The following is a 72,089-nucleotide window of genomic DNA, read 5'->3' as shown; positions in this document are numbered from 1 at the left end:
TCAGGAGGTGCTGCCTATAACAGCCAGATGTTAGTGACTGTGAATTATGTGAGTGACTGTGGTGCTGTGAGGGGCACCAGTCTGTCCATGGCAACAAACCCCAGGTATTTATGACAATTTTGCTGAGTAATAAGAATTTGAGAGGAAGTCTGATGAGTTGCCCATTGAAAGGATTTATATAGGAGTTTTTTGGCACCCAGGAGAGCTAGCCTGGTTTAGGCATATAAACAGAGGTGGAACTATAAACCCTCCTTCAAACACTGTCAGAGATTCATAGCAATGGCTGTAACAAAAGAAAAATATACACTGGAATTCCTTGTTGGTTCACCAATAGTGGCAACTGCTGGTTAGTGAATGACAGGTCACAAACAGAGGTTAAACTTTTCCACAGGCCACTCTTCCCTTAAATATTCTCTTCATTCTGGAAAATAGTTAGATACAGGAGACTCTCCTTAACATAGAGCACTTCTCATAGCACTTTGTACTGGAGACACGTCATGGGCCATACTCCTGAGCTGGTGTAAATCAGGGTACACTAGTTGGGTATCTGGCCCATATTTGTAGATTTGAAACTAAAAATCTGAAACGCACTCCATATGTACAAGAAGCAGAGGCAGAAGAGAAGCAGGCTATATATGATGCTTATAGTCTATGGCTTTGAAGTTCTTAAAATCTGTAGCACAGTGAAGATACTCTCATTCAAGCAAAGTCCCTGAATTTTAATCTAAAGAAACTATCATGAGGCCAAATTCTCAGCTGGTGTAATTCAGCATTGCTCCGTTGACTTCAGAGTTACATTTGTCCAATTGATCTTAATGGTTAACAAGCTGTTTCCAATGTTTTGTGTCATCTTTTATCATGTCACTGACTTGGGGCTTTTAGGATTTCCAAATTTCTGTTTGGTTGCTGCTGTTGCTTTTGTTTTTTTAAGGCATTTTCTAATTGTACATCTGCTCAACCTTAACTCTGCCTTCATGGAGATATTTTGCCTGGGAAAATAACAAGAAGTTTGGATCCTGAACTGCCACTATTTGCTCTTTAATGGCTACATCCAGTCCCATTAACAATGAGAGCCTTTCTTAAACAATCAGTGGGAGCTGAATCATGCCTTAGTTCTGTGGACTTGCCGTGAACTCTGCTCTCATCTTTCTATTAAACATTGGATAATTCCTTTATTTGGTCACAGTTAACGTTTCCCAACAGTGTCAAACCAAACATTGACAGACCCTCCATCTTATGGACCATTCCTTTTTACTATATCACTGTTGTTGTTTACTGGTACATACTAGACTATGTGCATTCTTTCTTGGCATGCTACTGGATTTGGATCAAATTGCGACTGAAGTCTTATTTGTCAAGTATCTGTGGGGGTTTTGAGCTGCCAAGTACATTGCTGTTTACAGAGCTATCCTTAGTATAACCCTCATCAAAAATCCCTGTGGTACTAGGTTTTGAGTTGGGAAACAAAAAGAGTCCAACAGTTTAACAAAAAAACCCAAATAAAACACGATTGGTAGAAAGTGGAGAGTAAATAATTGAAGAAACCTGCCTTGGATAGTATTAGTAGCAAAAAAAGACTCAAATGGGTTTTAAACTTGCATGAAGTTGCTCATAAACTGATGGCTTGAGGGACTTTGATTGAAGAAAATCTCCATGAAAGGAATGGTAAGTGTGAAAGAGAAAAATTGCTAAGGTGACATCCTACCCAGGATGGGTCACTTTTCCCTCTAATGAGGACGTTGTAGATTTATTTTCCTTTCACAATGTAGCACAAAGACAGAATTTCTCAACTCCGAGAGTTCACCTCTGAGACTTAGATTTTTGTTTTTTCTTTACTTCGAAACACTTTTATAATCTCACTGCAACAGTGAAAGGCATCCCCATGTATTATAACAGGCATTTCTGGTTTTAGCCTCACATGCTAAAAATATTTTGCTGGTTTACACTGAGATATATAGGAAGGGTGTCCAACCCCTTCATCTCTAAACTCTGAGATACCAAAAGGTAAAATACAATATATATGAGACTCTAGGCAATTACTGCTCCAGTTTCAAGTGTACTTATATCATGCTGGATAAAATAAAAAAAAAGGATTCTAACAGATCATAATGCAAGCTATTTCTGATAAAAGTAAATAGTTATTTCTTCTGACAAATTGTTCTAGATTTGGTTATGATTTAGGATCTTTTCTTTTTTATTGTCTATTCTATTCACTACTATAATCCAGTACAGCAGCTTTAGTACTCCAGAACACATGAGCCTGAATGAAAGTAAGCAGGAATTCAAGTGAATGTTCATAGCTGAGGTTGGACAACACAGAGGTTATGGAATTGTGTCCCACATTCTGGACTCAGTGATACTTCCTAGGGGATCGCAGGAAGCCTGAATCCCATCATAGTGAGATAATGAGTGGTAACATCATCTCAGAGACGGCTACAGGGATAGTAGGCTGACTCTTGCAAGCCTGAGAGGTCACTCAGACTGGATTCAGGAAAACAGACAAATCTCCTGGACCAGTCTGGCAATTACTTATGCTTGGTTAACTGAGAAGAATGGGGCTAGTGTGATCCTTACTTTGAAAGGCATGCCATGAGCTCTCTTCCATGACAGTGTCTCATAGGATGGTTGCAGCATCCATTCTGGATACAGACAGGTCAGATAATGCAGCAGTCAATGCTCCCTAGTCACAACTGATGGAGTATGAAACCAAACCCTTTTTTTTTTGCCCTTTCCCTCAAAGGAAACGGCAGATTATTTCCCACTGCTGCTTCCCAACCTGTCCATTTATATTGCCCCTCCTGATTCTGCCACATGTCAATGACTGGCCAACAAACAATGATTGGTTGATACAGCCTGAAGTCAACAGTAGGTGGGGGAGAGAGGTGCTCAACACTTTTGAAAAAAGATCAGGCCATACACTTTTTGCTAGCAAAGTTTGTTTGGGAAAAATGATTCAGGGCACTTTTAGGACAATTCCTATTTTTGCTTTTGTTTATGTGGCCAGTTGCAATAACTGTGTGTTGCAGTTGCACACCTACATTTATTTGGAAATCTTGCCCTTATGGTATCACCTTTAGGTTCAGAGTTAATACCATTCATGATTAAGGGGGCAGTTTACATCTTCAAAATTGTTGTTTTGTCTAAGATCAGTCTAAGATCGTGCTATATCAATTCACACACAGAAGGTTTTTTCTAGGAACCCATGAAGACTAGATGTTTAAAAAAAAATCTTGCTTTCTGCATAATCTGTACCTTACATGGGGAATGGATACAAGCATCAGAGACTCGATTCCCATGCTGGTTTGGAGCTTCTCTTGCACAACAGAACTTATGGCCTTGTTCATAGGCATGTGCAGCACATTTGATTAGGGTGTGCACCCGGGGAATTTAATTTATTTTATTTTTTTTAAAGGTGAACATTTATTGAATACTTAATCATAAAGGACATTATTTTTATTCATCAAACAAATTAAAGAAACTAAAACTTAACTAAACTTATTTTTTTTAAATTAACAACTAAACTTTACTTAAAAAATACAAACTTAAAAAATGAGACACAAAATACCAAATATTTGCTGTAGTGATAACAAGGCATATACAAAGATACAGTCAATTTTCATGATCTTTATCTTTAATCAGATAATGAGCTAATCCAAATTAACCAAAACAGATTAAGATTTCTTCAACTTCCTGTCCTAGAGAATGAGACGTTGCTCACCAGGTGTAATGGACTTAAATTCCTCAATCACATCATTGTAATTAACTGACAAAAGCCAATTCTTGTTCAATGTACCAAATCATGAGTGAGTCAAGGCGCTGTTGGAACATTGTACTTCTTAGTTTGGTTTTTACATGTGCTAGTTTCAAAAAGACTCTTTCTCATGACCAGCTTGTAACAGGTAAGACTGCAAAGCACTGAATAGATTTGTAAATGGCCTGGAACATGAAAGACCAATCTGATTCCTTTAGCCAATCAAGCCACTCTCTGATGGTGTTTGTAGTGCTACCTTTAGAAACAGATTTGTCATAACCCCGAAGCAATCCGACTTCAGCTTCCAACTCATCCAAGGACACTTTAAATTTGTTGGCAATCATTCTCATATCATCTCTGCCAATGTCTAAGCTCAGCAGTTTTCCCATTGCAGTCACAATTTTACCAGTCTCCTGTTCAAATCGCTATCATTGAATCTAGGAGTGGGTAAAATGAAGTTATTCTCTCCTGCTCCTCTTTTGTATCAAAGTGATGCTGGGACTCAAACGCGGCATCAATACGAGTGGACGTTTTTCTCGTCTTAACTGGGGGAATCGATATATCATTCTCTTCACACATTTTCACACTGTCATAGAAAAAGATTGAAAATATTCTGGGCCACTTCTCATCACAGCCAAAGAGTTATGCAAGCTTTTCACCCCTGTCATTGCAGTAAGTAAGTTGAGATCTGGAGCTTGAAGAGCCTTACTCACTTTTACCACATCTGGAGAACAGGGTGCATCATGTGAAGGGCAAAGATGAAGTTGAATGAATTTAGTTCATGGATAAGGTCCCTGCCTTTTATTTTAGCGTCAGCAAGGCGAGTTGTTTCAATAATCTCTTGTAACGCTTGTAAAATGATGGAGTAGTTTTGTTTTACAGCAGCCACTGCTTCTGCTCTGCATGCCCATCTTGTATTTCATAGTGACTTCAAAGTCTTCAATTGGGATCCTACTTCTTGTGAAATCTTCTCCATTACTGCATGTCACACAGGACTCCCCTCCATGAAGGCATAAAGAGTCTGAATAACATCAAAAAAAATCAAACACAGTTCTGTTTTGTTTACTTGAAGTGCATGCATCTACTAGGATGAGGTTCAAACAATGTGCATAGCAGTGTACATAGATTATTTCATTGTTTCTTTCTTTACATTTCATTTGAACTCCTGCAGTACATCCAGACATAGTAGATGCGCTATCAAAACAGACAGACATCACTGATGACCAGTCAATTTTAAGAATGCCAAGGACGTCATTTAACTGGTCAAAAATAGACTGAGCATCAACTGTTAATAGTCTTTGAACAGACACAAAATGTTCAACTGGACTATGTTTTTCATTGTCAAAATACCACACCACAATGGACATCTGTTCATGGTGTCCATAGTCAGTAGTGTCGTCGGCAATTATTGAGACCATTTTTCCATTTAGTGAAGACACAATCTTTTGTTGCACAACATTGTGCAAGGCCACAATTAAATCATTTTGGATGCGATTACTCAGATAGGTAGCGTTTCGAGGAGATTGTTGCACATGCTTTGCCATTATAGCATCATATTTTTGAAGCATATTGACAAGATTTAGAAATAAACCTTTCTCAAAACTGTCAGCTTTTTCATTGTGACCCCTGAATGGTCTCCCACCTTTCGCCAAACACAGAACAATGTCAATCAGTCGCTCCATTACACTTCAGTTATGGCATCATTCTTCTTCTTGTTTACACAGATAAGCCTGCTTGCCCTCATCCAACAATACATTAATAGGTTTCCCTTCATTAAAACTTGACCATGAAGAACAGCTCAACACATGAGATTTTGACAGTTGGTGGTTTCTTAAAACATTCGTTAGCCCTATGCCAGATTCTGAATCCCTTATCAATAAATGCTGGATTAGCGTGACCTTTGTTTGCTGCATCATTAGAGGAGAAGAAACGGCAGTAAAGGCAAAATGTTGTGTCCTTTGATGGGCTACATTCTAACCACCTATACTTTTCATACTAGTCAGACTGAAAACTTCTTTATTTATTCCCTATTTTACTTCTAGGAAACATGCTCAATCTAAGCTGATAAGGACCTCTAGATAATCGAGACTGGTGTTCTAATCTATTTTTTGGAATATTACAGACCGGTCCATCAGATGGAATGTTTGATGGCTTTGAATAGGAACTACACTGACCTGAACTAAGAGACAAAGTCTGTTTCTGTTGGTCATTACTCAGTTTATTGCACGCACTGGAACTGGTGGCTGCATTATCTTCATGCAAGTTCTTAACTGAGGAGTCTGAGGTATTTGCACTACTATCAGCACATTCATTATAATTCAGTTTGTCTGCTCCTTTTCTTATCTTAACAATGAACCGATCCATATTTTAAAATTAAAAGGGGGTATCACATGATTGAATTAAAACGTAAAGCCATGGGCCTGTTATGCTATTTCAGTAGAGTACATGTGACACTGTAGACTCTGCGCTGCGCACACCTGACGCGGCCGCTTATATAGGTCAGAGAATTTTCTAGAATAGTAGTTGGAGGAGGAGGGGAGGACCAATGGTAATGTGGTGCTGAGTAGTGGGGACGCACGCTGCGAGTGAATGTGGGCTTTCTATACATTTCTACAACATCTATATTGCACAATTTGGTGCTTATTGCATAATACAACAATCCATACTTTAAAACTAAAAGAGCATATCATACAATTAAATTAAAATGCAAAGCCACTTTTTTTTTTGAGACATTAGGGCAGGGGTGGGCAAACGTTTTGGCCTGAGGGCCACATCAGGATTCCAGAACTGTATGGCGGGCCGGGTAGGGAAGGCTATTCCTCCCCAAACAGCCTGGACCCCACCCCTATCTGCCCCCTCCCACTTCCTGCCCTCTGACTGCCCCACCTAGAACCCCTGACCCATCCAACCTCCCCTGCTCCTTGTCCCCGACCACCCCCTCCCAGGACCCCCTTCCCCTAACCGCCCCTCCTCCGGGATCTCACCCCCTATCCAACCCCCCCCAAGCCCCTTTCAGAATGTGGCCCTATGAACATGGGTGGAGGACTCAGGAGGAGCAAGGGCAGCCATGCAGTCAGAGAGAAGTGGCGGTTTCCCCTTCAAAGCACCGATTCTCTCCGGCCAGCTGCGCGGCCACCCTGTGCTCCTCCCAAGTCCTCCGGTTGGTGTTTGCAGCACTCCTGCCTGCTCCCCTGAGGCTGCAGGTGAGCCTTCCTTCCTCCTCTCCCCTGCCCCTGCGGGGGGTGCACTGGTGCTGAGCTGCCAGAGTGCCCGGCCCTGCCAGGGCACCCTGTGTTTACTGGTAAATCTGCCCCTGAGTCAGGCTGCCAAGTGGGTCTAGAAGCAAAGGCAAGGGCTGGCACCGGGAGTCAGAAACTAAAGCTTAACCAGAGTCACAGTCAGAAGTTAGAGCCAAAGGTCTGAGCTGGGAGTCAGAGGTTAGGAGCCAACTGGGGCACATCTAGAGAAGACAGTGGAGGCAGGGATAGGCCCAAGCATGGCTACAGGCTAGGAATGCATTGAGCAGCCATGGTTCTGCTGCTGCTATTGAGCTTCAGTATCAGCCTGCTGACTCCTTTAGCTAATCAGGTGGCGCAATCAATCAGCTTTGATCAGGGCCAGCTGCGCTCACTGGTTTGCCAGAAGTCTGGTTCTGCTGCAGGCTAGGCCCCTGATGGACTCTTAGCTCCATGAAACACTGTTCAACCACTTGCGCTAAAGAGGACTCTATATTGGGGCCAACTGTACTTTAATCCTCTTTTCAGGCCAAGCAGGGCTTTTATTATTTTTTTCAGACCATCTATTAGAAAGTTAATTGATTGAAACAATGTTCAGGTACTAATAATACATATGATATGACAGACATTGATAACAATGCCTTTCATCCAAAGAAATGAAAAGTATTCTACAAATCTTTCAATCTGATCCTCCCCCCTCAAAGACTTACCTGATTAGCTTTATGCATGCAAACAGTTCCACTGAAGCCAAAGGGCTACTCACAGACTTAACGTTAAGCATATGTGTAAATCTTTGCACAATCAGGGCCTATATAGGTCAGTGTATAGGGATCACTCCACTCACTACTGAAATACAACAGATCTTAATTTATAGCAATATTACACAGCCACTTAGGTCAAAATGAAAAAGAAGAAAAAGGCAATTGAAATTGCTGGAGGAATTAGGTAGGCCGTGCAAAATTGTCTGTGTTGGAATTTGCCCACAACACCAAGCCCATCATCCCTCTTCTGGCAAAAAATGTCGTGGGATTTTTAATAATAATGAATAAACAGGACATTGGCTTTGTACTGGACCTCAACAGTGAGGGCCCCTGTTGTTGGGAGGCCCCATGCCAGGGCACCCTGTGTTTACTGGTAAAGGCAGAACAGCTGATGGTGGTGCAGTATATGCTAGGGTAAACTGGGTTTATAATGGACTACTTCACTTTGTAGAAATTTCAAAGAAAGCAGGAGTGGGAGAAAGACAACAATTTATTCAGGAAATCTGAAAAGAGGAGTGTTATGGGTGAGGTACTAGACTGGGAGAAAGAGATAATCAGGGACACCCAACCTTTTGGTGGATCCATGTCCCATTGAGCCTTAGAATCTCCACCATCCTGTAGGCAGAAAATCATTTATTGAATTACACATGAAATTATATCAAAACAACCCATTTAATTAACACGCTGGGTCTCAATATCTGTGCTAATAAAGATGAAAGCACAATAAACATATATACCATTTGTGGTTTTATTAGAAAAGAAAAAAGGTAAATTCTTTTGTAGACAAATTAATAATGAAAGTGTTTTGAATCACAGTCTCATATAGGTTGTCATCGTTGGATCGACCTGATCATAAAGTTTTAATTCCCTCCAAATTGATACTTAAACTTCCAAAATACACAAGTTTCTTGACTGCATTACTTGTCCCATTACAGAGAGGATTTAGATCTGGATCTGAATTTCATCAGAATTCACAGGGGCGATAAGATCCAGTGTTTCAGTTTGGGCCTATCTCTTCTTTTAAATGGAGAAGGGCCAATCCCAAATAGTTCAGAATTCCCATTCATTTCAGATGCTGGTAAGTGCTGCTTATGTAAATTTCTCCCACATACACAAAGAGCATTCCCTCTATGTATGACAAAGTTGTGAATGCTTTGCAGAAGTGACTGTTTTACATTTGGTGTGATATTGTGAAATCCCATTGGTTCTGGGATACCCAGAGAAGACATGATACATTAAAATAAGGTAGGGAAAAAGGAACTGGTCTCTTTGTATACCAGTCTTTTCAGTAAAGGAAGTGACTACCTGAGGAGATTTGCAATGCTCTAGAATTAGGACCTGTAGTGCAGTTTTGGGCAGGTATCCCAAGAGCAGTGTCCCATCTCACCATATACTGTGGTCTGCCTCTAACCCATTCTCTAACCCACAACAATCTGTTGTCATATTTGTTGTGTTTTCTCTGTAATTTATATTGTAAGTCGAGATAGGTGAAAAACCAAACCCCAGATCTAAACACCTCAGGACTTTGGGGAAGTTCAGTTCTACATCTTTATTTGAACTTAGTGGTGACCCCTAACGTGGTAAAACTTCATTTCCAGTCACCCTGGAGCTTTGGGGAAATCCGGATCCAGATGTAGTTCTGAACTCTGCAATTTGGGCCCTCCTCTGATTGTAACTTAGGGACCTTGTTTTATTGATCTACGCATTAAGCACCATACAGCTGCATAAAAATAATAATAAATACCTTATAAAAATAAGGCTGGCAATGTACAACCTCTTTCTCCTTCCACGCTTGCAACTGACAACCTTGCTTGCCAGAAACACAAGAAACTTGTAGAGTGCCAGCATGATTTCACACTCAGATTGGTGTGTTACATTCTTTTCAATATAAATCCAAAGGACATTCAGGTATAAAGCTTGTTCTTTATGCTCTGTCCATACACGAGGAGAAGTGCTTGGTAAGACCTCATTTAACCTGCATAAGCATTGCCTGTTAAATGATGCACATCCCTTCCCTAAAGGGAGCCATTTATCAATGTTATCTGGTAACTGCTTATTTTTAGCACTTAGTGGAAATGTTGCTGTCTGTGGAGTGGGCTATAGCTCCCAATTTCCAGGGGGGTAGAAAGCAGATAATCAAAGTCTGGTGGGAAAGGCCCAGCCTGTGGCACTTTCACATGCCCAAAGAAGACTTTTGATTATGCCATTTAGCACTCCAGTTTATGAGGAATGGAAGGCAAAAATTCAACCTTTAAAAGTAACAAAAGAGCTATGGAAAAAACCCAAATTCTGCTTTAGCTCAGGTGTATAGTATACATACAAAAAAGGGGGTGTTTACATGGAGATCAGGATAATGCTTGAACTGCAAAGCTAGCATCCTTAAAACCTCAGCCTAGAAGTATGTACCCATTTTATGAATTACTTAATGACACAATTTACTTTGAATTTAAAGAGCTGGAGCAGGTGAAATGAGTGGGTCATTATTTGATCTTATTCCTAAGTATCTAATTGCTTTTCAGTCGATTAAACGGCATTGTTTTATTTAGCTGACTTTTTCATACTTGTGTATAACTCAGAGCTGGCAATTCAACTCCTGGAGCAGAGCAGGCTAGTGACCAAAGCAGCTGTAGAGCCGTGAGCGAAGGAGAAACAAGCTTTTTTACCATGGAATCTTCCAAAGGAGCTTGCCCAAGAGATATCGCTATTATGGTTCTGCCCTAGGGAGACTTGTACACTCCTGTCTCTGCTTGCGAATGGCAATATTGCAAGCAACGACACAAGCACATCAGAAACAGAATGCTATTTTGTAGGGTTTTGGGCTTGGATTTTCAAAGGCATCTAAGGGAATTAGGCACACAGCTCCTATTGAAATGCAATGGGAAGTGGATGCCTAATAGCACTGTTCAAACATTTTCTGTCTAAATTTAGGTGGAAAATTAAACATTCCTTAAACACCTCAAAATGGAAACATTGTCAGCAAATGTTTTTGCCTGAAAACCAAAAAGTTTTCAGGTTTTTAATGAAAAGTCAAAATTTTCAATGGGGAAAAACACATTGTCTAACCAGCTCTAGTGCTTAACTCCTTTAGGCCCATTTGAAGATGCCAGCCTAAAAGTTTGGAGTTGACACTCTGTGTACTTGTCTGTACCTTTTGTGGTCCTTTACAAGTTTGCAGAGTCAGTATAAAATATTACCATTCTGATCTGGCAGAATTTTCCACCCACTTTGCACAGGTGTAAATGACCTCACAAGATACACGGCCCTGGAAAATCAAGTCATTTGTATTTTATTTCCACTCACCACAAAATCTTTAAAATTGCATAGCTTTTAATAATCTAAATCCCTGTCTTGTGTTCCTCTTTGAGACTTAATTTCTTTGGTAGATAAATGTCTGTCAGAGCGCAAGATGAGCCTTGAGAACTTTTAACAAAATTGATATGAAATATGCTCAGCATTATCAGTGAGCTGGAAAACCTGCTTTGTCTTCCTCCTGGAGAATATGTACATTTTGATTTTCCTTTTAGCTTTCAAAATTATTTCTTGTCTTCTAGTCTTGATGGTTTTACTTTGTCAGCCTGGCTGATGTTACCTGGATGAGAGAAATGAACTTAGGGTGGATGACACCTAGCAAGGAACATGGGAGAGAACTGGAGAAAATTATGGTAATTTTTCATCTCATTGTAAAGACATGACATGGGTATTTGCATATTCTGTCTGGGAAGCAAATGGAGCTATAATCACATGACATGGCAAGAAAGGCTTGAATTGACATGTAAGGTTTAAGATTTTAAGTGTTTATAAAATAACAAATCCCTCCCACAAAGGATGGCTCAAAGGAAAACATCATAGTAAGCAACTTGCTTGATAATTCAAACTTATTCTCACATGACAGAAAAGGACAAAATGCTGCACATGAGACATGTTAATACATACATGTATATATTCACCTTGTAGTGAATTTACATATTGATTTAGTACATTGTCAAGTAGAGTTGGACCTTGCAAAGGGAATTAAAACCAATAGTAAAAGGTTCTATAGCCATATAAATAAGAAGAAAACTAAGAAAGAAGAAGTGGGGCCGCTAAACACTGAGGATGGAGTGGAGGTTAAGGATAATCTAGGCATGGCCCAATATCTAAACAAATACTTTGCCTCAGTTTTTAATAAGGCTAAAGAGGATCTTAGGGATAATGGTAGCATGACAAATGGGAATGAGGATATGGAGGTAGATATTACCATATTTGAGGTAGAAGTGAAACTCAAACAGCTTAATGGGACTAAATCGGGGGGGCCCAGATAATCTTCATCCAAGAATATTAAAGGAATTGGCACCTGAAATTGCAAGCCCATTAGCAAGAATTTTTAATGAATCTGTAAACTCAGGAGTTGTACTGTATGATTGGAGAATTGCTAATATAGTTCCTATTTTTAAGAAAGGGAAAAAAAGTGATCCGGGTAACTACAGACCTGTTAGTTTGACATCTGTAGTATGCAAGGTATTGGAAAAAATTTTGAAGGAGAAAATAGTTAAGGACATTGAAGTCAATGGCAAATGGGACAAAATACAACATGGTTTTACAAAAGGCAGTTTGTGCCAAACCAACCTGATCTCCTTTTTTGAGAAAGTAACAGATCTTTTAGATAAAGGAAACGCAGTGGATCTAATTTACATCGATTTCAGTAAGGCGTTTGATACCGTGCCACATGGGGAATTATTAGCTAAATTGGAAAAGATGGGGATCAATATGAACATCGAAAGGTGGATAAGGAACTGGTTAAAGGGGAGACTACAACGGGTCCTACTGAAAGGTGAACTGTCAGGCTGGAGGGAGGTTACTAGTGGAGTTCCTCAGGGATCAGTTTTGGGACCAATCTTATTTAATCTTTTTATTACTGACCTCGGCACAAAAAGAGGGAGTGTGCTAATAAAGTTTGCAGATGATACAAAGCTGGGAGGTATTGCCAATTCAGAGAAGGATCGGAATATCATACAGGAGGATTTGGATGACCTTGTAAACTGGAGTAATAGTAATAGGATGAAATTTAATAGTGAGAAGTGTAAGGTTATGCATTTAGGGATTAATAACAAGCATTTTAGTTATAAGTTGGGGACGCATCAATTAGAAGTAACGGAGGAGGAGAAGGACCTTGGAGTATTGGTTGATCATAGGATGACTATGAGCTGCCAGTGTGATATGTCTGTGAAAAAAGCTAATGCGGTTTTGGGATGCATCAGGAGAGGTATTTCCAGTAGGGATAAGGAGGTTTTAGTACCGTTATACAAGGTACTAGTGAGACCTCACCTGGAATACTGTGTGCAGTTCTGGTCTCCCATGTTTAAAAAGGATGAATTCAAACTGGAACAGGTACAGAGAAGGGCTACTAGGGTGATCCGAGGAATGGAAAACTTGTCTTATGAAAGGAGACTCAAGGAGCTTGGCTTGTTGAGCTTAACTAAAAGAAGGTTGAGGGGAGATATGATTGCTCTCTATAAATATATCAGAGGGATAAATACAGGAGAGGAAGAGAAATTATTTAAGCTCAGTACCAATGTGGACACAAGAACAAATGAGTATGAACTGGCCACCAGGAAGTTTAGACTTGAAATTAGACGAAGGTTTCTAACCATCAGAGGAGTGAAGTTTTGGAATAGCCTTCCAAGGGAAGCAGTGGGGGCAAAAGATCTATCTGGCTTTAAGATTAAACTTGATAAGTTTATGGAGGAGATGGTATGATGGGATAATGTGATTTTGGTAATTAATTGATCTTTAAATATTCATGGTAAATAGGCCTAATCCCCTGATAGGGGATATTAGATGGTGGGATCTGAGTTACCCAGGAAAGAATTTTCTGTAGTATCTGGCTGGTGAATCTTGCCCATATGCTCAGGGTTTAGCTGATCGCCATATTTGGGGTCGGGAAGGAATTTTCCTCCAGGGCAGATTGGAGAGGCCCTGGAGGTTTTTTGCCTTCCTCTGTAGCATGGGGCATGGTTGACTTGAGGGAGGCTTCTCTGCTCCTTGAAGACTTTAAACCACGATTTGAGGACTTCAATAGCTCAGACATAGGTGAGGTTTTTCGTAGGAGTGGGTGGGTGAGATTCTGTGGCCTGCGTTGTGCAGGAGGTCGGACTAGATGATCAGAATGGTCCCTTCTGACCTTAGTATCTATGAATCTATTGTCCCCTGAAATAAAAAGCCCCCTCCTGGTGAGATGGTAGAGTGCTAAAAATGCTCCTTTCAGCAGGTGGTCCAACACAAGCTGTTCATCTTTGGGCATCAGAATGGAAGGGAAACTCTGAGGTGCAAAGAGACAGAACCACTACAATAACCCCAACAACCATAAAACTAAACTCTTTTCACCCCAAACAAAGTCCTTACAGTCTGTTTGACTTCTTGTGACTCCAGCTGAAGAAGGCTGAAGACTTTAGGTTCTTTACATTTTATAATACAACTGAAACTTTCCCTTTAGCTTGATTTAATGTCTGGACAAACTCCTGGGCATCATACCGGTGGCCCCAATTTAATATAAAATTCTGTTTATGGAGATTCATGGACATGTGCATTACTGCTTTAAAAAGGTTAATAATTTGGCAGAAATCTGTAGAAATCTCCATTAGAATTAGAGATGGACCAGAACAAAAACCATGAATCTGAATAGTTGCAAACTCTGAGGGGTCTTGGATCTTGGTCTGAACTTAGTGGCTCAGGTTCTCCTCTTATTACAGGAGTCTTCCATTGATTCAGAGCCTAATGAAAACTATGGAAAACACTGAAAAAAGCTGGTTTCAGAGTAGCAGCCGTGTTAGTCTGTATTCGCAAAAAGAAAAGGAGTACTGGTGGCACCTTAGAGACTAACAAATTTATTAGAGCATAAGCTTTCGTGAGCTACAGCTCACTTCATCGGATGCATCTGAAAAAAGCAGATTTCTTCCATTGAGATTAACAGCTAATCTTATTCAGTAGAAGTTTGAGAAACTTTAATATAATAACCTTACCCAATATAATGCCTTTCATCCCACAAGATCTCAAAGTGTTTTACCATTTTAATGAAGTGATATACATGGCTCACTTCATTCACTGCTGAACTGCAGCCATCTCAGTGGTGGACTATAAGAACTATTTAATAGTGCCCTGCAACCCTGCATAAATGTTTAGGAAAGGAATTGAAGTATATGTTTTCCAGTTGAAATGTCAAGGGAATGTAGGTAGTCAGAACGTAATTATCTGAACTGCATTGTGACATGGGGATTTTATCATCCTTTCTATTAATGACTGAATTAGTACATCTAGCATACAGTTAGGGCTTAAAATACAACCGGACCTGCACAGTTTCCTGCCTTGCAAAGTGATTTCTACTGAATAAAGATGGAATTCCCATAAAAAGACACTTTTCCTGAAGGCAGGTGAAATGTGAAAGCTCCAGGACTGTAGGTGAAATGGGTCAGTGGTCTAGGTCCACTTTTCAGTGTCCATATCACAAAATCACTCATATAACTGGCTTTATTTGGCCCCTTCGTTGGCAGCCTCAGAGAAGCCAAGAAGTAAATGGGCATGGAGATTAACTGCATTTGCACTTGCAGAGGGCTCTCTGGATCACAGTTGTTACACTGAAGCAAAACTACCATTCCTGTACCTGTTGCAAACAGTGTTTAAAGCTGTCACTCTGGCACCTATCACAAACGCTAATCTCTTTTTTTAAAGCATATCCCAGAAATGCTACTGGAAACATTCCCAGCCAGCGATCAGAACACAGCTGTAGTGCTGCTAATTAAATTAGTTATAACATTCCTTTAAGAGGAAGGGGGTGCATAGGCTTCCTTGGGACTGGAATTGGGTAGGGGCACACGTGGGAGAAAGGCTGTGCTCGGAAGGGAGAGCAAGATAGGAGGGTAGCCGCTGTGTGTGGCAAAGACATTGAGTCATTTGCAAATGGTGTTTTGTATAGTTAAATGAAGGTGTATTTGTGAGGAGTAAGCCTGGGGAAACCCTGATTAGGGAGGGTGCACTCACTGAGAGTAATAGAGTTCTCTCATAGACTCGATAGGTACAGTTCCCCCCAATATAGTAGCAGTGCCCTCAGGAGGAATGCAGTATTGAGTCAGTTCCTCACACACATACTGTTACTTACTGCATTGTGGCTCCCTGCACAGACACATTGGTATAACACATACGATTCCTCCAAATATCTTCCCCTATTGCAACAACATGCAACTCCACTACATAAAATATATTTGCAAGTATAATGTCCTGAGTCAGCTGAGAGCAGGGTATTATGCAGAAGCTAATGCAGTCTCCTCTGGATGAGTACGATGCTGTGTAACAAGCTGGCATCAATTGACGCAGAGAGGGAAACCAAAGTCGTAGGGATGTACAAATGAACAACTTATGCCACTTAATGATGACACATATCTCCCAGCAGATGCCAGAGGTAAGTAACCCACTGAACATAGAGCTGAGAGTGCTCATAAAATACAGCCTTTATCTCCTTGCTTCCAGCCCACTTCCAGTGATGTATAATTTAAACAGTATCTGCAGAGACTGGTAGAGCTGGGAGGTGCATTGTGTGCATGTCTTGTGAAATATGGATTCTGCTGCAATAATTTAGATGTGCTATCGTCATGAGAAGGGGAGATCTCTGCTGTTGTTAAGAAAACCCCTCAGCTCAGTCAATATGATGTGCTGTCTATGTCACATTTGCTTATTAGCTAGGAAGGGTCAGGTACTCAAAGACTTTCTAAAATTTCTATGTAGGCAAACAATCTTCAAATGGGGTTTAATTATTCTTTAACAAGAAGGTATTCTTTTTAAGTCCATGTGGCACTGGCAGACCAGGTGCCAGCTCATGCCAAAGCCCCGGGGCTTACTGAATGCTTACAAATGCATAGCTGGAAGCTAGGCTAATTCACTTGTGTAGCAGTATACAGCAAAGTGATTGTTAAAGGTATGCATGTATTTAGTGTGTAAACTTCATGAAAATGAATGGGATGTAATATGCATTGTTTTCACTTATCTGTATCCCATTATAATGCAGTGGCAAACATTTAGATTGTGTATACCCCGTAACTAAATAACCCATCAGATGAGAAAGAAGCCTTGTGGAATGCACATGAAAAACTTGAACAGAAAAGTGATAATTTCAAAGCAAGTAGTCATTGTGTGTGATGACTGGAAGTCAAAGCCTCTAAGTGCATCCCTCATTCTTCATCATCATCACAGGAAAAGACTGAGTGGAGAGGGACCCTGTCAGTTTATTTTCTGTGTGAAGAAGCTATACATATGGATTCAGGAAAAGGTCCTTCATCTCTGGACTGTTTGACTTCTTATAGGGAAAGGTACCAGATGCAAAGCAGAGATCCCCAGAAACAATCTGGGTACCTTGAAAAGACTTTTGGGAAACTGGCAGTTTATTACATCTCTGCCACCAGTTGGAATTACAAACTGTGACTCACCTGTATATATATTTTACCTTATTTAACCTCTCAATAACTCTCATTTCCTTTCCTTAGCTAATAAACCTTTAGTTAGTTTACAATAGAATTAGCTACTTGGTGTAAGATCCAGGATACCAATTGATCTGGGGTAAGTGACTGGTTTCTTGGGACTAGGAGCAACCTGAATGTGGTGTGAATTTTGGCGTACGTGACCTTTTATCACAAAGTCCAGTTTGCCTGGCAAGCTAGACATTCTGAGGTAGTGGTGGGAAACACTAAACAGCGATGGGCAACACTAGACAGTCTAAGGCAGTGGTGGGCAGGGCGGGCTCCAGGCACCAGCAAAACAAGCAGATGCTTGGGGCGGCACATTTCTAGGGGTGGCATTCCGGCGCCGGCCATGCCGCCCCTAGAAATGTGCCCCCGCTGCACCAGCTCACTTCTGCTCCACCTCCACCTGCTTGCCTGAGTGCGCCACTGCCGCCTCACTTCTCCCCCTCCAGGCTTGCCGCATGCCAAACAGCTGTTTCGCGCGGCAAGCCTGGGAGGGAGTAGAAGCCAAGCGGTGGTGTGTTCAGGGGAGGCAATGGTGGGGGAGCGGAGGTGAGCTGGGGTGGGGAGCAGTTCCTCTACCCCACCCATTACTTCCTGCGCTCCCCCCTGCCGCCCTAGCTCACCTCTGCTCCGCCTGCTCCCCTGAACGTGCTGCCTCTCCCTCGCCTGAGAGCGAGGGGGGAGAAGCGGAGCGGTGGCGTGTTCAGGGGAGCAGGCAGAGCGGAGGTGAGCTATGGTGGGGGAGTTGCGGGGGGAGGGAGCCGCAGGAAGCAATGGGGGGGGGGGGAAATGCGGCATGCCCAGGGGAGGAGGCGGGGCTGGGGATTTGGGGAAGGGGTTGGGAAGGGGCAGAGTTGGGGAGGAGCCGGGGGCGGGGGAGCACACAAAAAAGCAGGGGCAGCCAAAAATTTTTTTGCTGGGGGGGGGCAAAAATCCTAGACCCCGCCCTGGTGGTGGGCTCGTGGGCTGCAGATTGCCCACCACTGGTCTAAGGGAACAGTCTGTGACTCCATGGTAAGACTGTTAGGAGTTCACATTTGTTACAGGCTTGGTGAAATCTAATTATAGAACACACCACCATTTCGAGATGTCTACCATGTTTTCTGACAGTCTGTCCTGAGGTAGGCACTCATGGTCGTGAGCTACTCCAGATAGTGTGACAATAGATATTTATGTTTCTAAATATAAGCATGATTTTGTTGTGCTAGGTCACAGCCATCTTGACACGCGATATCATGTGACATGCCCGGAAGTAGACTGACGTGCAAAAAGGTAGTAGTAAAGAATATGACCAACAGATCAAAATTAGCCTCTGCTGCATGTTTGTCAGTTTCTCACATAAAGACCTATGTGCTTTCTTCCACATGGTCCTTTATACATAGTAGGGCCTCCCTGAGTGTCCACAAGACAGCTATCCTGACCCCACTGAAGTCCCTCTGCTGTGCTGCCACCAGTGATTTGTATATATAAATTATCTATTGTTGTTCCCCTTCCCCTAGCCTCCATCTGCTTTTAGTCAGTGAGTTCTTGTAGGGGCTGTCCTTCTTATTCAGAATGCACCTAGCACAACATGAATGCTATTAAGTAAATAACCAGGGAATGGAGGAATGGGGGCAAGGGGACAGGCTCTGCAGATGAGGGAAACTTCACCAGAAGAGGAAGATGCTGGGGAGAAACAAGAGCTCATTATACTTTCTAAGGATAAAGTCACACATGAAAATACGAATGAATATAACTCTTTGTTATGTTTTGGCTTTGTTCTTCAAAGACATCTCGGCTTATCAAAATGAGAACAGTGGTGTTCATACGAGACAGTGCTGCAAGTCAAAGAAGCACCAGTTTATGATAAAGTAAATCCAATTTATGGAGATGTTTTCGGTGCATTGAGATAAATCATATTATTGTAGTTTATCAACAGAAGGATATACAGTGTAACAGGCTTACAACTGGCAGCAAAATTGAAAAACTTCCTATTATCTATAGAGAATCCATTATTTTGTGTCATCTTTAGAAATAGCAGAGTGATATGTGCACTGAATACCAAAATGCAGTAAAAGGAGCAGAGCAAAATATTTAAATGGGGAATAGCTGATGGAGTTCAATCAAGAAAATGATCTTTCAATTGGTTGCCATGATTTCTAAGGCTTGTAGTTGTAATGGAAATGGAGGTAGTAGGTATGTTCGCCTCTTGCCTTTGAATGCCTTGATTTACATTTTGCTGAGGTCACACATTAAATGAGTTCAGGGATATTGGATTAGTTAGTGTAAGCCACAGTACCTCTGTTTACTTCAGTGATGCTACGCCCAGTTACAACAGTTGAACAATTGGCCCCCTTCTATTTAGTCCATTTATACACATCAAACCTCATGAAACAGAGTTTTGTGTTACACACTGAAAATCTTATTTGTAATGGATCAAAACATCACTTCCCATAACCATCTGGGTTTTCCCATGTGATTTTCCATCCAAATACATTCTGTCCCAAAGTGGAATGGTAAATAGCTTGTTGGCTCTTTGACCTATGGTTTACTTACAAGTTAAGGTTTTGGTTATGTGACTCCACCGATGAGTAACTAAGAAAGCAGCATAGTTAAATGCCATCTCTAACTACACTTTAATTGATTTTTAGCTGTCTTGCTTCTTGGTACCAGATTGGTTAAAAAGCAAACAGTATGTCGTACTGGTATCTATAAAAGTTATACACAGAATTAGACAAGACCAAATGTCAACATATTGGAGAACATAATGAGTTGTTTGGGACACAAACAACTGTTCTAAAATCTATTTATATATCTCTGTTTAAGGTTTTATTATTCTATGTCTAGGAAAAGAAGGTTAAAATTATAAATGACATAGTGGATTATAAAAGAAGTAGTGTCATCTGATTAGCCCATATGATATGGCAATTACATATCTTAGAGCACTTTTCATATGTAATAATCATCAAGGGATGGATGAGATCCACACAGATATCATGCCCTTTCTAGTCAGAACTGGTAAACATGATAATTTGATCCTTTAAAACAGAACAAGTTGATTAGAACAGAATACGTATTGATAAGATATTCATGTTAAGCAGAAAGGGAGAAAGGACTAATTAAAAGCATTCAGTACTTACGAGGTCTGAAAAATTCATCTCGCAATTGAACAGGGACTAGATGTCCTAGAGACAGGGCAGTGGGATATGAAGTCTTTTGTCCCACATTATTTTTTCGTATCTGACACAAGTGAATAGGGACCTGATGGCTGTTCAACGGTTTAAGTGAAATGAAATGCTAATCTCAGTTCAGTTCCTAGTGGACAGGCATCAACATCAAAACCTCCACCCGTATTGGCATTCTGCCAAAATCAGCTGAGAAGCTAAACACTGAAATAGGCATTGGATATGAACAACACACAAACAACCCCTAGAGGTGGTCCGTCCAGAAAAGAATTGAGGCTCATTGGTGATGCAGTACAGGGAACACTTATACATGTTCTCTGGATATAGGGCTTGAGTTTCCAGGGCTGTCAATTTGGATCCTTTTACTAGTATTATTTTCACTTGTTAAAACTATCTGTAAGCCAACAAAGCTCCAGCACCATGGGCAGCATCTTCTCCCAGGAGTGTGAACATTAAAAAGGAAATGTCTGAAAGTAAATACCGGTTTCAGCTAGTTAGGCCCTTGCCAAAATATGCTTTCAATCTTCAGAGCATATATTATTGAAAAGCTTTGCTTCTGTATGTTCTTCCAAGTTAGCAGTAATGCAAATTTAAAATTTAGAAGCTACTGCCAGGGCCCTGGATAAGAAGACTGGGAGGAAAGGGAGTGTCCCCCCCACACCCTTTTTTTGGAAAGTACAGTATTGAGCTATTTTTTTTTATATGACCATCCTCTCATTTATCTGCCTTCCTTCGCCAGCATACAAGGGGACGATACATTTGTGAATCATCCTTGCAAATAAATATATGTACGCCAGGTAGCATTAGCAGCTATAAATGAGTATTAACTCCCTCCATATTATAAGATGATGCAATAATTTATCTCCCTTCCTGTAGGTGGTCATTGAGTTTCTTCCTCACAAGCCAGGGCCATAGGAGTTCAGAGCTCAGTAGTACTTGGATGTTTTTGTTCCAAGAGCCAGTACTGAATGTGGAGTTGGGAAGACAGCTTGAACAACCATGCAGTAATCTTCCTAGATGAAAGGATCCCTACATTCCATGTGTTTTTTTTAATCACTCACCTGGGATCAAGGATTGCATTTTAAACATTCAGGCTGTTTGTAAGGAGAAATGGGAAATGATAGCTGGCATCTTATTTGATTAGTTCTTGGCCGAATGCACATTGACTCAAATTCATCTCTGGGGTGAGTTCACTGAAGTCAAAGGAGTGATGCCAGGGATACATCTGGCCCTCTCTCACCATTCTTATCATATGGGGCTGGATTATAACCCTACCCCTTTCTGGGGCTGAATTGAAGGATGTAGCTACACTGCCCGGCAGGATAGCAGGAACCAGATTAGGATATGGGTCTACACTTAAAACACTGCATTGGCGCAGCTGCACTCAGTGTGTGTGGGTTTCTTTGCCTCAGGCATTCCCAGTTACCTAAGTTTAGCCAGCTAGAGTAAACAGTAGAAGGCTTTTTGTTTTTACAGATCTTTATCCAATTTTATTTTCAATTACTAGTTAATATCAGTCTGAAACCTCCAGAAATACAAGTATAAATTTTATTAGGAAAGGCTTTTTTAAAGTTAAACTGTCAGTCTGTTTTCTTTAAATTTTGTTAAATGTCTAGCTAGTAAGGCTATAAACCAGGACATATGTTTGTAATAAATACAATACAGTACACACCACATTTTTCAAGATTGATTGGATTATATAATTCTCACACTTCAAATGGAGAAAGAATAAAAAAGAGCCACAACAGTTTGATTAAGAAGAGATGGATCAATTCCAGACATCTACTAATATCCCATGACCTGATGTTTAAGCATCTAATTACATTTTCAGTTTTTGACACATGAAGAGCAAAACTCAAGAAACAGGAAGTGAATTGCCCCGGATCACTGCAATTTCTTTTCTGACTGCTCAAGGTCTGGTTGTCTGGATGTGTACCTGAGATAGCCATATTTAAACACTGTCTCCCCAGTACAGCTGAGAAGACAGACAAGTGAAATATTAAACAGCTACAGAATCCAAAAGAAAAGCAGCTGTTCAGTTAGCTCTTAAATTTTGTTAAATGTCTAGCTAGTAAGGCTATAAACCAGGACATATGTTTGTAATAAATACAATACAGTACACACCACATTTTTCAAGATTGATTGGATTATATAATTCTCACACTTCAAATGGAGAAAGAATAAAAAAGAGCCACAACAGTTTGATTAAGAAGAGATGGATCAATTCCAGACATCTACTAATATCCCATGACCTGATGTTTAAGCATCTAATTACATTTTCAGTTTTTGACACATGAAGAGCAAAACTCAAGAAACAGGAAGTGAATTGCCCCGGATCACTGCAATTTCTTTTCTGACTGCTCAAGGTCTGGTTGTCTGGATGTGTACCTGAGATAGCCATATTTAAACACTGTCTCCCCAGTACAGCTGAGAAGACAGACAAGTGAAATATTAAACAGCTACAGAATCCAAAAGAAAAGCAGCTGTTCAGTTAGCTCTTTTTTTTTTTTTAAGCTCTGCTTGTAGGACAAAACTGATGAGAATGTCTGATGATTATGCGGGGGTGCGGGGAGAAGAGAGAGAGAGAAAAAAAAGAAACCAGTCCAACAACAGCACAGCTAAAGGCCCAATTTATTTGTGTAGTAAAATTCAGGCAAAACTGTTGTTAATATGCTAGAGATGTATAGAAAGTCTTGGCTGATCTATCATCAGGGGACAAGCTGCTGTTCTGGCACCATGAGTCCTTTTCATACTAAAGTAGAGCTTCATATCAAACCCCCAGACTGGCACCTGCCTTTTGCTTTTTGTCAAATGAGCATTCATCACCATCCTTATCACACACCAACATCTGACACACTGGAGAGGAGCAGTCTCTTTTTTTAAAAGGGACTGAGCTGCTTTACAAGACCATCATCCCCTCTCCCCCTCACTAGTGAGTGGAATGCAAAGTTTATTGTATAATGGAAATAGGGAAGGGTAAAACAAAACGAAACCCAGAGCAGCATTTCCTTGCCTGTTTGGCTAAGTGATCATATAGAGGAGCTGTACAGCTGGCTGAGATCGAGGCTTATTGTTGCATTGAGCTTGATGGTTCAAGAGGAAATCTTTACAAGGCTTCTCAGCCAGAGAAGATCAAGTCTTTGAGATTCTCACAACTTACTTTTTTGTTGTCCTATTTTACCCTAGTTGAGTATATGACAGTAAGAGTCAGACCCACATGCATAACTACACTTAGTTCCACTAAGCAAGAGAGGGGGCTGCCAGGGAACATGTTTTTGGTTTCTGCTTCTGGAGTAATTCCATGCCAGCCCTGGATGCTGCTGTAAATCACCAGGGCTGGTTCTGGCTCCCAAAGGACTGTCTACTAGGTGGAGATTGCCAGGGCACACTGCATTCCAGACAGGATCACTCCACACCTACCATGCTTCCTAAACCAGGGGTTACAGATGATGTAAGAACCGGTTAGGAATCCATCCACACCAGGGTAATCCCCAGCTGGGGAAGTTGCTGCTTTCTGGTCTCTTTGTGTTACCTAACTGATGCAAAGTGGGTGGGCCACGCCAGAGAACCCATTCCTCTCTCTTCTGGCTGATCTGTAAAGGAATAAGCATTAAAACAACACATCAAGCATGGGATGGTTCATGACCCTGTCACTGGAGGCCAGGCCAGCCTCAATCTGTAAGGAATCTACTTTAAAAACAATATCAGAACCAAAGAGTAGTCAGCATTTATGGCAATGGGGTGAAGCACATTTTAGGGAACTGGCCTATCAGCCCCTCTGCTGCTGACATTGTGGGTAAGTGCACTGTCACATGCAGAAGGGGCAGCAAGCTTAAAGACAGCTTTCTAGTTTAGCCTTCATCTGCTGGAGCACTTTGGTGGCTCTCTCCAGGATCTAATAGCTGTCACAGAGCTGTCACCTGCAGGCCATGGAAGGTTCATGGCCTCTTGGAAGAGGAGGGCAAGGTGAAGGGGGTCCCAGCACAGATGGGGAGATGCTGATGTTGCTGGGTGATCACTGCAATGGCACACATTCTGCATCAAGAGAGCTTTTAAATCGGACATCTGGTTTCAGTATGTAGCTACTTAACATCTTAAACCCAAAGTGTTTCCAGCTCTTTGCTATGCACTGTTCCAGTTAAACATTTACGTTGGCTGCTCCTTCTTAGTCCCGACAGGCTGTTCCACATTTTTAAACAGGACATCCTGGGAGTGCTTGAAAAAACTGGATGGCCATCACCTGAAATCAAGTCTAGCTCTGCACTTCTGCGGAGAAGTGAATGGCTCTCTCCCCTTTCCTTATCACCCCTCCTCTCCCAGGGCTTTAAGCTAAAACACAATTACATGCAGTATTTAACAACAGAGCTGATAATTTATGTGCTACTTGAATAGAAAATGTGAAGGATAATAGGGATGAATATCATTGCATTCACAGATGACATGGACTCATTTCCTCACTTACAAATGCTTTTTGGTTGTGCACAGGAATGAGTTGCATGAGCTAATTCCTCAGTGCATTATCTCAAAAATCCTGGGGCGGGGATGGTGGGGGACCAGACTTTGCATAAAAGCTTTGATTGCTGGGGATTCATTTCAAGGACATGAAAATCTCTTAATTGGGAAGTGGTTGGAAACTGTCTGGTTTCACTGAAACTGAGGTTTAGGCCTAGCTTTCAGATAACAACACATTCCCATCTGACTGAGATTTATGTGCTGCTCAAAGCATTTTCTTATGACTTATCCTCAATAATTACAGGTGAAAGCACCTACAGAACAAAACAAGAACCGTCACTGTCAGTTTTCTATTAAACAAGGAGGCTCAGTGATCTAAAAATTACGATAGACTGCTATTCTAGTAGACACTGTCATTTCTGAAGGAACGACAGCTTGGGCAATTCATATCCCTTTATTAAAATCTCAAACGTAGCTTTATTGTCATCCTCTTGTATTAAGCCTGTAATTTCCCCTGAGATAACTATAGTGTAAGGAACAGACTGAAATCTGAATAAACTATATATGAGTTCTTAAGGGAAAACCTCAATGAACAAACATACTGGCCTGGGATTCCTCTCTGATCGCAGATCTCTTTAATCAAACTCATGCTTATAGAGAGGGTCTCATCAAAATTTCAAGTTCAGTTCAGAACTGTGCCCCCTTTGCCTTTGTTTTTGAATGGAGAGCTCTCTCTGATGCTCCTCTGGCTTTCACAGGCTACTCCATTACTCCTCGGGCCCTCAGATATTGTACCAACCCTCTTTGAAATTAGAAGACCAGCAAAGTATCAAAGAGAAGCAGTGCATAACTAGCATCAGAGGTTTCTTTCCAACTTCCTGTGAAGCACTGAGTCTGAGACACTGCCCATGGTAGAATGCCAGAGTTGATGGATCCTTTATACTAACTGCTATGGGCCAGATCTGCCAGTATGTACACGTAAGGGGACTGTTGCCCCTTACTAACATTCAGTGGGTGGTGTTTTAGTTGCTAGCTCCCAGTACTAAAAGGGGGAAGGGTCAATGGGGAATCAGGACCCTGAGACTGACAGCCCCCAGGAACAATGGGGAGAGGCCAATGCTCCAGGTCAGCCTGAATGACAGGGCGAGCAGGGAGTCAGGAGGCCAGGGAAGTCCTGTCCTCCATGTGAGCTGGAATTGCCTGGGTCAGACAGAGTGGGGCCGAGCTAAGGAGAAAGCAGGGGCCCAAGTTGAGCTGGGGAGCAGAGCTGTGCCGGATCCAGAGGAACCAGAAAAGCAGTCCAGAGAGAGCAGACCCTGTTCTGGGAGCAGAACTGCAGCCCCAAAGCCGGAGGCACAGCCCAGAGAGAGCAGACTTGCCCTGGGAGGAGAGCTGCAGCAACCAGAGCCAGAGGGGCCAGAGAAGCAGCCCAGTGCTGGGAGCAGAGTCACAGAAGCAGACTGCAGAGCAGACCTGTCCTGGAAGCAGAGCTGCAGCAACCAGAGCCAGAGGGGCCAGAGAAGCAGCCCAGGGAGCTGGAGGCAGAGCAGCAGTAGCAGCAGCGCTGAGACATAGTGGTGGTGCTGGAGCAGTCCGGAGCTGGGTGTGGTGAGCAGCTGGGGAGACCGAGGGGGACCCTGGGCAGTGGGCCCAGCACAGGGAGACGCCTCAGCCAAGAGGCTCTGCAGGCCAGGCTTGGATCATAACCTCGACAGGGTGGGGGCGACACTGGGAAGAAGGGTCCTGTCACTTAGAGCCTGAGAGTGTGTGGCCACCACCAGAGCAAGTGTCCAACCCACAGCATCCCTGCAGCACAGCCAGGGCCTGAGAAGAAGGCCTGGGACTTACAAGGAACAGACTGTGAACTGTCCTGACATTCCAGAGACGCTGTTTGTGATGTTCCCTGCTACAGAGCGGGTTGATGTGTTTCCTTTAACCTTTCCCATTTTTCCTTATTCTTTTTAAAATTAATTGTTGATTAAATAACTTGCATTTGCTTTAATTTGTATGTAATGATCAGTGGGTCAGAGAAGTGCCCAGTGCAGAGAGAGTATCCCGGAGTGGGGACACCCTAGCCCCTGTCCTAGGTGACCATCAGGATTGGGGGTCGAGCCCCCTAGGAATCCTGGGCCCAGCCTTGTTGGGGTTACGAGGACTCTGCCAGACTGGAGAGTGGAAGGGGAGTCAAGGGCAGGGAGGCCACTGGGTAAAGGAAGTGGGAGTGAGGACTCAGATCCTTTCGCTAGCCCGCTTCACTGGGGTAGTACAGAAGCCAGGAAAGTTCCCCACAATACGGGGACTATTCCCCCGCTTACATACAGCCCTTTGCACTGTCCTGCTAGGGTAATCTGAGCATACAGATGTCAGTCAGTCAGGGAGGATCACCTCAGTCCATGGATGATCCTTTGATGACACCATGAAATCTTATATCACTTGGCCACCCAGCTGTCAGCAGAGCAGGGAAATGGGATTCATGGTCAGGGGAGATGGAGAAGTCCCTGCACTACATCAATCCTGGTTTGTGTTTTTGTCATTGCCGTAGTCACTGAAGCCATGTGTAAGTTAAAGCAGCCCTCAGGCTGTTCTAGCACAGTGAAGGGAGGACCAGCCCCACACAGACCAGGTATACGATCAGGAAAGTGAGAAGATGACCTTTAAGCTATCTTCACATCCTTCCATTCATTTGTGCCCTGCACACTTTGTCTGGACTGCATGATTTGGCTTAATTCTCTTATATGTTGCATGCCCCTTTGTGGCTTCTTTATCCTTTTAGTAGGCCTTTGGATCCTCGGCTACACTTCAGGGCCCCCCAATAGCCCTGCTTCTTTCTTCCAAGTTCCATTCTGAACTCTGATACTATTCAATACTCCCCTGTGCTTCCTTTTACCATGTGGGACTGGCAGCAGTAGTGCTGAATTACTGAGAGAGGCGTTCCTGAGGAATTTATGACTCAACCAGATGCAGGCTCTTTACACTTGACTGCAAGCCCAATTGTGCAGTCTCAAGGCATTCAGATAAAACTCCATAGATTTAGGTGCACATCTAGACTGAACTGCAAAATCTTTTAAGGTTTACTTATCACTGGTTTGATGGATCCCTAATTTTGCATGGAAAGTGGAATAAAATGAACAACTATCAGTAGATTGATTTCAAAGGCAGAATCAATCCTTTTATTCTGAGAGATCCCTAGACTTTTTCCATAGCTTCTCATTTTCACTGACTTTCTCTCTCCCCAGGACAAATTCAGTGATTGTGAGATGACATTAATTTATCTCAGAATTTCCTGACTGGTCTATGGCTATGATAAAGTGCTAAAATCTTGGGTTAATGCTGGTAAAACCTAAAGAGAAACAATATTACTGGTGCCCCACTAATGATCTCACAGAACTATTTTCCTTGGACATGCTTGCTGGGCCTTCTGCCTTATTCCTCAGCTAGGGCTGAGGCCTCATATAGGACCAGATTCTAATTCCCTTGCTTCTGCTTAGTAGCACTTTATCACATGAGAGTCCACGGGGCTCATCATAACTCCATGAGAGTATTTCTGTGTGAGGAAAGGTGTCAGAACCTTGCCCAGACTTACTTGTCTGGGTACCAAAGTTTCACAAAGTTTCACAAGTAGTTCATATTTGAATTAGATGTGTATGTTTTAAACCAATGTATTAAATCCAACATTCTAGGGTCAAAATTCCAGGAAATAAAATCCTATTTGGAATCCAATACATTGCTCAGTTCTATAAATAATACTTGGATTCTGAAGGTGCACCAATGATGTAGGAAAGGCAGGGTATTCTTCACTCAGCAATAGCACCCAACACTGAATATTAAAAATTGCTTTATTGAGAAAGGTGGTTAAGACAGGAGAGACAGCTCCCTATATTTTTTAGAATGTACAATGAGCTTTTTAATTTTCTCTGTGAAGGCCACTGGATGCGGGAAGAAGGAATCTCTGTTTAGCATCTCAGCCAAGGGGAGCATAACAACCCCTTCTCCAATATTGTACTGCAGGGTCAGCAGCTAAAGTCTGTTTGGGATTTGAACCTCCAGGACCTCTCCTTGTGGAAAAGTCTGGGAGAACAAGGTGGGGTGGGGGGATTTCCAAAGACACAAAGTGCCATTAAGCACCCAACTCCCATTGAAAGGCAATGGAGCTGGATACCTAACTCCCACTTGTACTTTTGAAAGTCTCCCTCTAACTTTCCTAAAGGTTTGTTTTAACTGTCCTATTGAGTTTAATAGACAATTATATCTCTGTTATAGAATAAGATATTTGAAAATAAAAACCTATCGAAAGTGTATCCTACTATCCTACAAAGGTATTTTAGAAAAATTTATGTGGAACCTTACAGTTTAATCCTTTTCATAGTTTGGGGTTATTTCAGAAGGAAAAGGTTAGAATGCTGTTATCTGATCCAGACTATCCCATAAAACAATGGTAAGTGATCAGATAATGTTTGGTTTTAGTTTTCACTGTCTTATTATTGGGTGATTTCTACTGAAGGTGCACTCATAACCATCACTGTACCAGGAATCCTCTGCTTGTTATAAGACTTTGGAGAGGTGCCTGTAAACATTACAGATTAGACAAGAACCAACTCAAAAACAGTTCCTCTGTCCTTAAGGCACACCTGCCCTTGAGGCACACCTGAACCAAACATTTCTCATGTTAGAAAAAGTTCATTTAATTCTCTGCAACATACATCCTATTATTTTCAATTTACATGCTCCTTTGTGCCCATTTTAGTTCTGGATGGGACCCTAAAATACCACAACAAAGGCTTTTTTAACACACACACACACACACACACACACACACACACACAATGGGCCAAGTTCTGCATTAGTGTGCCTTCAATAATGTTTTGCCCATTTTTACTAATAGAGAATTTGGTCCTGTATTTTCAACCAGTGCAGGAGCAGCAATCTGAGCAATCTACATGAAATCTCCAGTCCAATTTTGCAGATGAAGGAGGTTTGAAAAAATATCCAAGGTGAAACCTTAGCCCCATTGAAGTTAAAGGGAGTTTTGTCATTGACCTCAATGGGGCCAGGATTTCATTCCCAGATTTTAGGCTACTGATCTGAATCAAACCAAACCGTGAATCTATTTGAGATTCACCATTCACTAGGAAATACAAGTTTGTGTTCCTCTCATCCATGCCTCTTACAAAATCATAGTTACACAGGTTTACAGGTTTAAAATCCTATTCTGTAAATACTTTGAGCAGGATATGCTGGAATTTAAAACAAAGTAGCTGAGAAATCATGCAAAACACCAGTGTCTTCTCTCATTTTCCAGCTGCTGCATAAGCCATCAGGCAAATGAAACAAACCACGAAGAGTTAAACAGAAATGAACCACATATCTTTTAAGCACCCCAACAAGCAGTCATCTTCCAGGTCTATATGCAGCCAATTATCTGATTCACCTTCCTGTTCAGGTGCAAGCTGCTTTGATCCAGTTTTTAACAGCTTTACTGTTGCTGTCAGTAGCATGCTTGTAAAGCAAGTGACCCCAGAACCAGCTATGGACAAGATATACAGAAGTAAAGAATGCTTGTGGCTTTTACGAGTTAAGTAATATAGTCAGGCACGGAGCTGGTGATAATACTTCAGTGAGGAAGATCAGAAAGCAATTATGTATGGGATGAAATTTTTTCAGCAATAATCCATCATGCTGTCTCAGGCTGCTTTATATGCAGAAAGATCATCTGCTTTAATCTCCCTAGTTCCAAAATCCAAGCAGCGCATCATATATTATGCAAAAAGATACTCTGGGTGGCAGCATTGAATTCACCATTGTGGTCTTTTTTTTTTTTAAAGTCTATGATAGGCATTCCTTTGTAGAAAAATTTTTTTACGCCCCCATATCTCAAAGGGAGAGGTCATTGCTCGTAGCTGCCCTATGCCTGTATTCCCCTCACACACAGATCCACACAGCTCTACAGTCACATACACAGTCCTGTACAGCACACCTTCTTTGTGAAATGCTGCAGGCTCAGCAAGACACTTCTCTGCAGAAAGTCAGCTGATGTAATGCAAATTTCCCTCCTTGCAGGGTTTTATAAATTCTCCCCTGGGACTATCAATTTTTTCTAAGAGCCTCCACTGTATGTATTCCACCCCCCCCCGACCCCCGTTCCAGCAGAACTTGGAAAAAGCCCTGGGTTACTCACGGTAGACTGGAATGCATTTTGTGTAAGTAATCATGTGCTCCTGGAGACACTCTTGCTGAAAAAAATAAAAATAAATAATGGCAGAGTCTTTGTTAGGAATTGTTCATTAAGGACTCAGCTGTCGTCAACTACAATGAAGCTATGCCAATTTATACTCACTGAAGATCTCGCCCAGAGTCTTGTTACCTTGGAAAATCCCTAAAAGGAAGAGCATGGCTGTGAGAGGGAAGGGGAGCGGTGCAGAGACTACTGATTGTTACCTTGATTTACTTCAGTGGAGTCATTCCAGATTTTCACTGATGTATCAGGAACCAGAGTCTGGATCTTCACTGGCTTGACTTTGTTTAGTGCAAAGTGGGTGTGAAATGCTACCACCTGTCTAGTTCTAACTTGATGGCATTTCGCACATACTTTACACAAGGGGAAGTGACATAACAAGGGGCAAGGCCATGGAGAATGAACCCCAGGGTCTCTAAGGGGTGGTCTACACTAGGAACTTACATCAGTATAACTATGTCTCTTGGGTGTGAATAATCCACGCTCCTGAGAGAAGTAGCTTTACTGACCTAACCCCTGATGGAGACAATGCTAGGTCAATGGAAGAATTCTCCAATCGACTTAGCTACTGTCTCTCGGAGAGGTGGATCAACTACTCTGACAAGAGATGCCCTCTCATCAGCATCTTCACTCAAATGCTGCAGTGGGTGCTGCTGTAGTGTTTTAAATGTAGACATATCCTAAGTATGATGCAGTCTTCCTGCAAGCTTTCTACCAGCCTCCTTGAACAAGGACGGCCTGACTCAGTAGTTGAATGTTTGATATTCGCAGCAAGTTAAGGGCTCCAGAGAGACTGTTTACAGAAAGTGCTTTGGAATATATGCTTCAATATAGATACATTTCATTTAAAACTGGAGATGGACTTTATATCAAAAAATGTGACAGGCTATCTTAAGTGTAACTGTCATCTGCTTAGCTATAAAAAGAAGAAAAAATCCTTTTTTCCATTGTTTTGGAGTTTTTTTCATAACTTTCCCAGCATTTAGAGGATGAAATAATGTCAAATCTATTTATCTTTGTCATTTCTTAGGCATGTATCACCTTGGTATCAAAGTGCTGGGATGATATGTGATAACACTCAAAAAATACTTCAATTTCTTCTGGTTTCTTGCTCATCCTTCTTTGCCTTCATCTAAAAGTTCAGATTGGCTCAGATTTTTGCATTTTTCCAAATCTGAGGTATAGATGAAAATTCAGCTCCTATAATTCAACCGTTGATAACAATCATACCAGTATAGTTAAACCTGGATTTTATGATCAACACTGATTTAAAAGGCAAGGAATATAAATCCATTGTTTTGTTAGGATAAAACCTGTTCAGACTGTCATTTCCGTGACTCACGCTACTCATTTATTTATTTGCATATGCATTTGTATTCTCTATCCATCACTGTAGCAGCATCTGGAAGTTTTACAGTACTTTGAACTATACATAATAACAATTCCATCTGCTTATGGTGATCAAACCCCACTATCGCTTGCTATGAAAAGGTGAAACTACTCACATGAGGAGTCATCCCACTGCTATATGAAAGGGACAGTTAAATGCTTCAGTTAAAAGACAGTTCAAAACCTGCTGGAACAAATGTGCATTACACTGTGCCCTGAAGCCCCCAAAATTCTGGCTATGATGAACTACCAAAGGGAGCATGTTTCAGAGGTGTAGAGAGGATCCTAACTACACGATACAGCATAGCAGGAGGAGAGGCAGCTTATATTTTAGATGGAGACAGACCAGACCTCAGATACTATAGTGATGAGTGCCATACAAGAGTAGATAAAACAGATGCAATGTTTAAATCCAGATTTGAATTTCCCCCACAAATTTGAGGGTATTTACATTCAAGGCTTTAGATTGGCCAGTGGAGAGACAGGAAACCACTGGGAAGTTTGGGTTTAGAGCTGAACTATGACAATGTCTAAGGATTGGGATTTTGATTTGGGATTCCTGTCACACTTCAGGGCAACCACACCTGCTATCCCCCTTCATGGTCCAACCAAGACAACCACTCTTAGGTTTCCGGTTCTCTAGCTGTCCCCTCTCTTGGGCAGAGACCTGTGTCTGTCTCTCTTTTGACCAGGATATTTCCAAGGCTGCACAGTTCCCTGCCTTCACTGTGATTTCCCCAGCAAGTCACACTGCCTAAGTAGGCCTGCTTTGCCTTCTCCTCAGTGGCTGTAAACAGCACATTTGTCCACAGTTATGTTTGTACCCAGCTCTTCCTAACCAAGCAAATTTACTTGTAGGGTAAAAGCATGAAAGAGAAAAAATACTTAAAACAATAGAAGAACCTATGCATATACTAATAAGCTTACTGGAGATGAACCCAGCCCCAATCAGGGCTCTGGTATGTGAACAGTCCTTCAAACCCCATCAAAGGCTTTTTTCTGTGGTTACAAGCTCATAACACCTTTTGCTCAGAATAGGAACTCCCAGGAATAGGTCAAGTCCTTCCAAAACTCCCAGGAGGGATTGTGGGGCCTCCTTTGGACAAAAAGTCCACTCTGTTGCTGGATCAGAAAGCAGGCCCGAGGCAGTTTAAACACAGGCTATTTATTCAAAAGTCCTTTATTTGTCATCTGGTCTCTAGACAATCCAGTTTGAACCAGTATATGTGAGCCTCTAGGTGGTGATACTTCTTGGGAGGTGCTACAAGCTGAGTGAATTTGCCTAATGACCTCCGGTGATGGGTTGCCTAATGACCTTGGGATGGTCACCTAATGTGCTGAGATTACCTCTGAGCCTGTTTTCCCTGCCAGCTTGGGACTCCAGAACCCTGCCTTGTTGAGCCAGACACGCTAGTCTGTTGCCATGCCCCCAAAGCTGCAGACTTAACAGAAAACAGCTTAGCAGGTTACCTGCCTCCAGCACCCAGACACCCAGCTCCCAATGGGATCCAAACCCTGAATAAATCTGATACAGGGTAAACTCATAAATTGTCCACCCTCTATAACACTGATAGAGAGATATGCACAGCTGTTTGCTCCTCCAGGTATTAATCACTTACTCTGGGTTAATTATTAAACTAAAGTGATTTTATTAAGTATAAAAAGTAGGATTTAAGTGGTTTCAAGTAATAACAGACAGAACCATGTAAGTCACCAAGCAAAATAAAACAAAACACGCACGTCTAAGCCTAATACATTAAGAAACTGACTACAGGTAATATCTTACCCTCACAGATGTTCCAATAAGCTTCTTTCACAGACTAGACTTCTTCCTAGTCTGGGCCCAATCCTTTCCCCTGGTACAGTCCTTGTTAGTTCCAGCAGACATCTTAGGTGGAAAGCAGGGGCTCTCTCATGACCAGCCACCCTGTTGTTCCATTCCACCCCCTTTTATAGCTTTGGAATAAGGTGGGAATCTTTTGTCTCCCTTGGTCCCCACCCCTCCTTCTAAATGGAAAAGTACCAGATTAAAGGTGGATTCCAGTATCATGTGACATGGTCACATGTCCTGTGAGATCTCATTCTTCATTACCCATGGACTTGCCTACATCTATACAGGAAGGCTTGCAGGTAAATAAACCATCTACAACCAGTTGTCCTAGTCAATGGGAGCCATCAAGATTCTAAACCACCATTAATGGCCCACACTTTGCACAATTACAATAGGACCTCAGAGTTATACTTCATATTTCTAGCTTCAGATATAAGAATGATACCTGCATACAAATAGGATGAACACATTCAGTAGATCATAAGCTTTGTAATGATACCTTACAAGAGACCTTTTGCTTAAAGCATATCCCAGTTACATCATAGTCATAAACATATTTCCATAAAGCATATGGACTGCAACATCACATCTCCCCACTGTTCTTAGTTTCTGGAAGAGCTGTGGTCACCTTCCCCCATGGCATTACATACAATCCCTGACCCACAATGGCACATAAACTTAATTCAATAAGGTTTATTCAGGATATTGAAGGACATTGCCATATCTGTCACAGTTCCACCCAACTGTAAGGCTTCCTCTTATTACGCTTTATGCGGTTACTGGATTATGCTCCAGCACTAAGCTATATATTTCATTTCACGCACCCCAGGTGCTTGGTTAATATCCATGGTCTCACCACTTCTTTACTGTTGCTTGAATCACAGGTTTGGAAAAAGGCTGTTTTCATATTGAAGGCGTGTTCAAAAAAATCACACATATTTTTTTCACATTTGATGCCAAAGCTATCATCATTTGAATGATAGGCCCATTGTCAACTATTTTTTGCAAAGAGATAGCCCTGATTTTATTGTAAAAAATCATACCACTTTATTCTGCAAAGATAGGCCTATTTTTGAGTTTGTAATGAAATGTGAAAATCCCACAATTTTTAGAAGGCACAATTCACCCACTGCCATCTCCATATTGCTTCACTTCTTTAAAACTGATGAGTGACAGTCCAGAATTTCAAATGGAGTCCTGTATCTTAGGGATGCGGGCTGGAGGCAAAGAACTATAATCACATATAGTCCATTGGTATGGCTTTGTCTGTCATTCAACATGATGACAATGGGTAGGGAACTGTGTACTATAGAAATGGGAATATAGGATGGCTTAGATGTTGTTATAAATGATACATTGTAAGTTCCTTATTTTATATAGTTCAAACATGCAGGCAGGTACGTTTAAAAGGAGTCACATGACATGAAAATGTGTAATAAGATACATCTCAAAATCCCGAGTACCTCCCCTTGAGCAAATCAAACTTAAAAAAATCAGAAAGAGTGCAATAAAAGCATATTCTAATGAGGGGAAAGTCACCATATCATTAAAGAAGTGAAATCCCAGCTACTATATCATGCAAATTTAAAAATTAATACACACTGTGCCTGGAGACTGCTGGTGCAATGGGCTAATGCATGAGCTGTCACCTTGGGAGGGTCAGATTCATAGTTTCAGCTTATTACATCTATATTTGAAGTGGAAATTCTTATCTAGTTCCCATGTGTTTACAAACTGCAACACTAACTGGCCAGCCTGGCAATGTCTACTTCAGAGGAACCCATGGCGGGAGGGATTGCTCAGTGGTTTGAGCATTGGCCTGCTAAATCCAGGGTTGTGAGTTCAAACCTTGAGGAGGCCATTTAAGGATCTGGGGCAAAAATTGGGGGATTAGTCCTGTGTTGAGCAGGGGGTTGGACTAGATGACCTCCTGAGGTTCCTTCCAACCCTGATATTCTATGATGGCTGCAATACAGAGGGATAACAGGTCAGGAATGAGAATCACTGGCAAAAAGAAATGGAGACACGGCTGCTACTCTGAAACCAATCACTAGCAAAGCTGTGTGGGTGGATTTTGCAGGCATAGTACAAGTGTATATTTTGCCTCAATACAGCCTCTTTACATTGGTTTGATACATTTAAAAGGAGAGGGAGAACAAACAAAAAACTTGACTATTTTGCAGGAGGAATCATGTCTAAATTCTTTCAGTGTCTGGACTAATGTGTTGCCATCAGTATTACAGCTTGTCAATTCCTATTGACAAGCTGTAATAAATATATACTCCCTTAAACAATTCATCAGTGATTAATAGGAATTAACGACACATAGTGAGTTAATAACCCACTTAATATAAAAGAATATAGCATAGTGTTCAGTATTATAGAAAAAAATTGGTTACTAAACAGATTGTGATGAATGTCCAGTATCACTGGAAGAAGAAAATATAGTTATGTATTACATACATACATACCTGGTTTTGATCTCAGGTACCCTAATTTGACGCCGTTAGACCTCTGACTTAGTGGAGTTACTCCTGATTTAGAGGCTGAGCAAGAGAGATCAGAATCTAGCTGGGAAATACTTGAACCTAGTGTCTAACACAGAATTATTAAACCTAGTGTTTGTTTAGAGAGCCATGCAGTTCCATTTGCAGTGCAATAAAAAACAGCAGTGAGTAGGCTTGTGTTTAACTGAATGGCTGTTTGTAAATATTATTTTTGCAATATTTACTTTGCTGCAATTCATGGAGTACAGATAAGCATATCCTGTCTCCTATCTGACACCCTGTTGGAAGTTGTTCTCCTTAGGGTCAATTGGCAAGATTATTTCTCCATCTTACAGTTTTTGAGTATACAGAGGCAGCTGTTACCTCACGTTGTGGAACTGGGCTCACACAGCACATTCCTTATGGATACCAGGTGTGAACCTATGACCAACTGAACATGTTGATGGAAAGCTAGTTACACTTACGAACACTTTGTTGTTTCTCTTTACTACCTAGAGTTACTTCAGACACAGAGTTTTACAACAGAGTCATTTATCTTGAGATGCAATATTTTATTTGCTAGGAGGCTGGCACTCTCCTTCAATACTATAGCTCTGCAAATCCATCTTTATTGTGAAGAGGGAAAACATGCTACTGCTAAAGCACCGCATTTCCCCACATAGGACCTGATCCAAAGCCCATTGAACCCAATGGGAATCTCCCATTGATTGCAGCAGGCTTTGGAGCAGGTCCATAGTGCAGCTGAGCACTGCATTTTGAGGTACAATATAAAAAATTAAATGCAGTAATCTAAATTGTAAAAATAAAAACATAAGAGTTGAAAACATAAGAGTGATTTATGAGAGCCAATATTTAAAAATAATCACCTTACTAGGACAACAAAATCCCCCAACTGGATCCTCAGATTGCTAGTTAGGTGCATTAATCCCTATTTTGTGTATATCAGTGCTGATTTAATTCTCCAGATGTGGTCTATGGGTGCCCTATTAAGGTGCCCAGATTTGAAAATATAGATAATTTTCTGTTTTAATTAAAGAACAGCTTACATACAAAGGACTCCTTTTCAAATAGTTGGCTCTATTTGCACATAAATCTACACCCACACAAATCTATACTTTTCAAGCATGTTCTCTTGTGCACCCAGATGAAGGGATTTACACATGCAAATTCTATTTAGACAATCACTGATGCACACAAGTGTCAGAATCTATCATCTGCATGCAAAAGTGACAGTGCTTTAAAGGTACTCGTACAAAGGAATGCTCATATAACTGGCCCCATTTGGGCCTTCGGCAGGTACTGAAGTAAGGATCTCTTACACTGAAAATATTTCTCTCCACTTCTTGAGGTGATGGCCCAGGTCCTCAAATATATTTAGGTGCCCAATTCCCATTGATTTCACAGGGAGTTAGAAGCCTAAATACTTTTGAGTACCTGGGCCTAAGCCCTCAATGTGGCAGCTTAGTAAACTCCTTAAAATTTTCTTATATGGCATGGTTCATAGAGGGCAACAAAGACCTGGAATCCTAGTAAGGGTTACACATGCATGGGTAGAAATTAGATCAGCATATAAAGGTCAATATTCAAGTTAATTATAAAATAATAATATTTTGTAAAATAGTGTTATGAATTGTGTAAACCCTTGTTATGGATTGGGCATAACTGCAACGTTACATTTGGGGTAAGTGTAAAGAAACCATTGTAATCAGGTGACTGAAACAGTCAGACAGCTTGCACATTCCCCCCTCCTCCCGCCAGCCCACTTGCCCATGTCTTTGGTCAAAACAAAGGCCACTCAGGGATGGAAACAACATGGACAGGGGTTTGGCAGGGCATTATTTGGGAAAGGGTATGCGTTATATATAATATATAAAAATAAAGAGAGAGAAGCAGTCAACAAGCCAAGCAGACAGCAAGGGAAGTACTGGAAACGTGGCCCCAAGAGAAAGCTTTTTGGACACAGAGTTCTGGCTGGAACAGTGCGGAAAGAAACTGTCTCCTACTGTTTGATTCCTATTGTATTCAAGGAAACAGATCTTTATGTATCATCTCTGTAAATAAGCAAGATTGTATCAGAGAAAAATCTAGTTCTACCATCAATTTCTCTTCCTAACTGGAACAACCTGCAACACACTGAATTTGGCTAATTGCTTAGGTGAAAAGGGGGGTAACAACAGCCTGCAACAACAGGTATTTTCAGGATTTTCCATGTGAAATCCTACTGGTTTGCTTTCTCCCTGTGTACAGATGCAGATAGAAGTTTACCAAATGCTCCATGAGCAAAAATAATCTGATTATTCTGCCATTGCCACTAGATGTTAGAGCAAAGCCCTGCAAAACCCCCTTTTGCAGTTTCCTGTCAGGGGCAGGTTTCAATCTGTACCAAACAATATAGTACAATAGAACATTTGTAAATAAAACTAACAGAATCAAAGATAAATCTACACTCTCTTGAGGCTGACATCAGTGCACAGTGGTATGCTCAAATGGATGGAATACCTATTAGTCTGAAAAATCTGAACCCACTGACATAATAGATAGCAGCAATCTGAGAAGAGCAGGGCTACCCACCCAATTTTGGGATGTTTATCACCATTATTGACCCTATATGGCTTAAGTGTCTCCCTGTCCTCAACAGAGCACACTCTGAGCCAACATCCACTCATCCTCTTCTTAGGGTATAGCTTGAGTTCTCTCTCTCATACACACAAAACTCAGCCTAAATGTCTCCTCTGAGCCTGGCTACCTCAAGGAGGCTGTCCTCTGCCACAGCACTCTGTCACTTGAGGGCTACTTCTATTTGTCTTATCCAGGGCGGAGTTAGCAAGTCACACTTGCCACAAAGAGTGAGCAGGAATAAATCTCTGTAGGGTTCCAACATCTGCTAACAGGTATGTCAGCAGCAGAGTCCTGCAGGAAAGCACAGTTTTTATTCTTATAGAAGCTGGAGATGAAGCCTTGCTTCCTCCAGGTGGTCAGCTAAAGCATCTTTCTGGCTTCATAAAAAGATAAGAATGGCCAAACTGGGTCAGACCAAAAGTCCATCTACCCCAATAGCCTGTCTTCTGACAGTGGCCAATGCCAGGTGCTTCAGAGGGAATGAACAGAACAGATAATCATCAAGTGAGCCATCCCGTCACTCATTCCCACTGTAACTCTTGCAGTCAGAGGCTAGGGACACCATCCCTGCCCATCCTGGCTAATAGCCATTGATGGACCTATCCTCCATGAACCTATAGTTCTTTTTTGAACTCTGTTTAAGTCTTGGTCTTCACAACATCCTCTGGCAAGGAATTCCACAGGTTGACTGTGCATTGTGTGAAGAAATACTTCCTTTTGTTTGTTTTAAATCTGCTGCCTACTAATTTCATTTGGTGACTTCTTGTTCTTGTGTTATGAGGAGTAAATGACATTTCCTTATTTACTTTTTCCATACCCAGTCATGATTTTATAGACCTCTATCATATCCCACCTTAGTGGTCTCTTTTTCAGGTTGAAAAGTCCCAGTGTTATCAATCTCTTCTCATATGGAAGCTGATCCATACCCTTAATCATTTTTGTTGCCCCTTTCTGTACCTTTTCCAGTTCCAATGTATCTTTTTTGAGATAGGTGACCAGATCTGCACACATTATTCAAGATGTGGACGTACATGGATTAATATAGAGGCAATATGATATTTTCTATCTTATTATCTATCCCTTTCCTAATTAATCCCAACATTCTGTGGGCTTTTTTGACTGCTGCTGCACATTGAGTGGATGTTTTCAGAGAAATAGCCACAAGGACTCCAACATCTCTTTCTTGAGTGATAACAGCTAATTTAGACCCCATCATTTTATATTTATAGTTGGGATTATGTTTTTCAATGCGCATTATTTATCAACATTTCATCTGCTATTTTATTGCCCAGTCACCCAGTTTTGTGAGGTCCCTTTGTAACTCTTTGCAGTCTGCTTTGGACTTAACTATCTTGAGTAGTTTTGTATCCTCTGCAACTTTTGCCACCTCACTGCTCACCCCTTTTTCCCGATCATTTATCAATATGTTGAACAGTTCTGGACCCCAGTACTGTTTACCACTATTTATCCCTCTCCATTCTGAAAACTGACCTTTGTTTCCTATCTTTTAACCAGTTACTGATCCATGAGAGAACCTTCCCTCTTATCCCATGAGAGTTTAAGGAACTTTGTTTATCAGGGCAGTACAACTAATGTGCTTCAGAGCTGTAGGAGGAGTAAGGAAGGCTAAAGCTGAGATAAAATAAGGCTGATGCTATAATGGCTCTCTGACAGCAATGTTTGGAGGTTAATTATCTTTCCTAAAGAGTAACTATTAATTCCCCCCCCCACCATAGTATTCCATAATACTAATTCTCATTTTTAAGACAGGAAAATTAATAGCAGAGAAAAGGTCTAATATACCAAACTCAAAGAAGGAGTCAAATTTAGCACACTGGTACAGTAGGCACCATCAATAAAACCCCCATACCAAAAGACCACTCTCTCACAGTGTTCCCAGAACATAAACATTTTTTAGGATGTACTCTGTAGCAGACACCATCAAGCTTTTGTTTAATTTGAACACACACTAGCCATCTTGAATTGCTTCACTGAAATAGGCTTTATGATATGAAATTCTGTCTTGCATTTATTTAAGGGACAACATTCTGGGCTGGTGTCTGGGGACACCTATTAAAGCTTAAAATTTTTGTCACTTTTTAAAAAACAAAAATTGGTTCTGTCTCTTAAAAGATTGTTTAAAATGTAACTCTCAAAGTAACAGGTGTTATATGAAAGCACTTGTGCCCTGGCCCTGTTTTATGCCATAAAGAACTAGACATTTTAATAAGGCCACCACATCACACCTGACTTTGAATTTGTTTTGGCTTTAGACATGGAAGCCAAAGCTAATGGTCCTATTTTCAAAGAGCTGTCCTCGTTTTTTAAAATTAAAGGTGCTAATAAATGTAAGGACCTTTGCAAGAGCCAGATGGAACAGATCCTGGAGTTTAAAGTCCTGTCTTTATCTGCGAAGCAGGTACATTGCAGACATGAGCAGTGCTGGTGTAACCCACACACCTCCTGGGTGTGGTGTTCTGTCCCATCTAGTGCCACAGAGACCATTTAGAGAGAGAGATAAAAAGAGTCTGCTCTACAGATGTAGCTAACAGTCAGTAGGCTTTTAGCTCATGTAGTAGAGGCTCATGCATTAAGCTCCAGAGGTCCCCGCTTCAATCCTGCCCACCGACGACTGGAGTCTGTTGGTGTTACACAGGTCTCTCTGCTCTGCCCCATTCTTGTTCTATTAGGACCACCTTTAAAAATAGTGGGAGCATAGTTCAGTCTCAATTTCTATTCAAACCCTTGGCCTCTTTCCTGAGTCTGCTGACAAGGGGAATGATAACAGCCAAGCAGAAAGGTAGTTTTGTGGTGTGGGCACCTTCCCCACTAGAAGGTGAACAAAGCATGTGACCTCATTGTTTGTAGGCCACTAAGGGTATATCTACACTGCAAATAAAATATTGTGGCTGGCACATTCCAGCTGACTTGGGTTCCCAGGTCTGTGCCCTGTTGAAGGTCGAGAGTTATGTTCAGAGCTACATTGTCATTGCGCTGTGCAGCATGATGAGTGAAATGTGTGTTTTTAAAGATATGGCTGAGGGAGAAAGTTATCTTTCAAGCATCTTTGACATACTATCCACAGCTAACAAACCAGATTGGAATTGGTATTTGAGAACTACAAGCCAAGTGCTTTACCTTTTCAGATGCTGGAATAGCAGGAACAAAATGCCCCACAATTCATGTAGAAAATGATAGAAAAATCAATGCTAACTCAGGTGCAGAGAAAACAGTTCCATTACAAGAAAGTCATTTTCAGACTCCATTGTGAGGTTGCACCAGAAAGGCTAGCCGCAGAGGTTGGGTGACACTCTGCCTACTGGGAGATGTTATGCCAAACATCCCTCAGGGTGCATAGTCTATGGCAAAATTTTATTTTAAGTGAGACATGCAGGAGGGGTAATACTTAATAATCTTCAGATTCAAGCACCTTTATCTAGAGCTCAGTCTGCCTTTTCTTAACATGCAGATTACACCTCACTCCTGCCTGTGAGGTGAGTACGATACCCTTTTGCAAATGCAAAAATGCAGGTACAGAGAAGTTGAGCCAAACATTTCTGAAGTGGACACTAATTTTGTGTGCCTCTGTTTTTGGGGTGTAATCTGAGGCGCCTTGGCCTGAAGGACAACGGGAGCTGTGGGTGCTCAGCACCTTTAGAAAAAAATCAGGCTCACAACCTCTCTGACGTAAAGCACACAACATTTGTGGCCACTTTTAGAAAACTGGGCTAAAATTTACTGGTACCAGGTCACACAGGGACTTAGTGGCAGAGTTATAAATAAAGCCCATGTGTCCAGACTATAAATATCCTTTACTAGCCACTGGGTTACATTTCCTCCCACAGCTGCTGCATTGGTTCTTTCTCTGAGTCTCTCCCTCAAATCACTTCCTTTGCAGAACATGCTTACCTCAGCGCAGTGACTGACTCTGCCTCAGATACTGCTTCCACAGAACTGCAGGATGATTTCACCACTTCTGAGGGCTGAGCGAAGCTAATGTCCTGGCTTTTGAATTTTCTGTTCAGTGGCTTGGGGACTGACAAGCCCAGTTACCCTTCAACCATCCAGCTTTAACTCTTCCAGACTTCAAACTCACTCTCCAAGGATAATGGATAGGGCCTTTCATCAGCACTGCAAATGGACCTTGCATGTAGCAGCTACTGAATATTTTAAATCAGTGGGATTAAACTCAGGTTAAACTCATCCCTGAAGCAAAAGCCAATAAAGATTCCTTCTTCCCTCCCCATATCTTATTTAATTCTTCCTTTTATTCCAGATTTGCCCCCTCTGTGACTGTTTCAGGGATACCGACTGCAGTTGGTATACAGGCAGTATATCCTCATTTATGGATGTGCTCCTGAACTGATGCTTTTCCTTTCTATCTTCTCTTCCCTCCTTTCTCTGGAACAGAATATTGAGATATTCTACAGCTCTAGTTCAGAGTATAGCTGTTAAACAGCTGAGGAAGATGAGGCTGGTGTGGCAAACAGTGTATTGCTGAATTACTACAGAACAAGGCAGTGAGAAAACAAACCTGCTTTGAAGGGAAAAGCTGTCAAGAGCTCTTGCCTGTTAACCAGACTGGCCCAGTGGCAAAGTATTGGATGCTGTGTACAGTAATTTGTAGGCCACATAGAGGGCAACAGTTTATGCCTGGAAGCTGTCACATACTTCCCTTGGTGGATTGCAGCATGTGTTTATGTAAGAACTGAGCACATGCCGAAGAATTTACAGGCTGCATTTCTCTGGGGTTTGTTGTTTGCCTTTATTTTCTGTTAGTAAGGCAAAGCAAGAATACAGAAATGGGACTGATTCTGCAGTTCTTCCTTGTGCTGAATCTTTGAAGTCACAGGAGTCCAGGGTGTGAAAAGGTGGCAAGATCATTTGGCCTATTGTGTTTGTAATTGACAGGAGCACCACTACCTTGGAAGGAGTTTGGCTACATTCCTTTGCTGGAAAGGCAAGAGTCTTGCACCTTGTGGCATGTTCAACTAGCAATGGATTTTTTTTATGGTGACAGTGTTCCTTTAACAGTACCCCCTAAGCATTCAAAAATCATGACTCAGCCCCCATAAAAATAATGAGACTAGCTTAAATATAAAGACTTTTTAAAAAAATACTGGATTCTTTTTATTGGCTATCTGGTTTCTGGAGCTTTTAGAGTGCACTCAGGTTACGGTTTCAGGTTCTTCTATGAAACCATGAGGATTAAAAACTCAGAATCATCCAAGAACAGGAGCTTCAAAAAAACCAATAAGTATCAGGAGATGGCAATGTTTCTTTAAAACTAGAGTTCTTGGCAATGAAACTAGAGATGAATGAATAAGTTGAATTGGATATATTTCAACTTCATTTTTTAAAAATCTTCATTCTGTACTCCTGCCCCAACCCTCCCTCCTTCCAAAAAGTCTCAGTTGTAACAGTTTCTGGTTTATAGATGAATGCAATAGGACAAGGTTCATGTTTTCTAGTGATGGCCCATTTAAAGTCTGCAACATTAATACAATTTAAACCCAACATGATCTCTGCTGACTGATGTCACAATTTCCTTCTGGCAAGAAGAAAAGGACTCTGGGGTCAGCTGGCAAAGGAATATAAAAGAACCAGAAGGAATGGGAACATATCTCAGAACTACACTGCCTAATGACCACAAAATGAAGTCTTGGTATTTGACTTGCCATTCAGCTAGATAAGCTTTTTAAGTATAAAAGAACAAACAAAAGGCCAACAGCCACACTTTGCCCCAGACCAGAGAATGGGTCCGAAGTCTGAAGATGCTATCTGTAGCAATGTGTAAAAGAAAAGCACGTTAATCCTTTGCCTTGGGGTGGACTGAGATTTTCATGATAGTGTATTTTGGTCAATAATCAATGGCTTCTATGAATAATACTGTGCATGAGTACCACATTTACTATACCATGACATCATGGTGTTGCTCCTGGTTCTTGTGCTAGGTCTAAGTTTATGGTTTATTCCGAGAACTGAAAATTTCATTTTCAGCAGTAGCTGGGTGTTTGAGGGAGGTCACTGCTGGAGAGATTTGCTAGAGAGGTCACTGATAGACTCTTCCTAACATCGTTGCATTCCTCTTTTTCTCCGCTTTGGACTCTTGGGAATAACAAATACAGTATATATGGGAAAAAATAACACCTGGCAATTCTATACAGCTCCTTGCATCTGAGGATCTCAAAGCACTTGACAGACTAGTTAATTCTCACCTGGGTGGTACAGGTGTCAAGTGCTACTATACTCATTTTACAGATGGACATAATGAGGCATGGAAAGTTTAAGTGGGTTGTCTGAGGTCATGCAGGACGTCAGAGGCAGAAATGGAACCTGACTCCCAGTCTTTTGCTGTAATCACTAGACAACGCTCTCTCTCACTTCATTATTGTTAGATAAGCTAAGTCATTGTTTTTCTGATTTCCACTTCCTTAGTTTGATTACATTAACTACACTTTTTTTTTTACGTACAGTAATTGAGTCCTGCATGGGTTTCACTCCACAACTTAATAGCATGCCAGTTAGGGAACCGAATGGTGCTCTATCCTTCATTTTCTTTTGCTGTGTACCTTAATTAAACTAGGTTCAATGAAAGTCTAGATAAGTGCTACATATTCTTTGGTAATTAGCAATTTATAACTGCATTAGAGGTGGCCTAAAAGATTCAGGAAGAGTGCAGGTGCTCACCCAAAGTAGTTATAAGTATAAGCTATTGAAGCATTGCCTCCAGAGACTGGATATAGCCTGGCAGACCTCTCTAAAGGCCCAGATCCAGTCTAGATGAACTGCTCCTAACACAGGACCAGAGAGCAGGTACAGGTGTTTTATGCCCTGGGCCCCACAGCTCAAATTTGCAGCCTGTAGCCTCAAAGAGCTGTTACAGCAGCAGAATATATATCCAGAACACAGCAGTGCTCCATCATCCACAACCCTTTTCCCCTGGTAACCCATCCTATGCTAGGTCCAGTCAAAGTGCGGCATGGAGCTGCTATACTAGCTCCACACCACTTAGGGTTTCCGCTGTAGAGGGGGATTTCTGTCTATCAAGGAAGAGAGATGAACAAGCAGATATGTATGGAGTTGGTTTTAAGCAGAATGTGATAGTTGTATGCATGTTTGTTTGTGCCTCAGACTCTTGGCTAGTTGCTAACCTGGGACCCAACGTATCACTGTATTATTCTAGTATTACACAGTGTAGTTCAACTGATTACAATTACAGGAATAAGACCTAAATAAAAAAGTTCCTTTCTTTTAAAAGAGGCTTGAAGCATGATTATGTATTCTTCAATGACAAGGCAATTATTTGATAGATGACCAATCCCCCAATCTCAAAAACCCAGCTCAAAAACGTTATCTATAAGCATGCAGTAACAGACTGAGAAATACTAACTAATGCTTCACTGAACTCAGTGCTGTGATTTTTCTTAATGTTAGAGCCTAACATTGTTATTTGCCCATCTTGTGGGTGCCAGATTCTTATTTAGCTGTATCCAACATTTTAAATTGAAGAATTACCTTAAATCATCAACTGGCGCCAAGGAGTAGCATGCAAGTTCAAGTATGTTTTGGAAAGGCGTATCTATTTTCTCATAGTGATTCTCTTCTGGCTGACCTCTGACTGTCCACCTGAGAAGTGTTGGTTGTCTGTAGGGTGGAAAATAAAGCAACATTAATTTTCATTAAGTGAGTGTATTCATCTGCCTCTTTGAATTATATCAGGTGGGTGGAGCTAACTTTTGCACTGACACTAAAGTCAAGTCATATTCCCTTTCTGTTCTAGCAAGCTCATCTTCTCATCTTCACTCAGGTCTGATGCCAAAGATTAATGCTCTTAAATAGTCCCCATCCTAAAATATCTACAGTGCTGTTCCCTCCATAGTTCTGTCCCCCAATCTTCTACACCACCTCACAGACTTCCTCTGTATCTCAGAATGTCATTTTTGACCCATCCTCCACATATGGCCACTCCTATAATATACCTGCTGGCTCCTGCTGAGGTAAGAGTCCAGCTTCCATTGGTGCAAAAGGTACTTCATTTCTGTGGCTATCCCAACCTACTCCTTTCCCTGCTCAGAAAGGCTTTATGTGGTATATTAAACATTGGCACTAGTGCAGAACCCTGTAACACTTACTATTAACCTTTTTGCCATGTTGAAAATTGACCACTCCTTGTTTCTGTCTCCTTCCACTGACCATAAGGAGGAGAGGGGAGGGCTCCTTGCCCCCTTTTCATCTTCCTTGAACACCTGCAAAGTGTGTTTGCACTTGGTTCCTAGACTGTAAAGTCATTGGGGACAGGAACAATGTCTTAGTTTAGGAATATGAATTGTTTATTTGTTCATAGTGCTGAATAAGTGATTGCAAAATACTTGTATTATTTCGTGACATCCCTTTTGTGACACTCCTGATATTGAGCATGCCCTTCCCTCAAAGATATCAGAGCTCCTTCAGAAATAAGCCTCATCATGCTTTTGTGATGAGGTGGCTACTATAGTATCATAGTCATTTTCAGATAGGTAAAGTGAGACCTAGAGCACCCAAGTAACTAAGTCAAGGTCACACAGTGAGCCAGGACTGCACACAGAATAGACTCCAAGTGCCTGAGTCTAATCTTGCTTATACTTACTGCATGTAAATCAGGAATAATTCCACTGAAGCCAATTGAGTTACATGAATATGAATTGAGAGGAGCGGCTGGCACCAGGACTCCAGCCTTTAACTTACTTGCTTGAATCACTCACCCACATAGCCTTTCAACCCAAATTGTTGGCTTCAGCTGGTTGGTAGTGTCCCTTTGAATAATTTAAAAATGGCCCTGGTGAAACACTCAGGGAACAAACCTGCTTTGTGAGAGGGACAGCTAACGTGTAGCCTAATAGGTCATTCCCATCTAATTTCTGTGATGACATGGGAAACAAAACAAAAGTGTATTATCTGGTGCAAAGGAAAAACAAAACACAAGCTATTCAGGAATGTGAATAGAATGCTCTAGTGAGGACAACAGACAAAAGCCTGTTGTATCTCCCTAAGCGCAACTTTACTGCAGAATATCTCACTGCATATAGAGCTTGTATTCTCTATGGGTAATCAATCAGGCAGCTCCACTCCCACCTCAGTGAGGATCAGCTGCTCTTGCTTCAATATCTGTCACCTCCAACAATGAATGAGAAGAGACCTTGGGAAGAATCACTCAGGGGCATGAATGCTAGGGGTTTAATGGACCTGACAGCAAGCAGCTGCTCAAGTTGGATTCATATATTTTAATAGTAAGTAAAGCACAGTGTGTACTCTCTGGGAGGCATTTTACCAGCCAGCCATCTAACTGAGCATGGAGCCTGGGGAAAGGAAAGAGAAACAACCAGAATAGAATACACAATGGAATAGAATTTTTTAAAAGTTTTATAATACCTCACATCAGCCACACTATCAGAGGCTCGTTCACCTGCGCATCTACCAATGTGATATATGCCATCATGTGCCAGCAATGCCCCTCTGCCATGTACATTGGCCAAACTGGACAGTCTCTACGTAAAAGAATGAATGGACACAAATCAGACGTCAAGAATTATAACATTCAAAAACCAGTTGGAGAACACTTCAATCTCTCTGGTCACTCGATCACAGACCTAAGAGTGGCTATACTTCAACAAAAAAGCTTCAAAAACAGACTCCAACGAGAGACTGCTGAATTGGAATTAATTTGCAAACTGGATACAATTAACTTAGGCTTGAATAGAGACTGGGAATGGATGAGTCATTACACAAAGTAAAACTATTTCCCCATGGTATTTCTCCTCCCCACCCCACCCCCCACTGTTCCTCTGATATTCTTGTTAACTGCTGGAATTAGCCTACCTGCTTGTCACCATGGAAGGTTTTCCTCCTTTCCCCCCCCTGCTGTTGGTGATGGCTTATCTTAAGTGATCACTCTCCTTACAGTGTGTATGATAAACCCATTGTTTCATGTTCTCTGTGTGTGTGTATATAAATCTCTCCTCTGTTTTTTCCACCTAATGCATCCGATGAAGTGAGCTGTAGCTCACGAAAGCTTATGCTCTAATAAATTTGTTAGTCTCTAAGGTGCCACAAGTACTCCTTTTCTTTTTAAACACTTTGTGAGCCCTCTAATGGTTCTCACTGCCTTGTGTGTTTCAAATGCCACCAAATCCCAGAAACTCTGTGTGTGTGTGTGTGTGTGTGTGTGTTTAGCTAGGCCTTTCATGTTGTAGTTAATAAAAAGTCAGTTGGACTCTTCTCTGCCATGTGGTTCCTTTCTGCTGGACTTGTTTTTTACATTTTTTTCCAAGCTACCTAAGCCATAGGACAATAGCCACAAGAAAAATGTTGCATCACAAGCAAAACTGTTGATGTTTTGCTTTTGCTGATTTCATAACCAGGGTGTGGGAAAGACACCATCCCAATGTTTATGCAAAATTTGGTAAAAAAAAAAAAGTTTGTTAACAAAATGAAACCTATCCTCCCCCGGAGAAGCATTTCACCCCCCCCCCAACAACCAAAAACAAAAACAAAGCAAAACCTTAGACATTATGATGCACTGTTGAGCAATTTAGCTTGTTGCATTACTGGAGCATCTTAATCTGGGTCTTACTTGTGTGACCAGTGAGGATTGCAAAACCCCCTTAAAATTATTGTTATAGCACAAACATCAAATAACATATTTAATACACTTCCCCCTTCACCTGCACCTAGACTACAAAATCCAACACTTTCATATCTCTGTTCTGTGTGTGCACATCTGTGTTTTTTAAATGATAAATTTTCCTTTGCCTTTTATTGGCAGAAAAGGGACAGAGGGGGAGGGAAAGTGTGGGCTGTGAGGACTAGGAGAGAGAAGATGAAGACAGAGTGGAAAAAATAATGCCCCTCATCTTAGCTCCTTTGCTTTGTACCCACAAGCTCTTCCAGAGCCACAGAGAGGAAGAACCTTTGAAAATAATGGTCTTGAAATTAAATTTCCTCCCAGCTATTTAAAGATGGTTAAAAATAGAAAGGCAATGAACACAGGGAAGCAACTGTCATTCAGAATAAAAATAACTAACTAAATAATAGGTAAGAGCTTTGTGAAGAGGTTACTCAGACAGAGCCTAATCCAAACTGATTGAAGTCTATGGGAGTCTTGCCACTGATTTCAATGGGCTTTGGATCAGGTCACCCTCTGCCCCTTTCTGTCTCTGTAGCTGCACTTTGGATTCTCCCTCCCAATTCCTTCTTCCATGGGGCAGTCCTTCCCTTATGCAGAAGGAGGTCTAAGGCTCTACACTTGCTTCCACCCAGCGTACTGCTCCAACTGAGTTACAATCCTCTATCCTTCAAGAATCAACCAGATTCAGAGGAGCCATTGCCCTAAAATGTTTTTCCCCTTTAAAACACTCCAGTCCTAGTAAGGGATCCCTAGGGGAGTAAAGAGCTAGGATTAAATGGATAGTACTATACTCTCTACATTCCTGCCTCCTGACTTATAGACCAAGGAAGAGGAATAGAGGAGGAATGGAGGAAAGGGAAAGAAAGGAAGAGGCTTACAACAAGTAGAGATAATAGAAGTTACATTATATGAGAGTCTCTTAAGTACTGATATTTTTAGAATTAAAAGAGAGGTACCGGTAGGGCAAGAGGGGAGGAGCTGACAGCACAGGACTGGACCTCAATAGAGGAAAGCAAGGCCTGAGTGAGTTCTGAGGAGGGATTTGGAGGAGAAAAGAGGGCTATTGTTCTAGGATGGGAAGCAGTGTGGAAAGGGGGATGAAGGTGAAGGAGTGAGGATGAGACAAAGGTAGTAATAAAGTGAGAAGAGTGGGTTAATTGTAGAGGGTGTGAGAAGAAGCTCTAGGTAGGGCAGATCCTTAAAAGAGGGGACAGTTACTTTGAAGAACATTATACAGAAAGAGATAGAAAGTAGTGAAGGGACTTGAAAGGAGGAAGATCATTTCAGCTACTGAGGATTAGTTAGATTGAAAAGGGGAGAAAGAAGTGTCTGAGTGGGGAGAGGAGACGCCATAGCCCAAGGTATCAGGAGAACCTGGTGGGAGTTATACATTTAGGGAACGTAACAGGGTAGTGTTTCTAAAGCAACTGAAGCTTGTTCCAGTTCCAGCACAGTGAAGTCCACAATGAAATCTTCTAAAGGAAATCTTCTAAATCTTCATCCACTAGGCAAGATTAAGCTGTTACACATAGCCTATCAACCTCTACCTTGTATTACTTATCATGTCCTTGGAATTCAAAGCGACTTCCAAAGTCAAGTTTGGCTTTAAATATCTCACCCCACATTAGGGTGAAATCCTGGCCCCATTGAAGTCAATGACAGTTCTGCCACTGCAGTGGGGTCAGGATTCCATTCTTAGTGCACAGTTGCCAGATTTCACTTTCAGGTTTATAGTCCTGACTACTTGATACTCATTTATGAGGTAGTTTATAATCTTTCTACCGTCCCTACCGTTTACGTAAATCCATAGATCCCCGCATTAATAGAATTTTCATTCCTCTATTATATCAGAAGTAAAAAGAGAGAGAGAAAGAGAGACAGAGAGAGAGATCTTTCTGATGTGGGTGTCTTATCTTCTCTAGCAATTCTTTCATCTAACTATATTATTCACACATTATGTGAATTGAGTTAACCTGGCACCATCAGCGATTCTGATTTAGTCTTTTCAGTCATATTTCTCTGTGGGAAATCCATTCCCAGATCCATGGATTCTTCAATTCATAAAGCTTTGTTAGTTTATGAGCCACTCTTGAAGATCTGTGCCATAACAGAGACATTTCCACTCCTCTTCATCAGCTCACGGACTCACCCAAATGCAAGAGACAAACCTGAGGAACTGTTCTTTTAGTAAATGTCAAGTTGCATTTGAGATGCTGACGAGAAGATTGACATCAGGATATGCTAGCAGGGGAACATGAATCAATAATCCTTTTATTGTAACAATAGAAGGCAGTTTGCATGGAACTTGGAGACATTTAAGTCAGGAACAAGAGAATCAAGAACACATTATTGCTGATGCCATCTGAGCTCTAAGACTGTGAAAATGAAATAGACTCATAGACTCTAAGGCCAGAAGGGACCATCATGACCATCTAGTCCTTCACATTTTAGGCCACAGAAGATAACCCACCCACTCCTGTAATAGATCAATAACCTCTGACTGACTTACTGAAGTTCTCAAAACATAATTTAAAGACTTCAAATTACAGAGAATACATCATTTACACTAGTTTAAACCTGCAAGTGATTTATGCTCCATGGTTCAGAGGAAGGTGAAAACCCATCAGCATCTCTGCCGATCTGACCCATGGGAAAAAGCAAATGAAAACAGATATAGGGCTTTCAAATTAGCACTGAAACAGGCCACCTACAGTTTAAAAGATTCCTGGTATACACTGATCACAGCTCTTTTAGACACTTAACCCAGTTCAGGAGCAGAATTCTCATGTCAGGTTCCTGGAATTTTTAAAGATATCATCCTGTCTAAGCAAAGAGGTCTGAGAAACTTTGGGACATTTTTATACATGCAAGTCTTGAAAAATGCTTTCATTAATATGAGTAATATGTAAATATATTATTACATTTCTTCTTTATGGTAAAATCTGCTAACCGCAATAGCATTTGGGCTAAATGGTTGCTGTATGAATCTTTTTATAGCCAAATATAGATGCTGGAGACGGGAGCATACTTTTCCCAACAGAGATAGACTCAGACTGTTGAGGGCAGATAGGGATATGAATTCAGACTTCAGAGTTCAGGAGTGTTCAGATTTGGTGTTTTACTTCAGCTCCCTTACAGAGGGAGATCTGAGCCACAAACTTCTATCTGGAGTAAGATTTGAACTTCCCAGAGTTGAAGGATTAGATATCCTAATCCAATATTCTGGTTGATTTTTACTGATCAAAACAATACATGGAGAATTATATACAGCACCCATTTTTATTACTTGTAGAGAGAATTCTACAGATCCCATTTACAATAGTCACCACAAGCTTTCTAGGGTAGAAAACAATGAGTTAAATAACTGGAAGTTAGCTTCACTTTAAATAATGTTCTCAAATGTGGAATGCTTACCCAAATGTTTTCCCTTTTACCTCTTTTGGTCTATGTCATCAGGACCAAGCCTCACAAATACTGAGAAAATAGCTTTCACATCTAACCTGGGGAAGAAATACTTCCTGTCTGTCATATGGACTGAGTTATCTAGACGGTTTCTGCACTGTTCTACACTGGTCCAGTTTGGTATTTAAGAAGTCTATAACATTTTGACCAACTAAGGTACAGTTGGTGAATACTAATGGTGCTTGGTTGACAATACCTGGAGAGTGAAGTCTTCCATTTTTCTACAGGAGACGCACAGAATGGACTCCAAGCATGAAACTTTCCCCACTGTCTTCCAGTGTGCCTCAACCTTGTATTGGAAGGACCACTGTATCTACCAGGTAGTCACTCATCTTTCTTGCTTTCAGTCCTTGATATATCTGCCAACAAGATTTCCAATTAGCATAGATTATTGCACTGGAGTTTTAAAACTTTAAGTGTTTCATAGGATTCTGCAGGCTAAGAGAAGTGTTCAATGTTATTGTTAGCAGTAAGCCAACCTGCCCTTTCTCTATTGCCAAGCAGGCAGCTTTTCGACAAGTTGTTCTTAAATTCCATACCTTGCTTTGTGCTATCTAAATAACCAATCACTTATACTTCTCTCCTTGCTCATGAGCAACTCAGTCATCCTCTCTGGCAGCAAAGCTAAGAGCGTCACTTAACGCCTTTGTCTCAGTCTCCAAATGAAATGTCCGAATGTCCTCTTCAAAACCTCAGATCACCTTTTTCTCTTGTTATTTTTAATCACAGGTTCAGTGACAACCGTCTCATCCCCCTTGCATCTTGAATACACCTAGCTACATTCTCCTTGCACAGTCCTTAACAAATTAATCATTGCCCTGTCCTGTTGGCACAAATGACTGTCAACATAGCAGATGGTGTCTAGCCCTTACAAAGCTCTGTCTCCTCCATTTCCCTCCCTGTCTGTGACTCTGTCCTCCAGCATCATGAAATAGGGTGCATGTTGGGTGATTTTTTAAACTTGCCTCATTTTTTCATTTCAGGATAACAAGCTGTTGTCACAGTTCCAGGACATCACTCACCTTGACACCAGGATGACAATAAACATTAGCTAACAGAAGCACGCAAGTGAACAGAAGTTCATCAGGATTTTCCTCAACCCTCTTGCAAAGACCTTAGTAAAGCCCCATCAGACTCTCAACCTCTCAAAAATGCCTTTTCAGGAACCATGACACTATACAAAAAATGTACTGAAGACTGTTGTCAGCCTGTGACACTAAGCACTCCTCTATTCACACCCTACCTGCTATTGTAATGATCTTTGTACAAAATATGGCTTGTGAGGTATAATTTGAAAGCTAATAACTCAGTGATCATTAATAATCTTGCATCATGTATGTACGTGGTGGGTATTAAGAGTTATGGACCTCTATGTAAATGAATCAGGTGGAATCAAACAATGGAAGCCCCACTTACATAGAAATCACACAGGGGGATGGGAAACCCACAGGAAGGGAAGAACAGAATGAGGTTCAATGAACTTTGGAAGATACAACCAAGGACAGAAGCTGTCGCTGGCAACCATCACTAGACAAGACACAAGGGAACAGAGTCCTTGCACGCTGAGAAAGATGGATCCTTCAATCAAGGAGGGGCAGCGTTGAAGTCTCGGAAATGAAATAGGTGAAAAATCTGTGTAGGTAAAGATCTTTCACTCAAGAAGCCAGAGCCCAGTACTTTGTGGAAGGTCCTGACTGAGGGAAAGACAGCGAAGGCTGGGAAGAAAAGTGACTGGTGAGAGAAACCATCTTGAACAAAGCCCGTATCTTGCTAGATTAAATTTTAGATCTTTAGAAGCATGTTTGGTTTTGTTTGACTTGTAACTCTTTATTTTCATTCCTTATACTAGAACTCACTTAATCCAATGTATATTTTGTTAATAAATTTTTCATTTTTACCACAAACCAACTCAGTGCTGCGTTTAAAGTGAACTTAAGTTAATAACATGTGGTGTGTTTTTTGTCTTTAAAAGGAAAAAAACAAAACAGTATTATTTCTTTGAACTGTCCTGGAGAAGGCTGGGTATTCCAGAGCTCACAGTTTTGGCAAAATTCATGACTTGGTGTGTGTTGGAGTCACTATGCAAGTAGTAAACAAGGGTGGTGGAAGCCAGAGTGGGGCTGTAGACAGGTTGCTGGGGTCCGAGCTGCTAAACCAGGGCTGTTTAGCACACAGACACTCAGGGTCTGCTAGAAGCCCAGGTTGGGAGCTACAATAGCAAAGCCATGCAAGGCACCCAAGGTTATAGAACAGGTGGTGACACAATCCTTCACTGGTCTGAATTGTACCCCAGAATGTGACACATACCTTGGGAATCTAATGGTTATGCATTAGATTAGAATCGGAATCAGAACTCAAAACCTACTCAATCCCCACCCTTATGGCACAAAGAAATATCACCCAATTTAAAAAAGCTCTGAGGAGACGACCCACCCTGCATCAGAGAACTGCAGCATATCCCACTGACCTCAGATACCACAATCATCGAAAGGACTGTATTGGAAAACCCATAACCAGAACTTCAGCTCAGACTGCTGAACCATGTCAGTGATAAAAGCAATGCTACCCAGGAAAGAATCTCCTAATGTAGCATGCATCGGCAAGTCTTGGTTAGGGGTTGTTGCAAACCCAGTACTAACCTTTATAGTGCCAATGGGATACCTATTCAGTAACATCTCTGAGTGGGCATGGAAGTTGAAGTGGTCATATTACTCACTCATTACACGTACTCATTTATGAGCTTGCCTCATAAATTAAGACATGTGAGTACATCCCACCTGAAATGCTGATCTAGCTATGGGGACACTGCTGATCTACAGAGGCTCTCAGACATGTCCATCACCGAGTTCAGTTGCCTTTTTAGCAATTCTATTAGTTCTTCTATCAGTCCTAGGAATGGGCCTCCCTAAATTCTGTGATCCAGAGAAACATAAAAACCCAGGTAGACTCATAGCTAAGACCTGTTAGCTCTTGGAATGACTGTGGGCTTCTTCTGGTCATCTGACAGCACTCATACATTAGACTAACTTCTGTTTGGGACTTGAAAATGGGGAACAGATACTTATTCTTCTGGACAGGCAGGCACAGCACTTCCTTGAAATAGTGGATAAAGTTGATGCCTTAGTCCTTTTTTGGGGAAGCATCCCAATCTTTCTCTCCTCCCCACCCAATTGAAGCACTAGAATTAAGCCATTTGTGTAACCGCACCACTCTAATTATGTAGATGTTACACAGCACCAAGTGGCTTTTATGAAATCATTGCGCATGCCAGATTACCTTGCATATGATACTAATCAGGCCCAAGTATTTAATATGTATTGTGTATGATGCCATTTCCTGGAAGGATTGTGGGTGGAAAGCAGTATTTTCCATGAACAATTTCAACTGAAACGAAACATTTCTCCCCCTTAAAATTCACTGAAATTTCCCAGTACTTTTCTGAAAAGTTAGAAAATAAATGGAAAAAAATCATTTTGACAAAAAGGACATTTTCCAATTGATTCCCCCTCCCCAAACAGAAAAGACCAGCTCTAATTATGGATAAACACTGAAATTCTTCAATTTTCAATGTATTTTTTAAAAATTCATCTTAGATTCTATTTATCAATCTTTGGTTTGGAGGATCTGAGTCTATCAGTGTTAGTTTGGATAAAGTCAATTTGTTTCTGTGGGAAAATTTAAATCTGTATACTCTTTACCTATGTGTAATCTGAGACCTTTTCCCCATTATAATAAGTCTTTCAGTTCATTTGATTCTGAATGATTCAGTACATTTTACTTCTGAATGCAGCTTCATTTAACAGTTTATGCAATCTTAACCACACAGGTTAGCAGATGTGCTGCATTTGTTATTATGACTAATTGTCACTCCTGAGATATTTACTGGTTTATTTTAAAGGTGTCATTATGTCAAGAATTAAATAAAACAGGAAGACAGGGACCAGTAACACCCAAACTCTGGTTCCATAGTACAATCATTTCAGTTTAATATTTAATTAAGCACAGTTGGGACTAGCCCAAGATTAGAAGGGCCCTGTAATGACATGGAAGTCACCATGTTGTGCCCCCTGTAGTTAGGTGTGGCACTGCCGGTGGGCTCCTGGCTCAGTTTCCTCTCAGCCAAGGTATAAGTGAGTCCAAGCAGGCCTTTCTAGTGGTGTTATATAAGGGATAAATTTGGCTTTAGATCTGCAAGTGCCTAAGGCTAGGCCTATTTGAATTTCAGCATAAATATAAATCACATCTCATTCTGTTTTTAATTTGCTGCCTTAAGCATGTCAGTAATGCTTTCACAACCATCTGAGTGGTGTCATTTTCTTCTGATCCAGCTGCATTTCCCCTGTAATCAGGTGCCTAAAAGTACACACGGGAGCCTGATTCTACAATTGCTTAGACTGATGGAAGTCAGGAGCAACTCCATTCAAGACCATTGAATTTTATTGGTGCAAGAGGAAAAAATTAGGCCATTGGGTCACATTCGGCAGTGTTCTACCAGGGTAAATCCTGAAATCAACTGAGTTACTGTAGATTTACACCAGCGTAACAGAGAGGCCTTCCTTATACAAATATTGGAGATGGATAAGCAAGGACAAGATCCAAACATCCCTTATTTCTGAGCACAACAGCAGCTCTCCATCAGAGCAATGAATCCACTTCATAGGTACACACTTAAATTCTCAAGTGGTCATCTAGCACGCACAATGCTGGATATGACAGGTTGGTTTGGGAGGAATAATTTCAAGAGGCCCTTTTTTGATTTTCAAGTGTAAGAAAAGGCTAAACGTTTCTCAATGCACATCAGGCCACGATGAAATCATCCAGGGACCGATGACAAGTACAAGCTGTGCAAGAGAAAAATGCTCTGGGGTTAAGTGCGGGTAAGTAAATGCAGTTTCCACTGTTCATTACAAGTGTAAATCCAAATTTCACAGATACTTCTGGCTGGGATTCATTAAAAAGCTCCCCTTTTACAGGAGATTTCTAGTCCTTCCCCCTGCTTAGGCCAGAAATATTAATGCTGAATCATCTTGTCTGTGCCTATTATATCTCCCGGGGAAGTCCAAGCTGGCATGATCAGTGTCCTGACTGTGCCTAGTTACTACAGTAGCTGTTTCCTCTGTAAATACCTCTTAGGTATTGTCATGAAGAAATGCCATCAGAAAAACCTTGCATGCAATATTTTGGCATTTCTGCTTATGTACCCTGATGGAATGAGGGTCTATGCAGGTGCAGGTAAATAAAGCATTGCCAAACCTAAGTATTCAAAATCATGAGTTAAGCCCCTCAGAATCAGATTGACTCAAAAATCATGCTCTCTCCCCCACCCTGAAGGCATAGGGGAGTGAATAAGGAGGGGCAGGGAACTGGTGGAGCTTCAGCTTAGCCCTAAAAGTGCTGGCTAGCCGTGCTCCACTGGCACAAGGACGGGAGGGGAAGGGTAATAGTTTGTTCGTAGAGGCCAGAAGCAAATTTCTAGTCACACCACGATCAAAAGAAGGGCAGAGGGAGGAAGTCGTCCTCCTCTGTGCCCCAGTTCTCTCTGTCGGATGCTGAGAAATCAGCAGCAGTCCTGCAATGTGCCTGTCCTTAATACAGCTGTGACATTGGGTTGGAACCTGCGCCTTGCTCCCTGGACCTCATAGCCATTGGCTAATCTCGCAAGGTTTTATTTTTGCAGCATCTGCTCTCCCAGGGTGAGAACATATATTTAAAAAAAAAAAGCCGAGTGTTGCTACTCTGTGCGTTTTAACGTTTCTTTAAACTTGTGTCAGAGGGCGGAGCTGGTGGCTCAATGGCATCACAACATGTTGACAGACAGAAGTCCCTGAGCTTTGGAAGAGATGTCATGAATACTGGAAGCATGTTGTTCAAACCTCACAATTAGGGTGCTGGCTAACGCTGGTTGGAAAGTGGGTGGGTTTCTGTGCAAAAATTTTGACTTTATGCTCAAACACACACACATGCACACAAATAACTTTCATCTGAAAAACTAAGGTTTTGGGCCAAAATGTTTTCAGGTTTGTTGGGTTTTTTTCCCAAAAAGTTAAAGTTTTCCATGTAGAGCAGATGGATACTTTCAAAAAAAATATAGAGTTTAGCTGAAAACTCAATTTTTCTACCAAACAGTTTTGATGGGAATGTTTTGACCAGCCATATTGCTGGCACCAGCCTGCCAGCAGCCTCTGGCACACTGATTCATTGAGCAGGGATGAGGGTATATCATGGCCTGGAAAGACCCTAGTCATTTTCCAACTCAGGACTTTGGAACAGCCAAAGCAGAGCCAGCTCCACTTTGTGTGTCTGATTACATTTTTTCATGTTGATGCCAGGCCATGCTGCAGAGATCCAATTAGCTGACATGCTTTTTATTTTCACCCTTCAAGAGTACTGGCCCCAGCTCTTCATCCCTCCTTCTCTTAACAAATCAGGACCAGTGCCTATAGCATCTTTCAACCTGAAAACAATCTGGTATATGTGTAAGCTATGGGCCTGATCCTGCAAACGCAGTATTACTTATTATTTTTATTACCATAGAGCCTCAGAGCCCTAGGCATGGACCAAGACCCCATTGTGCTAGGTGCTGTATAAACAGAACAAAAAAATCCAAGTCCCCAACCCAAAGAGTTTAAAACCCATGTGACTAGTCCCTCAATACCGAATGGGGCTACCCACCTGAGTGAAATGACTCACCTTTGTGTTTGCAGTATTGGGCATTATATATCTCCAGCCATTGCCTGTGAAGTGTTAAGTGGCAGCCATTAATACTTCATTACAGTGGGGCAGGTGCTACATTTTAGCCAGGGACAATTAGGCACAGCTCACTGCTTATAAAGGATACCACAGGGGCTGTTTGTACTATCTATGCAGAGGAGAGGAAACCTCCATTTTTTAAAAGTTTAAATTTTGTATATTTTTATTTTAATTTTGAACCGGGCAGCAAACAGAAAGGGTTGGAGTAATTTTATGAGACATCTCTTATTGGGCCAGAGCCTCAAGTGGTGACCAGTGTATTCCCATGGAAGTTGATGCCAAATTTTCATCAGCTGAAGGACGGACCGGATCTCTCTAACAGGGATTCCTGGACACCATTTTCCCCAGGGGGGAAACTGGATTAGTTTACAAACGTAAGGCATTTTGATGGAGATTTTGTAACCTGTAAATGCACACTGATTTTATGAATCTCCTTTCTGACCTTACTGAAATTTCCTATTGTGGAGAATCAATTTTCCATTCTTAAAACGGGAGCATTTAATTATCATCAATATTGATTTAAAAGTATCTCAAAATAGCTTTGAAAGGGGTGAGGCAGAAGTGAAACTTCTTGCAATAAATCCTCTCATATAGAAGAGACATTTTCGATAAGGCAGATCCTTCTTGCTCATAGTTTTTTTCCCTCACAATAAGCCAAAACATTGTGTGTTAGTGAGTGATCACTAGACAGCATATGTTATCAGAATGGACAGATAGATTTAAACCAAGCTTTCGCCATCTGTTCTGGCTTGTAATTACAGACACAGCAAGGATACAAGTTCATAATGAATTATTCAAAAAAGTTCGAAGAAGAGTTTTCAAACGCATTGGTGGACTAAACACAATCCTGACCATCCCTGAGGAGCTCTGAGATGCTGCCTCATGCATTGTCTGCAGAAGGACTCTGGCTGTCCGGGATAGGATTCCACAGTGGCAGAAGCACTGCTAGGCTCTCAGCCAGGAACCAAAGTGTATCCATAGCTACTGCTTTTCAGGACTGCAGCACACTTGTAGCCTACTAAGGAGGCTATACAGGCACCAAAGGGGAGCGGGAGCCAAGTTTGGCTCTTGATTACACAGATGTAACTCCTCTGAAGTCTCACAAGTGTATTAGCTGGACTTTTCTCTGAGCACTTCAATCACTAGTAGGTGATCCTTATCCTGGAGTTGAAGTGAGAAGCTTCCCCTTCCCCCTTCCGGTGCACCTGATTGGCACAGGGCAGGCTTTAACTCCATGTAAATTTCTTATTCACTGAGGTATTTAATTTTTTTCCTTCTGTGTCATTAGAAAAACAATCAGTAAACACCCTCATTATATTGAATGCCCCAATACCTACACATTTCCCTACACTAAACAGGGGTTCACTCTATCAAAAATGAATATCAAGCATATAGATACTAAGGTCAGAATGCATCCGATGAAGTGAGCTGTAGCTCACGAAAGCTTATGCTCAAATAAATTTGTTAGTCTCTAAGGTGCCACAAGTACTCCTTTTCTTTTTAAGGTCAGAAGGGACCATTCTGATCATCTAGTCAGACCTCCTGTACAGCGCAGGCCACAGAATCTCACCAACCCACTCCTATGAAAAACCTCATATAGATCTCTACTGTGTACTTGCATGCACTTTCCTTCTCTGGCGCCCGCCCCGCCCCCTTCATTTGACGATTTACATGGCTGGGTATTACTTTCCTGGTTGGATGTATCAACATCAAATGGAAAAAAGCCAAAGGAAGGCTTCTTTGTGTCATGCTGTAGCGATGAATATGTAAAATGAGCTTGGGCCAAGTCAATCCGTCTCGTTCCCACATCTGCATGTTTATTGGCTTGTCAGCTCCAAACCTTGCAAAGCCCTCAACCAAAGAGTTTGCTGCTGAATTCCTTGAAGATATTTTTGAGCTAAAATGAGATCTGCGATTCTTTAACTGTTCTGGGTAGCTGAGGTGGAGAGACCAGTGTTAAAAAAGAATCTTCCTCCATATTTGATAAACAGACATAGGCAGTGCTCTCTATACTTTCACATTGATACGTGTAATACTAGCTGTTTGTCTGGCTGAAAAGAAAGCTTTTCTTTGGGAGAGGGTAGTAATCCACAGTACACAGGAGAGGGCAGTGGCACTGCAAGTTACTAAATGGAGATTACTGTTAAAATGTTGATGCTACCCTTGAGTATTGCTAAAATGTATTTCAGGTAAGAATAAATCTCTGCTGAGAATAATTCATATGGATACATCCACACCACACGTATGCAAAATGCTATAGGTTAAAAACCAATAGGTGGTATAAAACTCTAAAGCTTCAGGATATAATCCAACCACTGACAAAGGTTAGGAAGAAATTTTAAGATGACAATTGTCCATAATAGTGTTTCTTGTAATTTCCACTGAAGCATCTGGTAGTGGACTACCGCGGTAGGAGACAGGATTCCAGGCTTGATGAAAGACTGATCTAATCCAGCGTGGCAAATACTACTTTAGATGTACTTGCAACGCTGAAGAAAATATCAACTAATGAAGCCTTTAAGGACTACAATAGCTGCATAAAGGAATCATTTGCAGTGTAAAACACATTTTACTGGTTCTACAAAGCCCAACAAAAGTGCTACATATACGTGAGTGCCACCTTACCTGATAGCTATTTAAATAAACAGACAGTACAACCCTGTGACAGCCTTCACTAGTGTCACAATGCTTCCTTCAGCAGCTCATTTCCTTGAAATAAATGATTAACACTTTTGCACATACTGTACTTGTTTGTAAAGCACCATGTAAATTTACCACACCATACAAGCTATTGAAACAAGAATGAATAATTGTAATAAGACAGCAGGTTTTGTAGCATGGCAGAGACCGTCTATCTGACTTCCTTTGCAAGGAATTACCCCTTCCCTGCTGAATGCCGTGCGAGATAGTCACCCACTCATATCACCCTGTTCTGTTTTGGATGGGAGCAGAATTGGAACTAAATGCAATGAGAGAGGTTGCTCTTACAGTGTTTGTAGGCCAAGTGGAAATCACAGTAACAGAAATCTTACAAGAAAATCTCACAAGATAGCCAGCCCAAATTATTTAGCCTCAAGAATTCTGGAAGGCTATGAGAAGCAGTCAGGTTAATGGGTAATGCTTAGGGCCAAACTGGAACTCCGACTCTTTTGAGGTGTTCCCATTACTTGTTTGTACATGTATGTATTTTATTTTATTTGTTTTTTCCACAAAGAACACCATAAGTAGGATAAATGAAAGAGGAAAGAAAATCTTTTCTCAGGGGCTAAGAGCTCGGAAGGGTATTCAGCTAAGTATTAGTATGAATATTCTTTGCCTGACAGAGCATATGTGTACTATTTGAGTCTTTATCCTGTGCAGCATACGCACACAGAGTCAATGTCCACACTCCTCTTCCTGGGGAATAAAGCAACTCAGCAGAAAGCTCATCTTACACTTTCTCCTCTAAGTTAAGTTAGTCCTAGGGGTTTCTATGCAGGACCTCTGTCTCAGACACTAGTTCCTTCAGCAGAGAAAGGATTATCTGTGAGGAGGTTAACAAGCCACCCCACGCAGAGCAGGAGGGGTCTAGCACTGACATAGGGTGGGTGAAGAGAAAGGCCCTGCCCCATCTCTCATTACACCATTTTTAAGAGCCACTGTGGTTTATTGGGTAAATACATATTTTGCTACTCTTTGAAATGATTGATATGTTTGACTGACAGACTGCAATGCCTCCCTCAGGGCTTTGTAAGTATATCATGCCATCGCACCATTATCTCTGTTCTTCTATTCATGGAAATGAACGCATTCCTCAAAATGAACAGAAAAATAAGGCATCTGGGTGTGAATTTGATCACTCTTATACCATATAATGATGTAACTCCAGTGTCATTACATCAGTGTCATTTACGGTCATGTGAAGCAGTTTAAGTGCAGTTGTGTTTGTGTTTAAGTAGTTAGTAATATGGTTTAAAGGATGTCACATTTTTGAACTTTCAAGCACACAGTGCTACCATGCTAGCAGGAGACAGAAAATGAAATCACAGAGTAGCTGTGTGGTGTAACTAAGCAATTGGCCCAGCAGGGGCACCCTGTTATCCAGTGCTAATCACACCCCAGGGTGCTCCATTTTGTGAGCTGCTGGCCATTTTAGCAGTTATCAGATTTCTTTTCATTTTAGGTGTAAATACATTATTTCAATAAACCACTTGGATCCCTGGATATTGCCAGTTAAAGTTAAATCCAGGGTATGGCTCTCAGAGATCAGCATGCTCAATGCTGAACCTCTAATCAAACTGCTCCATCAATCCAGATTACACTATGCTGTCCACAATCTAAACTCCTCTCCTCTGCAGCCAGACCCTGACCCACTGCAAGGCACTTTTACACCAAACTAGTGGTACAAAAGGGTTTTAGGCTGGCCTAAGTGGGTAGCCAAGGATCCTGTGGTGTGGGATGATCCCTGAACTGATGTAAAACCACCTTTGTGCCCTTGGGATTATTAGCTGCTTGAATAAATCCCTCAGCATAAATTAGAGGTCTATTAACTTCTCTGGAGCAGATCAGAATCTCCACAGCAGTATTCTGTTCTCGAGACTCCATCTATTCTTGTGTGACTCAAGGAAACCCTCTGCACTGGGACCAAACACAAAGCCCATTCTGGTGACTCTACACTGTGCCTGCACTGGGGGAATTCCCTGATGGCCCCTGGCCAGAACAGCATATAGAGGCCAGGGACAGAATCTGTCCTAGGAATTTTAGAAGCATCTTAGACAGATCTATAAATGGATGAAAAGAAGTGCTTGTCTGTGCCTGTCTCAGTTCCTGCTTAGAGGGAGGATTACTCTTATGAATCTTTACATCAGTGACTGCTGGCAGATCTGAAGGGCATTCTGTTCAGAAATGCTGTCAGCTTTGCCTTATTCCCAAGGCAATGAATTAACACTCCTGCAGCATGTAAAAGAAACATTTGGGTCTATTCAGTGGCTTTCTGCCACAACTTCTAGACAAATGACTCACAAGAACAAGGATATGCAATTTACCATGCTTCTCTTAGAATAGATCTGTCCCAACCAAGGGCTACATTGTGCCACCTTTATACTAAAACCAATACCTTACTCTATCAGCAGAGAGGAAGGATGGTCCTATCCTGCATGTGCTGGTCTGGGACTTAAGACATGCAGGTTCAATCCCCTGCTCTACCAGACTTCTTGTGTGGCTTTGGGCAAATTCACTTAGTCTCTGTGCCTTGTTTCCTCTCCCCTTGCGCCCTTTCCCCTGAAAAATGGGGATAATAGCATTTCCCTACCTTGCAGGAGTTTAATGAGGCTCAATACATTGAAGCTTGTGAAGTGGCAGCTACTATGGGGAGGGGGCCTAAATAAGGATCTGAGATAATCTCACCGCTTTTAACAGGACTGCTTGCACAGAGAGGTACTACTGAACATGAGGAATGGCGGCAGAATCTAGGCCTGAATTCCTGCTGTAATAAAATTTATATGGATGTTGGAGCAATTTAGAACTACTAGTTTGGCGCTTTCTAGAGAGAACAGGTTGTTCACAACGCTATTCTGATCGCTTCAAGCCAGTTTTTACTGGATGAACACAGTCACACAGATGGCCCACCTCAGCAGAGAGGCCAAGGAATAGATATGCCATGGAGACTGACCTCTCCTTTCACCCCTAAATAAACACTCGGAGACATGTTGAGTCACTCTAGGGAGGCAATGTGGGGAAGCCTTTGTAGAACTTTGGCTTAGTGCATGAGATTGTACTTTCTGGTAGTGGCTGGCCCCAGTGACTGTAACAGCTTGCTGTTTAGTTCAAGCTGAAAAGTTACTCCTTTGGCTCAGCTGGTAGAAGCTTTTGGTGCTGAAGTGCGCAGCACTGCTCCCCTCTGATGAGCATGCGTCTGTGTATGCAGTTCAGATGTGTTACGCATGCAATGCAGAGAAAGGAACTGTTAGATTCTACTGGGCTTTTTTGTGGTCTTTTAAACGGATTTTTTTTTAAAAGTCAAACCACAGTGAGCACTCTTATGCTTGTTCATTTGCATTTTGCGGTAGCACCAAAAATCCATATGAGGATTTTGTGCTGGGAACTGCTTTTACACCACAAAGAAGTCCTGGCACCTGCCTCAAAGAGCTTTCAATCTAATCCAATAAAGCAAGTGAGTGTAACAAGAGAAGAGAAGCAAGGAGACAGCGGGGTGGTGTGTGTGGGGGGAAGAGATGGTACTATGATCACAGGCACATAGGGTAATTGTGTACAACTTGATGGCTCAGACATATGAAAGCCACGCTTTTCTTTTATGACTAAACAATGACATCAGCTATTCCTGGCTGCTCCTCAACCTTGCCATCACTAGCAGGATGATTACTTGCAGAAATGGGGGTCTGGCATAATTTCCCCTCACTAAATCAAACACTGGCCTGTTGTGTGCATAAAGAGAGCTGTGTCTCCATCTCTGAACTGGCTCCTTTTGTAAGCAGTAAATTCATGGGGGCGGGGGGAAGAATTTACAGGTAGATACAGCAACTTGTATGGGCAGAACAGAAAGGAATGATATACAGAAGCAAAGAAAAGTACATAAATGCAAAAGCAATAAAGATACTGACAGGCAGTTAGCAGATTACTTACAGCAAAAGGGAAAAGTGAGATGTCAGCTGTGAAGGGATGGGTACAGAAAAGCAGAGTTTCGTGTCAGTTGAAGGTGAAAGCAAACTGGAAGAGTTCCTGAGAGGATGCTAGAGGGGAAGTAACTTAGTGACATAGAGGAGGTACCATTCAAATAAATAGAAAGTCAGAGATTTTTGCAAGCACACGAGGCACAGACTTACTGAAATATCTTGTAAGTTCAGCAATAGTGAAGTGATTATGAGACAGATAAATATTTGATTAGACTTCTGCAGCATTCATTCTTACCTATTCTGTTTCTAGACCTGTTTCAACCACAGAGAGGGAATTGGACAACAAAACCCACATAATCCTACCTGGAGATTTTATTAAAGCAGACATGTTGGAGGAGCAAGTTTAAAGGAGCCTACTTGTTGCAAGCTCTCTGACTTCTTACACGTCACTGAGGTATGCTGGAGATAAAAGTATTTTTTTTTGTCTTAGAAGGGATATCAAATTATGCCAAATTTACTGGAAGGCAGATAAATTTGATGAAAAACTGAGCAGATTGCATGGACATCGAGAGACAGACTGTTTGAGCTGAACTAGTCAACAATTCAAAAGAGCTCTTAGCCAAGGACCTGCAAAGAGGAATTCTTCAGCCATATCCAAGTATGTGCATTGGCAACATTTCCACCTGTCATTATTTATGAGCAATAGACTTTGGAGAGAGAGGCATGGAGGAGAGGGTTAGAGGATGAGTAATAAAACAGAGTGAAGTCATCTAGTTGTCTAAATACTAGACTGGGAGTCAAAAATTCATAAGTTCTAATTAAAACTCTATCACTCCCCTGTGGCACTAGGTTAGTCACTTAACCTCTCTGTGTCTCAGTTTCCTAATCAGTAAGCAGCACAGTTTGTCAGCCCAAGCTCAGAGGACCACTCTTAGCTAGTCAGGGCTCATGGTGATCAAGCTTGTCCACCTTGGATTATCTGAAAGTGGCAAAATCAGAGGCTGATCATGGGGAGAAAATGACCAGCCTTTGTATATACTAAAAACACCCAAGGCATAGCCCTATCAGGGTAATTCTCAAATACAAGATTGGGTCTCCAAACCTGTGCAGAAAATGTCAGCTTTTACCCCTATCCAGGCAAACATTGAGCTAATGAGAAGCCCAAGGATAGAGATTGTCAAGACTCTAACAGGGGCAATGCCTTTCATGGGAACTAGGAAAATAAAACTACAGGGGAATGTTTAATTCATTCTCAGTACTGTTATAAACATTTGTACGGGGAGACTTTGGCAAACCAGTAAAGTACCTGAAACCACTATGGCTTATTGCTAAAAGCAGCCAAGTCAGCAGGCTTAGTTTAATAAAGGCGGGGGGAGGGGTCTTTGGGTGTCACAGAGAGGGCAGTTTGACCCCACCTCCTTCCTGATAAGAATTGTGTTGAAGTGGCTGATACATGCATTTTAGAAGAGCATTTTAGAAGAGCAGGATGTGCTCCAGGAATGCCTACTGGGGGCCTCAAGGCTGCAAACTCTGGAAAAAAACCCACCTGGTTAGTCAATAATCAGAAGGAAACTTTTACTGGCCCACTGAAACTGCTTGTAACAAGTTTTCTTTAAGGGACATGTCTAATGTATAAATAAGGGGGAAAAGTTTGAGGTAGTTGGACTCTTTTTGGAGTCTCCCTCTGGATACATCTTGCAGTCCCCACTGGCAGACAGAATATTTGGCCACCGGAAGCCTGCTGCTGTGCCACGCAAGAGCCACACTCAGCTTTGGTAATTATCAAGGGTTGGGGGTGTTTTACTAATCTTTTGCGGACGTGTGTAAGTGCTTGAGACTAAGTAAAGTTTAGCTTTAAGTGAAAGCACTTTTGCGTTGTCCTGTTTGTGCCAGCCATCTATTGGTCGGATGGCCGTGTCTCCCCTGATTTATTTCCTGACACCACCTCGCACAGAGTAAAAGTTACCAAGAGCTTTGGGTTGAAAGAACCCCGGGTAACAACTGAGGGAGGGTTATTGGGATGCATCTCTTTATGACCACCATATCATAATCTGAGAATTCCAGGAAATCAGTATAGTACATGAAGTGTTGGACTGTGAAAAAGACTGCTGGAGCTCTGCTAAGAGAGAGTATTCACGCTGTCCTTGTATTTATGCCTGAAATTTACCTCCACAGGATACTACAGAAAGAGTTTTATTTGTAGTCCTGAGACACAAAGCCCCAGCTTGTTTCTTAGTGAAGAGCTCCTCCTCCATTATTGATCACAGTGCTGTTAGAAGACACCTGAACCGCTATAAGTGAACAAGCCAATGCAACATCCTTCATCATCAAACTTCCATTTGACCTGGCTGTCACAGGCACCCACTGATAAATCAGAAGAAGAGCCCTGGAAATGCCTGGGAGAGATTTTTGATTTCTCAGAAGTTGCGTTAGACCTCCCTTATGGATAAACACAAATTACAGAGTGTAGATCATTAATATCCCGCTTGAGAAATTCACTGGACTGTAACTGCAGGCATGTAGATGAAAATATAAATCGACCAGCAATAGATTAATTTTATAGGGCTTAAAAGAGAATGAAGGGACAAAGTTTATACATGCAAAACATCCTAGCCTAAAGGGACAGACGATCCTTTAGCTGGATACATTAATCCCTGTAAGGAAGCCTAACACTATCTGGCACTTTTTTGATCAAAGTAATTTGCTTATTTGGGAGACTGAAAAAAACCCTGATATCACTCAGTGAAAATACTGCCCGAGGAATGTGAGATACTGAATCTGACTGCTTGTCATGTCACTTTGCAGCCTACTGGAGTAGCACTATGCCTTAAAGAAGTCCCTTTGTTTTCTGTTTAAGGCTCGATGCACACTTGTGCCAAGCACATAAGGAAAAGAATGTGGAAAGTGGTAGTGCAAGAACTCCTTCTCAGGTCCAAGGTATCAGGGTCCCTGAAAAGTGCCACTCCCTTTCCAAGTCTGTTTTTGGGAGGCTGCACAGCTCTGGTGTGGCATGGATTGGTTTTGATTGTGGGAAAACTGAGCCAGCATTTGTGCTCTCACAGTATTTGATCCAGCAAGCCTGTACTGAACAAGTATCCCTGCATAGCAGTAGTGCTGCTGGAGGTGTCAAGTCAAACTATGCCTTAATTACACCTCATAGGGTTTCTACAAGGTGCACAACAGGACAGAACTTGGCTTGCTGTTATTTGAATGAGAGAAGGGTGAGATCCTTCAAGGTATTATGAGATGGGAGATGTTTCTTATTTTATCTTTTCATTTCTTAGTACTTGGCTTTAATTATTTGACATTCTGACTTCTTATTTAAATGCTGTTTGACAAATACAGAGGTGGAGCTTTTTGTCAAAAGAAAAACAAGAAGTCTAAGATACACGTAATTTGGAAATGTATATTAATCTGATTCACAGAAGATATATAGATAAGACTTCCAGAAAAGACTATATAGATAAGACTTCCAGAAAAGACTATATTATGAGACAGACTAAAGGTGGTCACCAAAAAGCCCATGAAACTTTCCATGGGTATAGGTGGTTTAGCCCCAATGTGTGGATCAAATTGGAATTTAGAGACTCACATTTTGTTTACAAAGTTCTCTCTGCAATTTCAGCAGGAAACAGTATCCTTTTTCTACTTCCTGTCCTAACGTACTGTGTAGTGCCACTGTTTTTCCTTTTAAATCCTTCCTGTGTTCCAAATTAGAAGTGGCAATATATCAGTGGTGGTAAAGTGTCTTGTGCATGTGCAAAAGTAGCTTCTAATTTTGGGTACCTCAGCTGTAGCTAAGCAGGGCCCTATTTCCAGAGGCACTGAATGTTCCTCCAGGAGAATTCAATGACAACTGTGGGTATCCAGCACCTTTGGAAATTAGGCTCTTCTAAATTACCTAAAGGTGGGCATTCCAAATCTGAAGCACATAAAACTGAAAATTTGGGCTTTAACTTCTGGGCCCCATTTCCCTCTTCTGTAAATTTAGGACAATTTTTTTTTGTCTGTTTTGCAGACTTGCTGTGAGATCTGTCTAAATACCAGTTATAAAGTGCAATGGCAGTACAAAGTACTATTTAGGATAGTCAGTGGCAGGGGTGGGAGTATAATTCTGATTCCAGATGGCTAAATAGACCACTTACAGTTCAATTCAGTGGCTATTATTTGTCTACGTTTTAGAATTTTGCTGTCTGCAAGTTTATTTCTGTGCAAGACATTGCCATAAAATGCGGCCATGTGTTCTAATTTGAGCTAGATCTTTTGGATTAGGTTATTTCCACTAGTAATACAACACCCACTCTGCAACAGCAATTGAGACAATATGGATTTATTACCTCCTATACCTTCTTTTAATCACTTTGTATCACACTCAGTATGTGCTTTCCTCTACTTATCTTTTATTTTATGATGGGAGCTAAGAATTAGCAACAAACCAAAATCCTGTTTCTTTGTTTAAACTAGACAAATCTGCCAGCATCTGGCAGCACTCATAAGATTCCGCACTAGGAATAGATCTAGACTAGGCAGATAGGCCATGTTTTAAAATGTGCTAGCTAACATGTTTTAACAATGACATGATTCAAAATGACACTTTGCACCTACTATAGACAGAGCAAGTTCTATTCAAAACATGTTATCTGATCATCAAGGCCCCTGGGATTGACTACAACCATCTATCCTGTTTTAAAGCATGCTTTCCTAGTCTAGACATTATTTATCAGTGCCCTGATGGTCTTCTGAAAACGGGAAAAAAAGAGTCCATGTGCTAATAACTCGGAACAGAGGCCACAAATTCAAGTTGTGGCGATTTCAAGAATTATAATAATCATTTTTATCTTTTCAGTTTAGTCTTTTGCTCTTTAACCAAGCATTTGAGTGAGACCTATCTAACAGTCAGAGTTCCAGGTCCTGCGCTAGCAAAAAAGTCAGCATTGTTCGTTTGCTTTTGATGGGCAGCATGGCCTAGTACCTAGGGCTCTGGACTGGGAGTCAGGCAACCTGGCTTTTGTTCCTGACTCTGCCAATGATGGCTGTGGAATCTTGGGCAAGTCACTTCATCCGTGTGTCTTTGTTTACTCTTTGTCATCTATTTAGTTTGAAAGCTTTCCAGGGAAGTGATTGTCTCTTACTATGTGTCTGTATAGCAGGGACAGGCAAACTTTTTGGC

At 41.4% G+C, this 72,089-nt stretch overlaps 1 long non-coding RNA gene across 1 annotated transcript; it reads left to right on the top strand.

Annotated features, from left to right (window-relative positions):
- The first annotated feature begins 16,049 nt into the window (after positions 1 to 16,049).
- LOC119859303 lies at positions 16,050 to 55,464 on the top strand. Its single transcript, XR_005294176.1, has 3 exons — positions 16,050 to 16,179; positions 53,786 to 53,878; positions 54,542 to 55,464. It is a non-coding gene; the product is annotated as an uncharacterized LOC119859303 (long non-coding RNA).
- Positions 55,465 to 72,089: the final 16,625 nt, after the last annotated feature.

This window comes from Dermochelys coriacea, chromosome 7, assembly GCF_009764565.3.
Source record: "Dermochelys coriacea isolate rDerCor1 chromosome 7, rDerCor1.pri.v4, whole genome shotgun sequence".
Classification (NCBI taxonomy): domain Eukaryota; kingdom Metazoa; phylum Chordata; order Testudines; family Dermochelyidae; genus Dermochelys; species Dermochelys coriacea.
This window is presented reverse-complemented; position numbering and strand designations above follow the sequence as displayed.